This window comes from Myotis yumanensis, unplaced genomic scaffold, assembly GCF_028538775.1.
Source record: "Myotis yumanensis isolate MYYU_CA2020_CCGP unplaced genomic scaffold, mMyoYum1.0.hap1 SCAF_5, whole genome shotgun sequence".
Lineage (NCBI taxonomy): Eukaryota > Metazoa > Chordata > Mammalia > Chiroptera > Vespertilionidae > Myotis > Myotis yumanensis.
The window spans coordinates 19,305,076-19,377,164 of NW_027223756.1; the positions used below are offsets into that span (position 1 = coordinate 19,305,076).

At 40.3% G+C, this 72,089-nt stretch overlaps 1 long non-coding RNA gene across 1 annotated transcript; it reads right to left on the minus strand.

Moving 5' to 3' along the window:
* Nucleotides 1–16,097: 16,097 nt before the first annotated feature.
* LOC139011606 (uncharacterized) lies at nt 16,098–53,378 on the minus strand. Its single transcript, XR_011471605.1, has 3 exons — nt 53,266–53,378; nt 20,433–20,481; nt 16,098–16,374 (listed from the first exon to the last, which is right to left on the minus strand). It is a non-coding gene; the product is annotated as an uncharacterized lncRNA (long non-coding RNA).
* Nucleotides 53,379–72,089: the final 18,711 nt, after the last annotated feature.

Genomic DNA, 72,089 nt, shown 5'->3' on the forward strand with positions numbered 1-72,089 from the left:
AAATTTATATCATTTGGACAAAGTTTGCCTTTGCTACAACATCAAGTAAATTTTCCATCAGATGGTTTTTCATTGGAGAAATTTAGAGATAGGCAACATTGACATGTAACAATCATTCCACCGCAGTTGTGTTTGATAGTTGCATCCTCATTTACCTCATTTTCCCTATGAAGACAGCTCCTACCAGTATTGGTAGTACTTGCCGATGACTGTTCTTCAGACATATTCTGTCGCTGATGTCACTTCCTTTCAGCCTCAGAGGTACATTGTGGCATATGTTGGTCTTCAGACATATTCTGTCGACAATTTCAGCTTCAGAATGTCAATAAAAACGTGACATCATTATATGGCACCAAATGTGCCATGGCAGCATAGGCTGCGATTTGGTGGGTTGTCACTCTGGGGTGGTGGCGGGGCCTGTGTCCCACTTGGGGGAAGCCAAGTGTTGCTTTATCAGCGCCAGATTCATGATGTTGTTTCTCTGTGTGCATCACAGCAGCTCCTGTGTTGAGTGTCTGCCCCCTGGTGCTCAGTGCATATCATAGTGACCGGTCGGACAGTGGGAAGGACACTTAGCATATTAGCCTTTCATATATATATATATATATAGAGAGAGAGAGAGAGAGAGAGAGAGAGAGAGAGAGAGAGAGAGAGATTACTGACTACATTTCCTATGCTGTATGTTATATCCCATTTCCATGACTGTTTTTATAACTGGCTTTATACTTCTTAATCCCCTCCCCTTTTTTTTGCCTATTCCCCCCACCCCTTCCCCTTTGGCAACCATCAATGTTTCTATATTTATGAGTTTGTTTTTGTTTCAATTATTTGTTCTTTGGATTCCACATATAAATGAAGCTATATGGTATTTCTCTTTCTCTGTCTTATTTCACTTAGCTTAACACCCTCTAGGTCCATCCATGTTATCCAAAATGGCAAGATTTCCTTCTTTTTATGGCTAATATTCCAATATATCTACACACACCATCTCTTCTTTATTCATCTATTGATTGACACTTAGATTGCTTCCATCTCTTAGCTATTGTAAATAATGCTGCAGTGAACATGGGGGTGCATATATCTTTTCATATCAGTGTTTTGGATTTCTTTGGGTAAATAACCAGAAGTAGAATTGCTGGGTCATAGGAATTTCTATTTTTAATTTTTTGAGGAACCTTCATACTGTTTTCTATAGCAGGTGTACTATATCCCATCAACGGAACACAAGGTTACCCTTTCTCCACATCCTAACATTTGTCTGTTGATTTATTGATAAGAGCCATCTGACAGGTGTGAGGTGATATCTCATTGTGGTTTTAATTTGAATTTTCCCTGGTGAATAGTGATCTTGAACATCTTCATATGTCTATTGCTCATCTGTGTGCCCTCTTTGGAGAAGTGCCTATTCAGGCCCCCTGCCCATCTTTCAAACGATTATTTGTGGTTTTTGCTGTTGAGTTGTATTGGTTTCCTATATATTTTGGATATTAATCCTTTGTCAGATGTATCACTGGTGAATATCTTCTTCCATTCAGTAGGTTGTCCTTTCGTTTTGTTTTAAAAGTTTTGGACAGCAAAGGAAACCATAGTTTGATGTGGTCCCATCTGTTTATTTTTCTTTTATTTTCCTTGCCTGAGGAGACATATCCAAATAGAAATATTGCTAAGAGTGATGTCAGAGTTCACTACCTGTGCTTCTTCTAGGAGTTTTATGATTTCAGCTTACATTTAAGTCTTTAATCCATTATGAGTTTTATTATTTTGCCTGTATCTGTCCAGTTTTCCCAGCACTATTTATTGAAAAGACTGTCTTAACCTCATTGCATATTTTTGTCTCCTTTATCATAGATTAATTGATCATATAGGTGTCGGTTTATTTCTGGGCCCTTTATTCAGTCGCATTGATCATCTATGTGTCTGTTTTTATGCCAGTACAATACTGTTCTGATAACTATAACTTTGTGGTACCAGAATCCATATTCTTAATCAAGCACTCAGGTAGTTATGACACACATCTTCCATGGGCAACAATTTGAAAAACTGATGAAATAAAACCTGCCAAGTTATATGTCTAGAAACTCTTGAACCTCATCTTAATATAATTACTATGACAATAAAACTAAATGTCAGGCACAAAGCTGATAATCAATATGTACTTATTGGTGATTAATAGCTGTCAAAGTGAGTATTAATGCAAGTATAAGTTGGTGTTGTTTTCACTAGATGAGCACCATCAGACTCTGATTGTGGCTCACTCTTTCAAGAAAACAGTGTTGGTACTGGTGTCCTATACTCTGCTATAGGGTTCGATATTGGGCAACTGGGTGTGAGATAGGATGATGCAATGCTGCACATAAGAGCATGGGCTTCAGACTCAGGCTTTCACAATCCCAGTCCTATGGACTATCTGTGTACCTTTGGGAAATTCATTTCACTTCTTAACCTCAGCTGCTGCTTCCTTGAAATCAGACTATGTGATGTGTAGATGAGAAAATGTTTATAAAGTGGTTAGAGCAGTTCCTGAAATACTGCAGGCATTTGAATGAAGACTAAAAAAGAGGACTTAGTTTTTTTAGTCCTCATAGGAGGTTGATTTTATTGTCAAGAAGAAAGCAATGACACCTTGGGGAATAGAATTCTTGTATGTAAGCCCAGAAAAGCTGAGGGTTGCAGATTTCAAATGTGGGTCTTTGTGCACTCAGAAATATTGTCTTGAATGATGTGAGAAATAGTGACTCCCTCTCCTAGTGGCTCTGGCTATCCACTCATAAAGAGATTTGAAAAAATGTTGTTAAATAATCTGGGTAGCATTAAGGAGTGACAAAGGCCACAAGAAATGGGAGAAGTCAGACAAATTACTGGGGCCCATCTGTGTTGCCTATCACTACAAACTCTCCATTGCTGGGAGTGAAGCAGGTTATTTTTCTCCCAGGGCCACACCTGCTCTCTAGTTTCTGGCAAGAGCCCCAAACAAAAGCCAGATCCTATGCTCGTGATCTCCATGGAGCTTTCCTGAATTCTCTCTTTACCAGAGAACTACTCCTCTAAATTCTAACAATCTTATAATCAGTAACACTTGATTATATAAGATAAAACACGTGAAAGCATTATCCTAGTGCCTAGTACATAATAACTGCTCAGAAATACTGGAAATTATTACTGCTTTGCTTTGCTATTTTGCTTTCTATATATTAAACGTGTTTTCTTCAGTACACTGAAAATTCCTCTAATAATGCTGTCACTGACAAATATCAGTCTACCATTCATTGCTGAACGGTTATTGATTGTCAGTCTAAATGGTACTCAATTTCACTTTACCTTATATGGGCACTTTAAAGGTATCACTCCCTTGTCTTTTGCCTTATGCTTAGTTTCTTATGAGAAGTATGTCCTAATTCTTATTTTTTCCCCTTTGAATAGAATGTCTTCTTATCCACTTGTGTGGTGGCTCTGTATTCTGTGCTTTGCCCCAGGAATGCCCCAGGGGCACCCACATCTCTTTGGAGGTGCCTGTTTTTTTCTTAGATTTCAGATTAGTCAGTTGCCCTGCAACCTCAGTTTTCTGATAGGTTCATGAAAGGTATGATATCATAAATTATTCCACTTTTTCTTATTGTCAAGTTGAGAGCAACACTTTCTAGCTTTTGGCATCTTGAGTGGAAGTCAGAAATCCACTTTAAACTCTAAAACATATGCTTAGAGTTTTTCTCAATAACATAATCTTAATCTGAAACAGTATCTATCCATTAATTATAGCTAATTATATCTGATTGAAGTTTCTCTATAGCATTAGGGTCCCATCTTCTCAGACATATTTTGCCTATGTCTGATTACTGAGGCCTCCAAAAACGATTGATCTTATTTTAATCTTCACTGAACATTGTATTTAAAAACTGGCTAAAATGCGATCTGTTGCTTATCTAATATTCAGGACTTTGACAAATAACAGTGTTCTCAGTCTCCTGCAGAAATTGTGTCTATGGCTACTATTTTCATCTCCTCTGATCATAATGTCCCTCCAACATTTTGCCATTAAAAATTTCTCACTTATCTTTAATTTCTTCAAGACCTAAGCTGTTTCATGTAAACTAGAAATTCACAGGGATTAATTAAAAGGACCAGGCCTCTCACACAATGAACTTGGACATCTATGTCAAGAAATTACCAATTGTAAAAGATGTTTTCTGCTTGTTACATTTAAGGGGATGCTGGCAAGGGAAGTTTTTAGAGATGGGCATCATTCACTGTGTATATCCTTGGCATTTTATAGTAGCACCCACTGGCCACATCAAACAAGATTGATTTAGACCCAGAAAAAAAATTTAAAATCACTTTGACCAAAATCTTCATCTAAGATCTGAATCCACATGTATTGTAGTAAATAATTACCACAGTTTTTGTCATTTAATTCTAAGTAGTAGATTTTTAAGAGTTAGCATGTATTGACTCATTACTGAGCACTGGGCATTCTGCTAAGAATATTATAGGTGTAATTCTATTTTATTTCATAATATCATAGATAGATATTTATTTCCATTTCAGTGAAGAACCAATTGAGGCTTAGAGAAGATAAGAAACATTCCCAGGTTCTCAAAGCTAGTGAGTGGAATAGCCACGTCTATGTGTTGCCACATGCTATATTTAACTATAGATTATGCCGTGCCTGTAACACGATTTCTGTATTTTAACACCAGAGCACCGTGGTATTGAAGGAAAGAACACTGTACTGAGATTCCTCCTACTTGAATCCAAAGCTACCTTTAAAACTAGTTATGGACTCCTGATCAAACCATTCCCTTCTCCTAGCCTTAGTGACAGATCTGTTGAGAGGGATTGGAACAGATGCTCTCTCAGACTCTTCTAATTCAGGAACTGACCTAAAAATTAGAGAGTAAACTGCATAAATGGATGCATACTAGGCTATAAATGACCATCCTTTGGCCCTTGAGGGCATTTGCATTTTCAAAGAGGAAATACCCAAAGAACCAAACTGCCAAGTACTCACTGATCTAGGCAATTAAAGACTTCAGGCAAGTAGGAATGAGGACATCACTTATTTTACATGTAATGCCTGTCCTGCCTTTCTTGCTCTCTAGCAGCTTTTCTTTTTTATGTGTTTCTTATTTATTTTGCAACTAAAGATCCTACCAACCATATGCTAAAATCCAGGAGATAATTAAGATCATTTTAAAATGTAAGAATCCAAAATGCCAACATTAAAAATGCACCTAATAAAGGAATGGGGGTGAAGACTTTGCTGTTAGTCCATATCTATATATACATAAAAGCCTAAGCTATCGAACAACCAAATGACCGGTCACTATGACACGCACTGACCACCAGGGGGCAGATGCTCAATGCTGGAGTTGCCCCCTGGTGGTCAGTGCGCTCCCATAGCCAACCTCCCGTGGCCCCTCCGCACCACCAGCCAACCTTCCAAGGCCCCTCCCCCTGGCCAGCCAACCTCCACTGCCTGATCAGCCCTGATCACCAGCCAGGCTGAGGGACCCCACCCGTGCATGAATTTGTGCACCAGGCCTCGAGTGAAGAGATATATTTGAGTAAATTTATCACCACCAATCACAGTATTTACATCACAATGTCCAGACATCACTGGAAATGGTAGAGTTTGTACTTCGCCCTAGTCAAGATAGTAGAACCTATTATAGTATTTTTCAGCGTCATCATGAGCAGACTGGACAACTTGGATGGAGCAGTTGAGAAGTTTTGAATAACCCTGTTCTCTCTAAGACAAAGAAAAAGGTGCTTTCATTGTGGTGCACACCTAATTCACAAACAGCTATCTAAGGTAAATTTACCTGCTCCAGTTGTCTCTTGATGATTAAATTCCAATTTTAGCACAATAATTTCTACAGTAAGTCAAAGAGCAATAATATATAGTATTTAACAGCTTAAGCTTGGGCATACAACATACCTTGATTTGAAACTGGACTGTCCTTTACTAGTTGTGTGCCCTTGAGATGTTTAATTTACTTTTCAATCCCCTGCTCTATAAAACAATGGAGGCAGGATGGTGTTTTAAAACACACACGCAATTCAACTAAGTAAACTTCAAAGATCTTACTGACTTTATTCAACAATTCATGAGTCAGGCAGCATCCAATTTAGCAGATAGAAAAAAGCTTTGAGGAGCTGTACAAATGGAAGACTTTTATAGATAGAAGGGAGAGGGAGCAAGAAGTTATACAAGGTAGAAAAGCAAATTGTTTACTGCAAGGTCACTGTCCTTCTGGGGATAATAGAGGTTGTTTATTGGGCAGATTACCTAACTAATGCTGATCAACTGATTCTTGTTTCACTGATTTAAGGTTCCATTTCAGATACAGCTGAAACCATAATTAAATTGTGTCTCGATTTGGTGGTGTGGGGCTTAGCATATTTTGTCTTATTGTTACCAATGGACAATAAATGACAGTGCCACTTGATAGACTGGTCGTGAGGGTCAAGTAGGACATTGCATTTAAAGCAGTCACTGATTAACAAATGATAATAATTTGGTATTTTAAAGTTGGCTGTCATGCTTTCTAAAGAGTTTCAACTTCTTTTGCTCCCTTTATAATAGTTTATTTAACAACTAGAGGCCCAGTGCATGAAATTCGTGCATGGGTAGGGTCCCTAGGCCTGGCCAGCAATCAGGGCCGATCGGATCGAGCCTTCCGGCTGTCAGCCAGGGCCTTCCTTCATTCTGAGCTGCCTCCTGGTGGTCAGCACATGTAATAGCTAGTGATTGAACTCCTGGCCGAACTCCCAAGGGGACACTTTGCATATTGGCCTTTTATATAGATTATAAGTCCTAGAGCTTGATCAGCTAACTAATCTAAATGCTTCCACATAAAGATGAAAAGGGCCTGGCGACATTTCTTTGACATCACAAATTTAATGACAATTCCTAGACCAGGTTTTACTTTACTTGCTTTCCAGATCAATGCTCAGCCTTCTTGGTCCTCCTCTAATAATAAAAGAGCTGTATTCAGAAATAGAGTTTTGTAAGATTATGTAGCATTTAAATGTATTAATCCTAGAAATAGATAGAGCTAAGTTTAAATACTGGTCCACCCACACCCTGACTATGTAATCATATGGATGTTATTTTTCTAATCTGGGCCTCAATTTACTCATATGAAAAATAATAAGAGACCAATTGGCCAAGATATTCACAAGCTCTGAAGTGAGACAGAGTGTGAACAGTTATTGGACAACTGGCTGCTATTAGAGCAAGTGTGTGACAGGTAGAAGAGCAGCATTTTGAGAGCAAATGCAATAGATCTGACTGTTAGGGTTGGAAGGTTGTCTCCAGCACTTATGGTCTGTGTAACCTTGGACAACATACTCAAACTTTTTATCCCTCAGTGACCTCTCTTTGAAATGGGAATTATAAGAGTATCTACCTCATAAAGTCGGTATGACAATTAAATAAGTCAAAGCATTTAGAACTGAGGCTGCCACTTAGTTATAAATAACAAGGATCATCAGTTGGATTTTATTAAATCGTATGACATCTAATTGATTTAAAGAAAAAAAAGAATTTATGCTACTTTTCCAAAGTATATGGAAAACCTCTGACTTGGACCTCTTACCAGAGCCTCAAAATTCTATAGTGTACTTCCTGACAGACATTTCTATTCCCATTACAGTTGAGATGCTCCAGCTTGTCTTACATTTAAGATCTGTATTTCTCCTAGAGATTTCTCTACCTCCTGTAACGGTAATGCCATCTACCCAGGTACCCAAGCTAAAACTCAGAGCTGGAGATAACAATGAAGACCTACTGGCTCCTAGTCATCAGAACTTACAGTTTAATGGATGAGATAGATATTAAACAAATAATCAAAGGCATTTCTCACTTAATTGTAAGTTGTTATAAGTGCTATGGAGGGAAAGCACAGAATGCAAAGAGAATATATAAAAATGGCCAAACATTTAGAAACTTGAGGGCCTAACTGGGCCAAAGGGATTTATTGAGTGGCAGAATCTGGAATAAAACAAAAGTCTTCCTGAGCTCTTGAACTGGAGAGCTTTACCCCAGTGAGCCTTTTCTTATCCAAACCAAAGCATGTCCTTGCCAACAGAAGAGACTAGTGGCAGGCGGTCTCCTGAAAGAACATGTTCTCATATTTGCAGTAGCAGCTCAACTCAATTGCTGTCCTCAGAACTGAAGGGTGAGTTAACATGGGTCTGGTGGCATTTTGATAGGAGGTCAACAGGATTTAGTGATTCTAAGTATCTCTTGAATCCATTTATCTCCAGTCTCATTGCCAAGGTAGCATTATTTCTTATCCCATTATTGCTACAGACTCCTCAATATTGCATATTTAAAATACTGTTAAACCAGTCCTTTATCAAAATGCTTTAATGGCTTAAGATCAAATCTAAAATTCTTAACCAACTGACATGCCCCTGCATCCGAAGTCCTGGCTTTATATCTACCTTTCTCCATCTCTCTTCTTCTCCAGTCCACAGAGTACTGTGAGCCTTCTTCCTCTCATGTTGGACCTTTATATACGAGATTGCTTCTCCATGGGAAACTCTTGCCCATCCCCCCTTACTTTAAACCTTGTCTTGCACATAGTATTTCTTTACAAAGACCTTTCTTCATAGCCTCTCCTCAAGTCACATCACACCCCCTCCGCACCCAAAGATTCTCAATTTCAGTGTGTCAAGAACAACCCTCAGGAGTTGTCAAAAATGTAGCTTTGCCATGCCCATCCCCAGAGTAGATGTGGGGTGATCTAGGCATTTTGCATTTTTTAGTAACAAATATCCCCAAATGTTACTGACCAAGGGAATGGTAGATTCCCTTGCTATGTGATATACCTTTCTTAACTTCTCTGTGGAACCCTTATTGTATGTTGTTGTTGTTTTTAATTACTTCTTTTAAGTCTGTAGTCCCTGCTAATCGGTGTGCTATCCTGCTAGGGTAGGGTCCTTGTCTGTGTATTTATAGCAGAGTGAATGCTCTATACAAACTTGTTGATGATAAGGCCTTTTGTAGAACACAATAATTGACAAAGAGCAATATGTGTACATCAGGAAAACAGGGGCCTTGAGAATAGACACTGTATCCCACCGCACGTAGGCACCACGCTTGAAATCCTGGGAGGGCCCTGACTTCTGAAGGATGGCTAATCTTCTTGTTAAAGCTCATTTATTTCGGCTGCCTCCACACAGGTCTCTTATTTCTCCTCCTCCACATGCTCTGGTGACACGTAAACCTTAATTGAACAGTGAGGTTCCTGCCACCTTCCAGTGGCTCTGCTGATGAGCTGTCAAAATAGAAAACATCAGGGACAAAGTGCTGCCACCAGTTAAGAGACAAAGAGGCTCTTGGTGATCCAAGCACTTCAGTGCAGCCCTGGGCTCTGAGGGGTCAGCCTTTGAGGGTGGAGGGGAGTGAAGAGGACATTGAATCAGCATGCTGAAGGCCTCCTTTCCATTTTCACCGAAGCATTTACCTAGGAAAGGACTGTGAAAGATGCAGGGAGTCTCAAACCTGTCTCAGGTTAGCAAGAGGCAGAAGTTCTTCCAGACCACACTCTGGTCAGCATGATACAGTAGGAAGTGTAAAAAGCTTAGAAGGCATGAGTTAACATCCTGGATGAGCCAAGGTATGTGGCAGTGGGTTAGTGGAGAGTTAGAACTATCAAAAATGAAAGACCCCGAGCCCACCTCTACTGACTGGTCCAGTAGCTCTTGGTTTGACCCCCAAATTCCATTTTCCAACAGGCATCTCTCCTAATAATTTTAATGTAAATGAACCTCAGACCACCCTTGAAATACTGTTTTCACTTGGACAAGTGAGGTGCTCTCTGAGCCTCAGTTTCCTCAACTGCAAAATGATCTAAAAACATTGACCCACATGGTTGTTCGGGAGATGGTGAATTTTGCGAATGCTATAAAGTACTATAAATATAGAGAGATTATGTTACTAGAGTTGTTGATATGAATGTTAATAATTATTCCCAGGAAATAAATGAATTGTAATAGATGCTTTCTAAGTAAAATAATATATCAAAGGAATAGCTTAGCAAATTGGAATTTAAAGATCAACTTGATTTATGAGGAACAGGACATATCTGTCTTGATTTATATTCAATCCCCAGTGCCTGATAGCAAGTAGATGCTAAAAAATACTGTTAAACTGGAAAAGGATGCTAGCTCTTTGCTAACTAATACATGACTTACTAATCCTCAACTGCCACCTGAGGTGTGCTCACTTTCACTCCCACCAGCAGAACCAGTCCTGAATGCGCAAAGCATCGGGGACCTCTAGGAACTCTGACTTTACTGACACAGTTCTCTCTTTACTGAGCAGCACCCTCCACTCAGCACTGTCCTGGGCCTGTGGCCTCACCTGTGTTCTGCATGTGTCTTCTGGAAACACTCACATGATAGAGCCACACTTTGGGACAGAGGAGGTTTCCTTGAATAGTGTCTCCTTGCACATGTCTTGCTTCTTCAAAGAAAGACACAGTGAGATCCCTAGCTGTGTGGCAGAGATAATGTCCTCAAATCCCCTGAGGTTATCAGTCTCCCTGCCCCCAGGCCACCCTTCTATAGTTAGCCGTATTCTGGCACTCGATTACTCCACAGCATAGACAGAAGTTCACAACCCTGCTTTGTGTTCAATAAAAGGCAGCCTGCCAGGTGGAAAACGCAGAGAAAGAACAGGTGAGCAGTTTCACTCCTCAGGGGCAGAGCAGGGAGACCTGCTGACTGCAGCAAGGGTGGCTAAATCACCAAGGCAACGAGGAAGCTGAACACTTGGGCACCATCACCCACTCCATAGCCACAGCCTTCATGAGACACAGGGCACACATGTCCCTCTTGAGGGCATTGATATCAATGCCAGGACTGCCTTCTCCACAGATTGCCTCAATTTGGAGTCTATCCTAGAGTTTTGTTATTCTTTCAGGTTTCTTTAAAATTACAAGGAATCAATTAAGCTATAGGTAATTCTTTTATAAGAAAGAGTAATCTTTTCCTTTTTCAACACTATAGAACTGTAGTGTTGAAAATGTTTATTATTTGCTAAATATTTCATGAATATAAAATGAATAAGAAACATTTTATCCTCAACAGCTAATAGTCTAGAAGGAAAATAGGACAGGAGCAGAAATTATAATTCAAAAAAAAGACTGTGCCCTGAAAATGGTTCTGTACACACTCCTCATGCACAGATTTAATATTCATTATTTCAACAATTCAGAAGTTATTGCAATGGCCCAGGGCATGATAGACTACAAGGTGATTGACTTCCCTGTGGGTAAGGCTGGTATGTGGGAACGAATCACGTCACTGGTAAATGAACCAAACAGACTTCTCTCCACCTCAACATGGCTTTGTTGTTTTCAATTCACTGGCATATATGTAGCAACTATCAATAAGCACCTAAAGTGTTGAAAATATTTAATTTTAAAAATTTGACTGAGGAAAGTGATATAATGACATTCTTGAAGATCTTATGAACTCTTTAAATGTTAAGGATTAAGGGCATTAGAATTTTAAGAAAGATACCTTCTTTGGTAAAGAAGATATATGTTTTGAGAGGTGCTTTATGGAGTAAATGGCATTGAAATTGGCTTGGAAGGGTTTGGACATATGACATAGTAAAGGAGAGAGTTGTCCTATTGTGAGGAAGGGCATTAAATATAAGAAGATTGATACTTATCTTTCTCTGACTGGCTTATTTTGCTTGGCATAATGCTCTCCAGGTCAATCCATGCTGTTGGAAATGGTAAAAGTTCTTTCTTTTTTATAGCAGTGTAGATGTACCATAGTTTTTTAATCCATTCATTGGCTGATGGTCACTTAGGCTGTTTCCAAATCTTAGCATCACATGATCTCACTCATTTGTTGAATATCATGAACAACATAAACTGATGAACAAAACAGATCCAGAGACAGAGAATCATGGAACAGACTATCAACCTTCAGAGGGAAGGCAGGAGCAGGCAGGATAAAAGATCAACCAAAGAACTTGTGTGCATATAAGCATAAGCAATAGACACAGACAGTGGGGGAGAGGGGTGTGAAGGCCTGGGCTGGGGGCAGGCTGGCAGAGGACAATGCGGGGAAAGGGGACATATGTAATACTTTCAACAATAAAGAATTAAAAAAATTAAATAATATATATATATGTATATATATGTATATATATATATATATATATATATATGAAGATTGAATCAACAATGAAATACCACTACATATCTATCAAAAAGGCTAAAAATTTTTAAATGGTAACACAAAATTCTGACAAGGATGTGGAACCATAGGAACTCTCATTCATTACTGGTGGGAATGCAAATGATATGGCCACTGGGACAGTTTTTCATTTTCTTGCACAGCTCAAGTCAAAATTCCAGGTATTAGATGTTAAAAGAAGCTTTATTCAAAGTCACCTATAAATGAAAGCAACCAAGATGTCCTTTAATAGGTGAATGGGTAAATAAACTGTGGCACATTCATACAATGGAATATTATTTAACAATAAAAAGAGATGAGCTATTAAACCACAAAAAGATAATGAGAAACCTTAAGCACATAATGTTGAGTACAATAAGCCATATGAAAAGGCTGTATACTGTATTATTCAAATTATATAATATTCTGAAAAAGATAAAACTATAGAGACAGTGAAAGGGAACAGTGGGATAGGTGAAACACAGGAGATATTTTAAGGCAGTGTAAATATTCTGTATGGAACTGTAATTACAGAAACATGATATTATTCATTTATCAAAACCCAAAGAAATTTACAACATAAAAGAGTGAACATAATCTGTGTAGATATTTTTAAAAATTGTTTAGGAGGCTGAGTGATTCCAGAAAGGAATGAAAACTTTGACAAGAGAATCTAACTGTATCATAGATGCATAAAACCACCAAAGAGGGTGTGCAAAAAGGTACTGGCCTACGAAACTTAAAAATTAGTAGGGTCTGCCAGTCTAAAGACAAAAGGAACCATCATAATGACTATCCTCTGATTGATAGAGTTGTTTCTCACAGGTCAATAGGTTAACAGTTCTGATATTGTTATACATGTAAACTGAAACCGAATAATTAAGTAAATGGATGGTGGGCATCCAGGTTTTTCCTTGTAGGATTAGGAGTTTATAGCTAAGCAAAAGGAGGAAGTGAGAATGACCCATGTGGTGATGGATTAGAGTTGAAGACATCAATCTGAACTAATAAATATTTAAGTTAATATTGATACATATGGGTATATGTAGAAATATTTGTAAATCTATGTACACTAATCACAATTTAGTAAACATATACAGATTTCCTTGCTCTATCACCTCAGAGGAAAGAACAGTTTCTTGAGGAGAAAAAAAGGGGAGGAAGAGAAGGTGGAAGTTGGCTTGAAAAACAGTGAGGATAGCAGAAGTAGGCATTGCCAAGCCTTATTCTTCCCTTGAAGCCAACCTCTGCACTCTGAGCCCAGCTCAGCCAGAAGTGACTCTCTGCATGTTCCTTCAAACTGTGCCTACAGGAAGTGGGTGCCATCTCTAAGGCTAAGTGGAAGCAGCATGGAAAAACCTTGTTTGCATAGTGTCAGCAGATACAATGCCCCGCACTTAGCGGTTCCCAATTGCTGGAAAATGCAGCTGAGAAAACGCATGATCCATTTCCTGTAAGTGTGATTCCTGAGGGTTATTTGGGGCAATCAACAAGTTATTCTGCAAGACTTGTTCTCAGGCACAACTCCAATTTTGTTTAATGAGAGTTTTACTGAAGGCCCTTAGAACATGATCTTTTATTATGTAGATAATCAGCAGAACCTGCTCATCCCTTAATGCGAGCAACTGAGATGGAGGGCTGTAACAGCTGAGATAAAATCATAGCTTTACTATGTAGCCCATTAGCTGGGTAGAAACTGCATCCTGAGGTCATAAGTAGTTATTAGCTAGTTAATGACAACTGCAGTCTAATCATTACATTTACATCTGATGAATAGGGATGAGGCCTTCTTTGCCTTTTCAGCACTCAAACTATTTACTACAGTGTTTTAATACCTTGGGTGGTACAATTTGCAAAATTGAAAAGACCCATCATTCCCCCTACCTCAAAGAAACATAGTAAATAAAAATAAATGAAAAAATTAGGTGGGTTTTCTCAGACTATTCAGCCTTACATTAATATCTGTCATCTGTGTATTCCTAAAGTGCTTCAATCTCATTGGAGATGGGATTGAAACTAGAACCAATGTGCTAGATATGCAATCGTGTGACCCTGAGTGAGTCATTTAGCATTTCCAAGATTCAGTATCCTCACCTGTTACATGAGATTGCCCAGCTCTTTCTTACAGATCTTTCATGCTATGGCACCAAGACTGTATATTCTGAATGACAATAACAAATTAACACTTAGCCTTGGTATGTTCTCTCTTGGGCTACTTTTTAAAACAAATATTTCTTGCATTGTCCTATTTTCCTAAATGGTCCCTGAAATTGAGAAATGTAAAATACTTGTTCAGCAATAACCTTTTTTCTCCCATTGTAGACACAAATTAATCCACAATATAGTTTTTGGTGGATTTAACCCCAAAGATATGTATTTTGAGCCTGTTTTCCAGTTTGTTTAACTAAGGGCTTCTGCTTTAATTGGAGCTATTTGGACTAGGACATAATATTTGCTCGGGCAGGCTTCCTGATCAGTATAGAAAACAAAATGTGATCCACAAATATTGAAAGGTACACGTGTTCAGAAGTCTTAGGTTTAGAAAGAAATTAGGTCTGAAAACATTAGCGTCAGGAATGGAAAGTTAAGCATTGTAGTAATAGTGAACTTGCAAATTCTGAGAAAGCCCATGTGTGAGTCAAGCTAATTTCCCTGAGGTTCAGGAAGGTTTTGTGGTACAGGTAAAGAAAGCTAAGCATCAGAGTGTAAGACTGCTTTGTTAGCTTGGAGACAGGCAAACTTAGACACACAGCAATCTCTCTGAGCTCCTCTGAGCTGTCAGTACCCATCTCCCAGGGCAGATGCCTGTGAGGATAATGCAGGAAAAGCATTGTGCAGAGCCCCTGGCACGTAGTACTTCACCAAGTACTAGCTGCTGCGTAAGCGGCCGTGGTGGGTGTCAGCATTGTGCAGAAAAATGCCACCGCCACCAGATTTGGGATCATAAAATCCCTGCTGCGAGTCTTGTCAATTACTGCATGGAATAGGGTTAGCGGCTACGTTTGTGAACACATTTTTTTAACTGAAAAATGGATTTCAGGAGCATATTCATTTTTGTGGTACTTCATTGGTCAGTCTAGAACCTGAAATGAATAAGAATGAGTGTGCTTTGTAAATTGTAAAGCACTCTGAAATTGTTCTTGCTTTGCCTGCAAAGCATGCACCCACAGCCTTGGCTTCTTCTCCGTGAGCGGTTCCTACGCCTCCTTCGTGGAAGGCTGCCACTGCCCAGGGCCCCCAGAACTTCACCTGAAATGACTGATTAAAAGTGCCCAGTGATTTGCTTGGTGAACCACATGCAGTATTGTATTTGGAAGGCATGGAAATCTAATCAGATTTCCTGACTCGTGAGACTGAGCAGCACCAAATATGATTTTTCTGAGCATCTCCCTGGAGCGGCTGATGGGCCAGTGTTGAAATGGTGTCAGCCTGGTGGCACGAGCGGGTGGGGGTGGTCAGGTGGAGCAGAGGAGAGAGCAGTCGATGGGAAACCCAGGAGCCACGGTTCATGGTGGCCAGCTGACTGCCTTTACAGCTTCCTGGGCTGTGTGATGGTCACCTCTGAAAAGGGACTCATTCTGGAGGAATGGTCAGCAGCTGGCCGTGCTAGTGAGACAGAATGGTATTAAATCCTTTTATGCAGTAAGGATGAGGGAGATAAAATGTAATGTACATTTCAGAGGGTAATCTCATTCCAAAACCAGTGCCTCTTGCCACCTTAGTAAATGGAGAGCCCATTATCTGCTCCAAGGGGAAGGAAAGGGGTCGGCAGATGTAAATTGCTTTGTCAGGTGTGCGATTTGCAGGATCCGCTGCTCCAGAGTGATAGCAGCTTTCTTTCCATATTAGTTTATGTGTGGAAACAAACTTCCGAAGCTTGGCCTGAACCCCATGGGTACTTTCAAATCAGTGGCGGCTACCCAACTTTATATCACAAGAAAGAGTACCTTCCTAAGCTCAATGCCTTTTATTTCTAAACTTTCCATTTTTTTAAGACTAGGAGTTGCCTTCAAAGGCGGTTGTGTATTGTGGGTTGGAATAATGAGAGAGCTCATTGTACAACCAACCCACTTACAAGAGCGAACGTGCCATTCTGAGTTTTGGTACATTCCTTTTTATTCAGCCATGTCACAGAGAGGCCACGAGTTCTGCTGAGGTATTCAGGAGCCACTGTAAAGCAGGAAGAGAAGAAAGAGAAAGGTCACATAGGATGGGCAGCCTCTCGCTCCAACCAGACCCAGCCCCCACTGTAATCATAGCAGCTCAACTTTTGTTGTTCACTGTAGTGTGGCTCCTCACAAGGTGTGTTTTGTTGTTGTTAAAAGAGGGACTTAGATGTTGAGAAGAAAAAAAAATTATTAAATTTATTGGGATGACATTGGCTAATAAATTCATATAGGTTTCAAGTGTGCAGTTCATCTATATATAACAATGTGTGTTTACCACCCAAAGTCATTTCAAACTTATTGAAATATGTTTTGTAGCCTAACAGAAGGTCAGTTTTAGAGAATGTTCCAGGTGTATTTGAGAGGAATAGACTTATTCTAACCATTGTTGGATGGAATGTTCTATAGATGTCTTTTATGTCTAGTTTTTTGTTCAAATTTTCTCTTTCCTTATTGATCTTGTTTTATCTATTACTTAAATTGGGATATTAAAGTCTACAACTATTATTGTTGAATTTTATAGCCTTCCCTGTATATTTTTGATAAATTTTTATATCATTATAAAATACTAGAGGTTCGGTGCATGAAATTCGTGCACGGGTAGGGTCCCTAGGCCTAGCTGGCGATCAGGGCCAATCTGTGGGGCAACCAGCAGGGTGATCAGGGGGCACCCGGCCTGTGGGCTGGGGGCAGCTCCTGCGTTGAGCATCTGCACCCTGATAGTCAGTGTGCATCATAGAGACTGGTCGTTCTGCCATTTGGTCGATTTGCATATTAGGCGTTTATTATATAGGATTGTTCTTTATCTCTAGTAACAGTCTTGTCTTAAAGTCTGTTTTGCCTGATATTAGTATAGTCACCCCAGCTCTCTTTTAGTCACTGTTTGCATATTGTTTCTTTTCACATCCTTTTACTTTTGGCTTATATGGGTGATAATATAAAGTATGTGTCTGATAGACAACATTCAGTTGGATTAAGGTTCCTTTCAAACCATTTTGCTAATCTCTGCCTCTTGAGAAATTAAGAAATTCAAATTTAATGGGATTACAGATAATGTAAAATTTACATATGCCATTTTCCTATATAATATTTATAGGTATCATGTCTTTTATGTGTCCCTCCTCCTCCATTACTGCCTTTCTAGTGTTAAATAGATATTTCTAATGTATATCTTCATCCCCTTATAATTTTTTTTACTGTTTTTTAGTTATTTTCTTAGTGGTTGCCTTGGGGGTTATAATTTTCATGTCAATTTAAAATAGTTTACATTAATCAAATTTTATTTCAGTACTATACAAAAATTTTGCTCCTAAATAACTTCACCATGTTCTTTGTGCTGCTATTGTCATACAAAGTAGTTCTGTACAGAACTACACATTATGCATTCATGTTGATGGGTACATAATTATTGCTTTATGCAGTTTTCTTTTCAATCAGATAAGAGGAAAAAAAGAGCTACAAACAAATAGATAAATTATCAAGGGGAGGGGGGGGGGTTGTACGTATATATGTAGTTACCTTACCAGTATTTTTATTTATGTGGATTAGAGTGACTTTCTAGAGTGCCTTCATTTCAGCCTAAACGATCTATGTAGTCTTTCTTGAAGGATAGGTGAAGTAAGTGATGAATTCTGTCACTTTTTGTTCACAATTCTTATTCTTGGAGGATGGTTTCTCTGGGTATGGAATTCGTGTCTTCTTAGCATTTTGAAGCTGTCATCCCACTGCCTTCTCCACAGTTTCTAGTGACAAATCAGCTGTAATTGTTATTGAAGATCCTTTGTAAATGATCAGTTACTTCTCTTTTGCTGCTTTTAAGAATCTCTCTTTCTTAGATGTTTGACAGTTCAGTTATTGTGTCTGAGCTTATATCTCTGAGTTTATCCTTCTAAGAGTTTATTGAACTTCTTAGATATATTTTTATGGAGCATTTCTTCAACTATATCCAATGTCTTGGCTTCCTCAAGGACAGTCTTTGTTGAATACTTTATCTTCAACATAATATACAGGCTATAGTTTTTTGTGTCTCTGTTTGTCTCATGTTTTGTTTTGTCTTTCCTTTCAAGTTGGACATTTAAAATAAATGTGGAAACTCTGGAAATCAGATTCTCACCCTGCCCAGAGTTTGTTGTTTATTTTTTTAGTGACTTTTCTGAATTAATTCTTTGTTGTGTGGGCACTGCAGCCTCTGCTCACTTTGATTAAATGCTTGGATAGAGATTTCCTTAATTTCTTGGACCCGATGAGTCTCCCAGCTGTTGCTGAGGAGCTCTGTGTATGTTGGGGCACACCTTTAATGCTCTTCCAGGCAGGTAACAACCCTCACTTAGCCTCTTGCTTCTGCTACAGGGCCTTCCCAGGTGTTTCTTGAGTGTTTACATAGCCCTGCGCATGCGCACGGCTTTCCGGATTCTGCAGAATACATCAGCACTTTGCAAAGCCCCCTTTGGACTTATTCCCTAGATTTCCTTTTAATTAAGCTTTTTGGTTAGCCTATTATTTGCCCCAACTGTTATCTACTGCCTCAAATACTGAGCTTCATTTCTATCAAATAAAGATCGCCTTGTTAGTGGGGTCTCTCAGGAAATCACCAAACAGGTCAAACAATGATAAATTCTCTATTAATGGGGTTTTGAAAGAGCTCCAATCTCATCCTTTTCCCTCCAGTGGCTATCAGTTTTTACCATGATTGCAGGCTGTGGGTTTTGAAGGCTGCTGTGGTGCAAATAGGGCAAGTGGAAATGCCATAATGCTCACTCTTCTTACCTAGATTCAGCTGTTGTTTTAAAATAAACATTCCTATGGCTTCAATGCTACTTAACTTTTTCGGAACTCTGGAAATGAGATTCTGACCAAGTTGCTACTTCTACAGAGGAGGAGATCTTCTGACATCTTTCCTCTGCCATTGTTGCTGTTGTCCTTTGTCCTTCACTTCCCATGTACTTCTTCTCTGGCACCAGTGAAGTTAGGTGCTCACAATGATAATGCAAAATGGACTCTCCTTTACTAAGAGCAGGGACTGTAGGTCACTGTGGGATCCAACGGATGACAAAGTCAGCTTACAAAATGAAATGAGCCAGCCAAGTCTGTCCTCTGAGGAGCTGGGTGGTGTTCTAGTGTGTCTGAAGCAGGCCTCCGGTTATTTGGGTTCTGCAGCCTCTTAGGAGGGCCTCCAGTTCAGGCCAAGATCAGCCACCATTTGTGCTCGGCTTGGGACCTCCTGGTGGGAGCTACATAGTAATCTGTGGTGGGTTGCTGCTTGGAGATGTTTGGGAGAGGCTGTGTTATGGACCATGGCTAGCTGCCACTAGTACCAGGCTTGGGACCCCTCGGTGGGCACTATGATATGAGCTGAGTTCAGCCACCACTTGTGCTGCTGGACTCATGGCTGCTTACTTGAAGCTGGGTTTCAAGCCGACACTGCCTACAGCTATGCCAGGCTTGGGGGCTACCTGCTGGAGTGACAATTCAAGTTGAGACTGCTCAAGGCAGGCTTGGGATCGCTGAGCCAGAGGCACAGGGCATGCTGAAGCCAGCCCCTTCTTGTTTGGGGTTTGTGGACCTTTGAAAGTCTGCCACATGAGCTTTGGGGGTGCTTTCAAAGAAAAGCCACTTGAAGAGGTTCAGTCAGGCACCTGAGTTGGGTGGAGTGAATGGTGTTACTCAGGTTACTGAATAGCTCAGATTTGATGCCCGCTGAGTGGGAGGAGCATTTAACAAAGGAGTAATGGTGCCTGCCAGCATTTCCATCCCAGGAGAGGGCTACCCCTGCAGTCCTCAGCCTGGAGCCAAAGGGGCTGAGTTTTTAAACAAGTGATTCTGTGCACAGGCCCCTAAACAGGAATACCTGGGACTCCTGAAGCCTTCATCTCCTTGGATGCAATCCTCACTTGTTTTCACAGCCAGGTGGTATGTGGAAACCTTTCCCCAGCACTGGTGCCCTTGCCTAAGGAATCTGGTGTGGAGACCTCTGCTGCCAAGATACCCCTCTGATTCTTAATTGCCACAACATTCTTAATGTTGATGTGTTTGTGGGAGGTGGTGATCACAGTGATTACTCACTCCGCCATCTTGAACGGAAGTCCACATTTCTTGAAGACGTTGAAGGAGTCTGTGGGAGAAGCCCAAAGGGCTCAGTTAGATGGTGGCAGGAGCTGAGGTAACCAGAGTCACATGGGCATTAGGGTCTGGAGGAAAATGGGTTCCCAATGACTCCTGGGAGAATAGAATATATTTCTATTCCTGTGTCTGGACTTAGCACAAGACCCAAGCAGGAACAATATCTTCACTGACCATCACCCAGCTATGAGCTCTCCTTGGTCTGAACTGGTCTTACCATCAGCACTTCTTTTGTGTATTCTCTGAATGTGAGACCAGTGTTCTTCAACTAAATACCAAACCTCTGGCATGCAGAGAGCAGCCTTAACTATACAATTTCTTATAATTATTGACACTCACCACCTGTACATTTTAAATGTACAGGTGTCTAGCAGGTATCAACCTCTTCTGCTATAACACATGCTATTTCAGTGAGTGACAGTGTCCCATGGGTATCTCAGGCCTTGATGAGGCCTCAAAATCGATATAACTCTGATGAAACCTTGTAAGTGCTACAGTAATCAGCACAATTACTACTGATGCTCCAGCCATCATTCCCCACCTAAGGTGGTTGTGGCATAGGTGCTGTCCGTTAAGGGTGATTCTCAACATCCTAGTTCTAACTCTCTTCCTTTCTCATCCTGTTTAGAAAGCATGTCATAGTAAGAGTGGTATACTTTCAGTGATTACCCTGTGTCCATACTAATCATTTGTTTAAATCATTTTTAAATGTCACTTCTTTGCAGTGAGGAAACATTATTCAAGAGCCCATCTCACAATTGTTAGAAAACATCAGTGCCATAACCACACATTGAATGCTCCCATGGTGGGAAAGTTGAGGAGATAGACCAGAGTGCCTACAGATGACGTTTTGCATTGGTGACCTGATCTGCTTGTTATCAGTAACCTGACGTTTTTGGGTAGTGACTTGAACACATTTCTTTATACCTGGAAGATTTTTCTTTTACAGTCACTACGCAAATACATTGGGTTTGTATTCTGGCTTAACAACTTAATAGTTTTGTTTTTTATAGTTTGGCAAATTAGTTAATTTCTCTGTCCTCAGTTTTCACATCTTTAAAAATGAGCCTAATTATTCTGTATATATCAATGTCACATGCTTAGAACAGTGCCTAGTAATGAATAAGTGCTCAATAAATCTTCATTGCTGGTATAAACATCACTATACTCACAGGTCATTTTATGATGCAGATGTTTTTTTTCCATATAATGTCACTAAGATGTATTTCATAGGCTATAGCATACATTTTAAGTTGCTTTATTTAGAAATGGAAGATTTTTCACAGAATCATCCATAGTATCTCTTTGATTTTTTTGGTCCCAGTATTATTGAGATATCTAATGGACATATAACACTGTGTACTTTTAAAATGTACAAAATGATCATTTGATACATGTATGTATTATGAAATGTTTACCACCATAAGGTTAGTGAACACAGTCTGTACTTCAAATAATTACCATTTTGTTGTTGTTGTTATGGTGAGAATATTAAGGCTCTACTCCAGTGGTTCTCAACCTTTTGGCCCTTTAAATACAGTTCCTCATGTTGTGACCCAACCATAAAATTATTTTCATTGCTACTTCATAACTGTAATGTTGCTACTGTTATGAATCGTAATGTAAATATCTGATATGCAGGATGGTCTTAGGCGACCCCTGTGAAAGGGTTGTTCGACCACCAAAGGGGTCGCGACCCACAGGTTGAGAACCGCTGCTCTACTCTCATAGCAATGCCCCTGTGTACAATACAGTACCAGTGACTATAGTCACATGGTGTCCCTTAAGTCCCCAGAACTCATTCATCCTATAACTGAAAGTTTTTACTCTTTGACCATAATCTTTGATCTCTCTTGATGAACACAAATGTGATTGTTATCTTTATCCTCATTACCACTGTTATAATTAATACCACTTATTGGGTGCTGGTCTAAGCACTTTGTACATATTAACTTGTTGAATCACCCTCTAAGGTAGTAATATTATTACCTCGTTTTTGCAGATAAAAAAAATGAGGCACAAGCTATTTTAGAAACTTAAAGGGCTAGTAAGTGCCAGAGGGATTCTCCATTCCCAACTCTCCTGGCTTCAGCAAAGCACACATAACCTCTGCACTCTACACATCTCACAAGTAAACAGAAACATTATAACTTCAGGGGTTACACCTACAGTTCCTATCCAGGGAGCACACTACCCACATAGAAGATGAATCTGCGACCGTGATGTCATGTCCACCAATCTCTGGTGACAACAACTATTAAGATTCAGTCACCCAACAAATGTCACTTAGCAGTGTTTCCAACAGTGGCCTAAGCTCTGGGGGATAGCAGTGAAGGAAACAGACAAAACCTCTGCTTTCAAGGAACTGGCATCTTATCCTCGTTTAGGAGAGCAGGCATAATGCCAAGAGCATAAATAAATGATGAGTTATGTTAACGGACAATCAGTGGTATGAAGAAAATAACTCAGGGAATAAATTTTGTGTGGATATGTGGGCGGTCAGTTTTAAATAGTTAGAGACAGCATCACTGAGATGGAACCATGTGAGCAAAGACTTAAAGGAGGAAATGGGAGCAAACCATATGGATATCCAGAGAAAGAGGATTGTGTGCAGAGAGAACAGCAAGGAGACCTAGCAAGGAAGCTATTACATCTCAGAGTGATTCAGAGATGAGACCAGAGATTTGGAGGGGGAATTGGGCATGTCATGTAGAGCCCTGTAGACCTTTGCAAGGGACTTTTTGTTTTCTCAGTTAGATGGGAAGCCATCAAAAGGTTTTAAGCAGAGGAGTGACAGGATCTGACTGGCAAATGTTCAAGTATCATATGACAGGTGTATTGAGACTGGGATGCGGGGTGAAAGCAGGGAGACATGTAGGAGGCATTTGCAGTATTTTAGGTAAAAATCTGCTGCTGACATTGCTAATGGTAGGACCAACACTGGTGATGAGTAAGTAGTGAGAGTCAATATATACTGAAGATGGAGCCAATAGGATTCTGGAAAGAGTACAGGTGAAGTATGGGAGAAATGAAGGAGTCAAAGAGGACTTCATGGTTTTGGCTTGAGCAACTGGAAGGATGGAGTTGCCATCAACTGAGATGTAAATAATTGCAGATTTTGCAAAGAATTGGGGGGCGGGGTAGATGTCAGCAGATGAGTTTGAGCTATGCTGAGTTAGAAATGGCTATTCGGCACTCAAAGGAAAATATATATATCAGGAGGGTTTCATGCTGAAGGAACAAATTCTAGAGCAGGGGTGGGCAAACTTTTTGACTCGAGGGCCACAATGGGTTCTTAAACTGGACCGGAGGGCCGGAACAAAAGCATGGATGGAGTGTTTGTGTGAACTAATATAAATTCAAAGTAAACATCATTACATAAAAGGGTACGGTCTTTTTTTTTTTTTTTTTTTTTTAGTTTTATTCATTTCAAATGGGCCGGATCCGGCCCGCGGGCCGTAGTTTGCCCACGGCTGTTCTAGAGTCAGCTCTAGAAGAGAGTAAGCATAGACAGAAAAGAGAAGTCACCCTAGGAATAAGTTTCCATGACTTCATAAAAATTCAGGGAATTGAAGAGAAACCAGCCAAGGATAATGTGAAGGAATGGGCAGTGAACAAGGAAGAATACCAGGAGAGTATATATTTCTGGCAGCCAAATGTAGAAAACATTGCAAGAAAGAGGGAGTAATAGTGGTCAAATGCTGCAATGTACAGGTGACCATTAGAGGAACAGTGTCCGGAGTGGTGGGATAAAAGCTTCATCAGAATGGGTTCAGAAGAGGATTAGAAAAGAGAAATTGGAGACAAGAAGCATTAACAAGTCTCTTAAATAGTTTTGCTATAAAAAAAGAGCAGGAAAATGAGGTAATAACTGAAAGGGAAAATGAAGTCAGCAGAGGTTCTTCAAGGTGGGGGAAACCAGTATTGTGCATGCTGGTGGGAAAGATCCAACAGCGAAAGGGAGATACATGTTTCAGGAGGGAATGGGGCCTGGTGCACAGTTAAAGGTACTGGGTTTTCATGAAAGTACAGAGGGCTCATTTCAGGGGCAAAGATCTGGGGTCAAATCTCAGCCCAGACATAGACATGCCCTCACTAGAGATTGTTGTTCTTTAACCTCTGTGGTGCTTGAGAAATATTCAACACAGAACTCCATTAGCTGTTTTTATGAGACAAAATGAAGCTTAACAGTTTTGCTCACAACAAAAGAGAAATTTTGAGCAGCTGACTTCCCAGATTGGATTAATTGACTACAGCATGTTTGTCCAAACCTTGAGTTAATACGCCTCCCACTGCCATATTTTCCTACGGCACAATCAGATTTGTGCATTTTGCACACACTCTGCCTCATCCATGACATGGACTGCCCAGGAAAGTAATTATCCCAGCAAACTAAGCTGCAGGAAAAGATAAACTGCTTAGAGGATTAAAGCTGCATATTTTATATAACCTGATGGCGCACACATCCTGGTTCCGCTTGTTGCGTTGTCTCGGCCATCTCTCCAGGACATCTAGTGCTATAGCTTTCGAGCTTTCCCGTCAGCATCTTCCTGTCTCTGGTGGGAGACAGACGTGGAGAACATCTCCTCTGGCACCACTGTTCCCTGTCTCTAGGAGATGAGCTACAGGACACCCACCTCTCACAAAGACATGGGAATTATGTCAATTTAATAGGCTGGAAAAATAATTGAGAGAAGCAACAATTCTTCCCTCCCTCTGGGGAGAGAAAAGATGGAGTTTCATCAAGGGCTCCAGGGCCTATGAGCAGGTGTCTGTTATTCCCAGGGCTTTCTTATTGGCAACCTTTTTGTACCAAGGTTGATAAAAGAGGCAAGTAGTGTCAGGAGCCCAGTCAGAGCCTTTCTAGCTTAGTGGAAACTGGCAGTTGTGCGATGGAAAAGTGTGCTGATTAGATTATCTAGATCAGTAGTTCTCAACCTTCCTAATGCCGTGAACTTTTAATATAGTCCCTCATGTTGTGGTGACCCCCAGCCATAAAATTATTTTCGTTGCTACTTCATAACTGTAATTTTGCTACTGTTATGAATCATAATATAAATATCTGATATGCAGGATGTATTTTCACTGTTACAAATTAAACATAATTAAAGCATAGTGATTAATCACAAAAACAATATGTAATTATATATGTGTTTTCCGATGGTATTAGGCGACCCCTGTGAAAGGGTCGTTCGGCCCCCAAAGGGGTTGCGACCCACAGGTTGAGAACCGCTGGTCTAGATGGTTGTCAGACAAAATAGGAGAAAAGGGACCTAAGTGAGGCAGAAGAGATTGAAGATAGAAAGGAGGAAGAAAGGATAGAATCAGTAAGTCAGCCACAGAAGTCTAGAATCTGTCTCCAGAGATCCTGATGAAAATGATACACAGTCCTCAGATCAAGAATGAACAGGTTTTCACCTTCCTGGAGGCTGGGAATGGACAAGGCACCTAGCTATGTGCTCCTTTCAGTCAGGTGAGAGGATTCTCACCTGACAGGTGAGGTATTTTCCTCCTGTGCATTAGCAACACCTGAAGAATAGTCCTCAAGATTTCACATGTTGACTCTTTTCTTCACCTCTGTATTGACTTGAGTTTGTTCTATTTCCTCCTTGCTTCTTTTTTCATTTCAGCACCAACAATGACAGGCACACAGCATGTACTCGATTAATATAGGCTGCATGCTAAAGTCCTGACACAAACTCAATAATTTTGTGATAAAAACCAATACTTGCAAAATCCCCCAACTCCATTATGAGTTCACATATGCATTCCCTGCATTCTAGACTGGACATTTCCATGATTCTAGTCTCCAAGAGGACAGGGTGTCTGCACCCCCATACTCAACACAGCCTTGCACATCAAGCGACTACTGATTGAGCAAGTGGAACCCATTAATGTCCTGGATGATAGTGTACAAATGAGGAGGAGGAATCCAGATGAGAATATGTCCACAGACTGTGTCAATGTGCTTGCACTGCCCGCACGTAGACGGCATTGTCTGAAAGACCTACCTCTTTATGCTGGCAGAGCCCCTCCTCACCTGCTCACTTGCATCAGCTCAAACCCACACATTCAACATGTCCATGTATTCATCACTGAAACAAACTTATAGACTCATATGGCATGGAGAAGGTGGCATCCAAGATTACTCCAAATATGAAAGTTGACTGGAGGGTGATAGTAGAGAGACCAAGCATACTGGCACTAGAAATAGTGTTCCTTGGGCTGCCAGGAAAGCCACATTTGTTGTTTGGAAAAGGGAATGTAACTGTTTTGTTCTAGAGTTAAGCAGTGGAATTTATAGGAACACAAATCTACAGAAATTGAAGGTTGCTTTGCAATATAGTAAAGTCTTTCAAGGAATTGTTCAAAGAAGAACTAGGTGACTGTTAGGAATATCAGAAAGGATTTCAGAGGTAGGGGAATGATTCATTAAGATCTTTAAAATGCCTTACAACTGGAAAAGGCAGTATTCAGGAAATGTACACACAAAACTATGATAGTAAATTATTAGAAATCTATATATATGTAAAAGCCCAGCGACCGAATGGCAGAACGACTAGAACAACCAGTCGACCAGTCCCTATGATGCGCACTGACCACAGGGGGCAGATGCTCAACACAGGAGCTGCCCCCTGGTGGTCAGTGTGCTCCCACAGTTGGAGCGCTGTTTGGCTGACCAGGATGAGCAGCGCTCCCACAGCAGGCAGATACCCACAGGCCATGCCCCGCACGAGTCCATGCACCGGGCCTCCAGTATTATTATAAAAATTATTTACTAAGTAATATTTTTCAGCCCTTTATAGTAATAAACACCATCCTTGTAACAGCTTTTTGAGGCAGGCATAGTTCTTATACCCATTGTAAAGATGAGGAAAATAAGTTCAGATAACTTCTGCAAGGTCACCTAGGAAGGACTATCAGAGCTGAAATTTCAACCCAGGCAGTCTGACTCCGAGCCTGCAATGCTAGCCACAATCCTCACTGCCACTTCCTATGAGCAGTAAAGCTCTTTTAAACTGGAAAACTCAAAAGGCTTTTCTGTGAATGAATGTTTTACCTGTGACCTGGAGATAAGTTTGCTAACTGTGGAGTGGGGGGTCAAAGTCTTCTAGAACCAAGAAACATCACATGACCCTGAAAGATGGAGTGCTTGCAAAGAGCCAGAAGGAGAGAAAGAGATTCAAGTAAGATCAGAGTTTGGGATGGGGTCAGGTGACATAGGTCATGCTTAAGGACTTTGGATTATAACCTAGTACAATGGAAAGATCTAAGAAATGGGAAGGATGAATATACCATTCAGCCATTTTTTAGGTGAGGGGGAAAGGCAGGTGAAGGCAATACACTTCCCAAGGTCCTTAGAAGGCTGTTGTGAGAGTCCAGAGAAGATCAAGAAACACACTATTATTCCTGTAAGCTGTCATGATCGGGGAAGGGGGGGGGGGGGGGCGTGTTTGTTTCTGCCCATAACCAAGTCAAAGCTGAGTAGTTCTATAAGTAAGAGTTGGCTACTGAATGGCTGCGAAGACACATCGAAAAGAGTAGTAATGTAGGTTTTGAAAGAATGGCATTTGCAAAGACTCTGAGGAGGCAAAGAACATGAGATGTCGTATTCTCCAAGAGGCTGAAATTTCCTAATTAAAGGAGAGAGTGGCACAGAAGGACGCTGAAGGATTAGTCTGGGGCCAGAGGATGTAGGACCTTGTAGGTATTTTCAGAATTTTAAATCTAATCCTAATGGCATTAGAAAGCCAAGGGCCAATAAGATCATATATATGAAAGTTATAGTCTTACTTTGCAAGTCTTAAAGCATGAACAGTTATGTTATTTACATACCTTACATGATATTTTCCATTAAAAATAAAAGCCACCTTTTCACACCAGCATACATAAAAAGCTATTCTCTTACATAAACACACCATTGTTATCACAGGCAACAAAATTAACAACAGTTAACTAATGTTGAGTTTCCTATAGTTATGTTTGGCAGAGAAATAAAAGACTGAGACTTATAGAAAAGAGAGCCCCAAATATTACAGAAAGCCCTATTTATTTGATAGAAAACAGTCATTTGACCCAAACCTATCAGAACTGTAAGGTGCCACAGAATTCCTATATTTTTAAAACCCTCATTCTTGGTGAGAAGACATGTCATAAGCTATTGACTTACCGTTACATACATGGGTCTAGCGATGATGTTTCTGATCTCCAACTCAGCCCAACACCGGAGTGGAGCAGTGGGAAAGCTTGAGGATTCTGCCCAGTTTTCAAAGGCCAGAGGGAATTAACCCAGGCCAAGCTCTACCAAGACATACTGCCTCTCCTGCTAATCCATTTTTTGCTACATCAATCTGAATTGTAGCATGGTATCTACATGTTTCATGTCTATCAACATCCCAGAGGGATTCCAATGGCATGATTAATGCCCATACATCCATCGCAGCTCTGTAACAAGTGGCTAAAGCCAGACATAATTTAGGGTCCTGGACTGAGTCCTGAGGCGTTCGTTAAAGCCAGTATTGTATCCGTGGGCCGGATGGGAATATTGCTTATGACAGTTTAATACAGCTGCAGTATTATAGCAATTCATCTTCAGACATCTGCACAAATGCCCTCTCTTTCCACCTCTCTAAATGCCACAGTGAGATATGTTTATAGGAGCCCTGAGAAAGGCCCATGGTACAGGATAAAGAAGAGAAATCAACCATTGCTATATTACCTCCAAGTTTCAGTAGATGTCAGTTGAACATAATAATAAATCAACCAACATATGTACATTTCAACATATACGTTGACTTAGAGCCTTCCTGTCTTCCAATAGGCCAGAGTATATATTCTAGATAACTTACTTGGGAATTCTGGACCCCCCATCTTCTGTCCTCACAGTCTCTCTCTGTTCATGTATATCTTGTAAACTATAGACCTATATTTCCAAGTCCTTATGGGCCAACACCTGGCACTTTGTTGGAAGATTCTTATATGACTATTTCCTCCATGTGAATGTTCTATGAGAGCACCCAAATCAGGGGACCACTATTTGGTTCTGAATGCAGTAATTTATTCCACCCTGACTCCCCTTCAAGGTCAGAACTAGTGGAGAAAAAACGTAGGTGGAAGCCAAAAATATTAGCATATTCCTGGTAAAGTTGGTTAGGAGAAGGAGCCCTGGGATGGGCTCCCAGATGGGATTTCTCACCCCCTCAGATACCCCAAATTATATTTAACTGCCTAGTCCCATGCTGAGTAGCACAAGCATTGCAGGAAGTTCTTGTCTGATTTCCACAAGAAAGCAGATGATATTCTCTTTGAAGGGAGAAGGAGAAATTCTGAGAGGGAAAAGATAGGCACTTTCTCTGGAACACATCCCTAAGTTCCTGTTTTGAAAGCCAGCAGGAATGCAGGGAAATGGAGAAAATGGTCCTCTCTCCCAGCCCCAGACGTGCCCCTCAAGCTGATCCCAGTTCATGGATTTCTTTGAAAATCATCATCTTTTACCACGGGGCTAGAAACCTGGAATTTCAACTTCAACCTACTCCTCTCCTTCTGCCCAACACATACAATGAACTACTGGGCTGCAGAGATTTTTGCCTCAACAATTTTCATGATTGTTTTCTTCTCTTCTGACTCCTTGTTACATAATCACTGGCAGCCCTCATCCCTCTGAATGGTGCCGCTGGTCTAGTAGTTCAGGGCATAGGTTCAGAGTCTGGCTCCATCACTTACCAGCTGGTGGGCCTGACCTAGGGGAAGTTACATAATGTCTCTGAGTCTCGGTTTCCTTGTCTATAAATGGAGAAAATAATGGCACTAACCACAGGATTTGGGTGAGAGTTAAAGGAGATACATATAATGCAAATGAAATCCTTAGAGTAGCACCAGGTACCTTGTGAAATCTCAAAAATATCAGGCACTAGTATCATTGTTTGTTTGTAATTACTATCTTGGGAAGTTGAAAAGCAAGTTTGAGGGCAATAGTAAAATCCAATTTTTATACAATGAACTGTGTGTGGACATGTATATATTTGATATGTTTTCATTGTAGATAAAAGTATGCAATGATAAATACCTAGGTCTTAACACTGATAGCTAAGAGGTACAGCTGTGGGAGGGTGGATGTCATTCACTTTCCCTGACACATCAATGCCCCATGTGATGTTTTACAATGAGCATGCACTGTTTGCCAATCAAAGTAAAGGGAGTGTCCCACATCAGCTTCTAGCATTCATTTACGTCCGTGGCTGGCAAACTGCGGCTCTTTGGCCCCTTGAGTGTGGCTCTTCCTAAGCCTTAGGAGTACCCTAATTAAGTTAATAACAATGTACCTACCTATATAGTTTAAGTTTAAAAAAATTTGGCTCTCAAAAGAAATTTCAATCATTGTACTGTTGATATTTGGCTCTGTTGACTAATGAGTTTGCCAACCACTGATTTAGGTTGTTTGTGTTTTTAGAATGATCAGATTCAGAGATTTAGAAGGAGTAATCCCCTACTCAAAATTTTGCCTCCAGAATGAAATCCAAGTAGGTTTATACAAAGCCCTTCCTAATCCAGCATCTGAATTTACTCCACTAATCTCCTCTACTACCAGTTCCTTATTCCTCCTGGTCAAATCTTTCCCATACTTTCCCCCTTCACCATGCAGGAAATCTCTCCCCTTGAGCATTCCATCATTCTTTATGCCATGATGAAGTACCTTTTCCCCTGCTGTGAATGCCCTTCTCTAATTCTAGTCTGTGAGGTGCTTTTTTTTCTTATATTACAAGAAAATGTGATCATTTGCCCATCTTTTCAGTCTGGCTCCTGTGGCCTCTAGTCTCAGTTGCCTTACCCATTCTTAGCCAAGGTCCTACAGAACACTCAGTGGTGTACGTGGTACTTTGAGGTAGATGCCAGGCCTTTATAAGGCACCAGTGGTGCTCACTTTGCTACTCACAAGACCTTTCCCGCTTAGCGGTGGTCCTGTTTGGAGTCCTGCAGATTAAGTCTGTGATGAATGGTACTGTTGGCCATGTCATATTGATCACCTGAATATATCTGAGATAGTGCATGACTTCAAGGAAACTGTCATCCAATTACTTTTCTAAATGTGAGTATTCAATGGAATACTACAATGCAGTAAAAAAGAAGGAATTCTTACCATTTGCAACAGCATGGATGGAACTGGAGAGCATTACGCTAAGTGAAATAAGCCAGTCAGAGAAAGATAAATATCACATGATCTCACTCATTTGTGGAATATAATGAACAACACAAACTGATGAACAAAAACAGATCCAGAGACAGGAAGCATCTTTCAGACCGTCAAACCTCAGAGGAAAGATAGGGGAGGGATCAACCAAAGGACTTGTATGCATATAAGCCTAACCAATGGACACAGATACGAGGGGGGTGAGGGCATGAGTGTGTGTGTGGGGGGGGGGGGGGGAGAAGGACACATATGTACTACCTTAATCAATAAAGAAAAAAATAAAAATAAATAAATAAATGTGAGCATGATTTTGCTTATGAAGAATCACCAAACTACATATAATCAATAGCAAGTATGGTTGTTGTGGAAAAATTTGTTGTTTTTTTTCTGGGTAGTCATTGAGGAAGAAGAGAGGGAGAAAGAAGAGTATGTGGGTATGTTGTGATAAAAGAAGAGAGTATGTTGTCAAATTGCAATCTTCTTTTACAAATGCAGAGATAAATTTTGAAAACTTACAGTTGAATTTGGTCAGATGTCCAATAGCACAGGAGAACATGGTTTAAAGTAAACTATATTAATACATTTGTAATAGTATTCTACATCATAATATGTAGTAGTATGAAATTTATAAGATGGTCCTATATGGTAATGCAATTTGAATGGCTTTATGCAAAGATGTGCAATGTTTTGTAATCATTTAAAGCACAAATGTCATTTTAAGTTCTATAATGTGCTAAACTGGTAAATAATGTACCAGGGTGGATTGAAAACTAGTGTATTTTATGTTTGATTCTTGAATCTTTAAAGAGATGGAGGGGGGGGACAAACAGAAGAACCTGAAGCAGAATATTAATGAAGTCCAATGTAATGGGTTGTTTTGGGTTTTTTGTTGTTGTTGTTGTTGTTGTTGTTATGATTAGTGTTATTTGGGTTCTGTTAAGAATTTTTTGTTAGACCATGCTCTGTACATCCAGGTCATGAAGTTGTTCTATTGTATATTATTGTGTGGGAACTTGGTTGCTGTATTTCTGATAATTTGCGAGTGACCAGAGACCAAACTGACTTTGTGTGTGTGATGTAAGGTAGGGGATGAGCTGTGTTGTTTAAGGCAATTGTACTGGCACTGTGCAGGTGATGTTTTTGCCACTAGAATGCACGTGCATGAATCGGGTAACTGCCTATGTATCCATTGGTTTGAGGGTTCTATAGGGTATTCCATTGTCTATATATCTATCCCATATCAATACCATTCCTTATAATTTCTGGTGCTAGAGAATTAATTTTGATGTCTGTAAGCACACCTCTGGGACTCTTCAGGGGTTGGAATCAGTGGCAATTTCCATGGAAAAATGCCTGCATTTTTATTGGGATGAAATAGAGAAATGATACTGGCAGAACAGTGGGCATTGAATTCATGAGTATGAAGTACCCTTCCTTATGTAGGTGTTCTTGTATTTCTCTCAGTAATATTTTGTGGTTTGGATGGGTTTTGTGCATCTGTCGGTAGATGTCTTCCTAGAGATGTAATGTTGTAAGGATTCTAATGTGAATGGTTTCAAATATGTATTTGCTAACTGTTGTTTGTGTATGAAATTGCAATTGATTTGCATATCCACCAACTGCACTGTAGTCACTGAATTCTGACGTATCTGAAGTGTAGTTTTCATGGTCTGGTATATGTATACACATGAAGATGCTTACAGATAACTGGCAGACAGCAGCATGTTATCTGAAAGTGATGTTAGCGTTGCTTCCACTCCATTTCTATACCCTAACAATTACATATGAAAATACAATTAGGAAAGCTATTCCATTTTCAGTTGAATCCAAAAGAATCAAATCCATAGGAAAATAGTTAGGAACAATAAAAAGTCTCTATCCTAAAAACTACAGAATGTTGCCCACCACAGTTACAGTAGATTTAACTAACTGGAGAGACATGCCAAATTCATGGACTGTGAGACTGAATATGGTGAAGATAACAATTCTACCCAAATGCTTCCATAGGTTCCACACAATTCCTACCACACTTCTGGGATGCTTTCTTTTAGTCTTAGAGTAATGAGGGAAATGGACAAGTTGACAGTAATAGATATATGAAAAGACAAAGGACCTAGAATAGCCAAAACAATTCTGAAAGAGAACAACACATTGAAAGGCCAACACTATCTGATTTCCAAACTTACTATAAAGGTACTGCAATCACAACAGTGCAGCAGGCGCTGACATAAGGATAAACATGCAGACCCACAGGACAGCAAAAAGTCAAGAAATCACCCTTACATTATGCTCATGTCAAGGGAAAGTCTTTTCAACAGATGATGCTGGGCTCATTGCATATTCATACACAAACTTGGGTCCTTACTTACCCAAGAAACTGAACATGCATCATAGGCAGAAATGTGCAGCTACAAATGTAAAACTTCTGAAACAAAGCATAGCACACATTCTTAGACATGACACCAAAAACTTAGACAAAAAAAGAAAAGATAAACTGGATTTTCTCCAAATAAAAAACCTTTATTCTTCCAAATATATCATTAGGTAAATAAAGAAAAAAGCCACAAACTAGGAAAACAGCCACAGACACTTTGCAAATTATATGTCTAATAAATGACTTCTATCCAGAATACATAAAGAATCCTTACAACCCAATAAGAACCTGATTACATTTTTACATGAGAAAACTTTTAGAGTCTAAATTTCATTACAGACAATATATAAATGGCTTGTAAACACAGGGAAAGATATTCAATATGATTAATCATTAGGGCAATGCAGATGACACTATAATGCAACCCGTTATACCTTTATAAGTATGGCTCTACTCAAAGAGATTGCCAAGATTAACTGTTGGCAAGGATGTGGAGAATCTAAAAACCCCATAAGTTGCTTATGGGAATGTAAAATGGTACAGGCATTGTTATAAATAGAGTTTCTTAAAATGTTCAAGATATACTTGTAATATGACCCGGCAATTCAACTTCTAAGGAGTTGCTTCAAATAAATGAGACAGGTGTTTCCATTGACAAGACTTGTACAGGAGTGTTCTAGCAGCACTATCCCTGATAGCCAAAAGTGGAAAGAGTCAAAATGTGTATCATGTGATAAATGGATACATGAAATCCATACCATGAAATACTACTCATCCAGAAACAAAACAAAACAAAAACTACTGACTCATTCTACACACGGATGAATCTCAATACCATGATGCAAAGCGAGAGAACCCAGACATAAGAGTTCAAATACTATCTACTTTTATTTTACAAATTTTCCAGAGAAGGCCAATTCACAGACACAGATTGCTGGTTATCTAGGATTGGAAGTGGGACTAGGAGTAGTGATTCACTGGAAGCAAGTAGAGGGAATTTCTCAAGAGGCTAGATATGTTCTGACACTAAATTAGGAAGTTGCCCAACTCTCTGGGTTTACCATAAACATTCAATGAATACTTTTTAAAAAAATATATATTTTATTGATTTTTTACAGAGAGGAAGGGAGAGGGATAGAGAGTCATAAACATCGATGAGAGAGAAACAGCAATCAGCTGCCTCCTGCACACTCCCCACTGGGGATGTGCCTGCAACTAAGGTACATGCCCTTGACCGGAATCGAACCCGGGACCCTTGAGTCCGCAAGCCGATGCTCTATCCACTGAGCCAAACCGGCCAGAGCTCAATGAATACTTTTAATGGTTGCATTTTATGTTATGAATATGGTACCTCAAGGAAGCTGGGTAAAAAATGCACTGCCAATGTCCTACCACATCATATGCACCCCTTCAAAATCAGAAAAATTCATTTGAGGTGAGAGAATCAGAATAGTGGTTTCCTGAGAATGTGGTGGAGACTGGGAGTGACGCAAGGACAGTTTCTTGGGTGCTGGAGATGTTCCATCCCTTCACCTGGATGGTGATTGCATAACTATATTCACTGGATAAACATTATTCAGGTGTCTGACTTAAAATGCATGGGCTGCCCTATAAGTGTACTTGAATACATCACAAAATAAAAAACAAATAGGACATTGATTCATGCTAGTAGAATCCTTTGTGGTCTATTCCTTAAATTTCCTCATACTATCAGTTCTGCTTTTATATGGGGATATTCATTAAAAAGACTGATGAACAGTATAGCTTGAAAATACAACAAATCTGGCCGCGCATTCTCCACACCTTCATGTGCCAGAGAGCAAACCCTTTCCAAACTCAGTTGGCTTCTAAGTGAAACCTGGGCTTCTCGTACATTATGAAGACTTATATTTCCTCTCTGTTAAGAACTCAAATTCAGAATTCTTGCCTTCTCAGAATACCATGAAATTAATACTGACACACTTTCCAATTGGCATTTTAGATATCCTAGCTCTATGTAGCACTTTGAACTATCCCTGCCCTCCATAAAGCCATGAAGGGAACATAGGGCTAGTGGTGGCAGCAGCCATTGGGGATAAGGAAAATCATGCCAGGCTGTGATTTGCAAGGATGGGTCCCTGTTAGGAGCTCACTTGTGGGGCTGGCCATGTCACACAATTTTTATGATTTCTCCCAAAGCTAGAAGTCATCAGAATGCAGAGAAGGTCAAATGAGATGAAATTTTTTGGGATGCTTGCCCATGCATCCAGTGTCACCCAAGGCCACTTCTTGGCATTATTAACAGTGGCAAATAAACAAGTTAGAAAATGTAACTTGTTTTCCGTTGCACAGCTTTTACAATTGAGGTTATAATGAGTTCCCTGAAAAGTGCCTTATCTGCAAATATTGGTTTTCTCCATTTGGTTTAGAAATGGGTTCTCTAATGATCTGTATTCCAAATCAGAATTTGATTTGATCCCGGGGCAGTGTAATTCTGCAGAAGGAGATTAGATAGAAATGCTGAAGTCCTCACCGTTATTTCCACCCGACACACCTAAGACGGACAACACACATCGTGGCCATTGACATTATTCCATAGGTTGAGAGGGTGGGCAGGGGTGGGGAATGGTGAGAGCACATCTTCCTACAGAACTGGACTAGATGCTTTGGGGGCCAAGGAAATAGTGATTTAAGGCCAAGCCCTGCTCTCATGGAAAATTCCGACCGACCCTCTTAGGGATGCTCCTCACAGAGAACGACCAGAAAGATAACAGCTGACATTTCTCAGTCTATAAGACAGCCTTTGTGCTAAGCACTCAACTTACATTTACTCCTAATAAGTCATCTACACAGAAATTCATGTCATAGAGTGCCCTTGCATATAGACTATAGTCCTCCTGCACCTCTCTATCTACAAGGCCCTGTGTGGTCTGTCTCTCTGACCCGGAATTTGCCATTCTTCCTGGGGCTTATGAGTTCAGCCACACCGGCCCAAAGCTGCTCTCTTCACTCTCATTCCTAATGATCATGAAATAGGATCCTTTGGCTCCTAGTTCGATGATACCTCTACAGAAAGGCCTTTCCTGACCATCCCCTCTGAAATAGCCTCAAAATGATTAAATCATTGGGCCATGGACACAAAGGGGCAAAGCAGAAATTTGAATCTACACCTTTGAAAGTGGGGGTCAAAAGAAGACAACATTGAAAGAGTCAGAGTAGAGGCTTCTCTTTACACTGAGAAAACAATTTTCATTGAAAACTCTCAGGTTCGAGTTGAGGCAAAAAAATTCTTCTTCATGCTGAGTTGGGTTTCTTTTTCCACTTAGTCAAGAAATAACTACAATTAATATAATGAAATAATGCCACATTTCAGAGTGACGGGAAGGTAGGAAGTTGTGAAGATGAAAATGAAGGACATTTGAGATCTTGGACCTGTTTTTGGGAGAGCTTCATTATTTCTCCTCATTACAGTAATTGTTGGTCTAAGGCAAGATCTTTCCATCAATGAGACATTGAAAACTGAATAAACATACTGCCTAATACCAAGTGATGGAGGCAAAAGGTGGAATTCTCACCCACAAATAGCTATTCCTTTTTTAAATTTCCCAGGAGCACAGGGTTATCCAGCTGCGATAATTGCTAATTACAAGTAGCCAGACCAGCACCCCAATGTTTCTAAGGGTCAGCCATTGATTAGATTCCCGGCTCTTAATTAAATGTCACTGAACGATTAACTCATTAATCCTCAAGCCTTTCTGGAAGAGACCCTAGCTCAATATAGGAAACTACTGCTCAATAATTCCTCCACAATTCTTCTCTTTTGCATATAATCCTTTGGGGGAAACTTTCGTGAGTCATTCTTTTTTCCTTTCTTCTTAGCAGCCTTCTTCAGCTTTTGTTTCACTTGCTAATGACTAATGAGTGTGCTCCCTTCTTTGCTAAAGGTATAGCATGGTTAATTTAATGTTTTCCTCTGCATAGGAAATTTCAGGTGGGAATGTCTAGGACCAGGAAAGCACAATGCACATTGTAAGAGCTACTTACAGACTAATTGGGGAGGCAGTAAAATCGAACCACACGGGTTCACAACCCCACTGCGCTGATGACCACCTATGTCACATCTTGGTCAAGGGACTTAATCTCTGACTTCCCAATTGATCCCTTACTTATAACACTTGGAAAAGAATACTATTTATCTCAAAGGGTTGTTGGAAATTAGATAACATATATGAAAAGCAGGTAAACATCTGCCGAATCTTTTATAGATGTTTTTAGACTGAGCCTAATAAAAAAACTAGTAGGGATATGAGACTACAAACCTCAGTCTCTTGCCTCATCTGGCTTCTCCTATGGATGAGGAATATCCCCATTTTCCTTTGGGACAGAGTTCAGAAGAAGCTGAGGCAGATCCTGCTAGCCTGGAAAAGACTACATCTCATACTCAATCCCATTGTAATCTTGGAAACTGTGACATTTTATCTAATTTCCTCTGGAATCCACTCTCCCTTCTCACAGAACTTTGCTATTCAGGATCACCACTGCTCTAGACCTGTTGCCAAATCCGTGTTCCATGGCCCTTCCCATCTTTCTTGCCCTTTCCATAGCATTGCATATGAAATCAGATCCTCCTGGATAACACACGGCCCTGGTTTTGCTTCTACTCCCTTTCATTTTCATCCCCTAGGCTTCTTTCTCCCCTTCTTGTGGGACTAAGCCATGCCTCCATCCTCTTTTTTCTCTACACTCATCCCTATTTTTTTGTTTATAAATACCACCTAGATGTGGATGACTACCAAAAGTACATTCCCCTATCCAGAATCCCCTCCCAAAGGTAAGCTTGTTGAAATAATAGCAGCTCTCCCACTGGTGACACACCATCTTCATTTTCCATTCAGAATGCTTACAATCTTTTCTAGTGCACCCCACATGGATGGCCTCAGGGCAAGGCAGATTTCTTATACAACTCAACCTGTCATGTGAGAAATGCCCATGTGACAATTTTTCATGGTTTTCACACTTGTGTAAAGGCCATTCTCGAAACAGGCAGTGGTCCTCAACCTTCCTAATGCCTCGACCCTTTAATACAGTTCCTCATGTTGTGGTGACCCCCAACCATAAAATTATTTTCGTTGCTACTTCATAACTATAATTTTGCTACTGTTATGAATCGTCATGTAAATATCATATGCAGGATGTATTTTCATTGTTACAAATTGAACATAATTAAAGCATAGTGATTAATCACAAAAACAATATGTAATTATATATGTGTTTTCTGATGGTTTTAGGCCACCCCTTGTGAAAGGGTCGTTCGACCCCCAAAGGGGTCGCGACCCACAGGTTGGCGACCCACAGGTTGAGAACCGCTGGGTTAGAGAAACTGTAGCCTAGTGAAGAGGAAGAGTGATTTCAGCTAGGATAAAAGGACTGGATGAGGGTACCATGAACATCAAACATCTTCTTGCTCAGCCACACACCATAGATGTTTTAAACTCCTTTTGCTTTCACGGCTCTGTTATGTCTATTAATATCTATTATGGATGGTGAGGAACTGAAAAAAATGCTGCAGAGAAACCAATCCTTATCATCCACAGCAAATGTCCTATGAACATGGAACATTTCTATCACCCTTGAATTATAATACCAGATTGCTATTGCTTTACCGGCTCTTTTATTCATTTAATAGTCATAGTTTCTCTCCTTTAGAAGAAGAGAACAGTTAACTCCATCTAAAGACTCTGGATTAAGACATTAGAGTAGCCTCAGTTTGCTTAGCTGTAAAATGGGAAAATAACTCCTCATAATCAAAGAGTAAGATAAATACTGCATTAAAAATGTGGTATTGCTGCCCTGACCAGTTTGGCTTGGTGGTTAGAACGTCAAACCTCTGACCAAAGGGTCTGGGTTCAATTCCTAGTCTAGGACATGTACCTGGGCTGCAGGCCCAATCCTGTTCAAGTTGTATATAGATGACAACCCATTGATGGTTCTTTCTCTCTAAAACTAAATGGGAAAAAATACCCTCAGGTGAGGATTACTATATATATGTATATATGTGTGTGTATATATATATATATACACATATACACACACACGTATATATACATACACACATATGTATATATTATTGCTTATTAAAGTGAAGTGTTATGAACATATAAAAACATAATTTGTAATTATGCATGCAACCCCATTTTTCACAAGGAACCATGGAGTAAGCCAACATGTAGTCTGAAGCAGAACAATATTTGCAGAATTCTGACAATATGCACACAAGTAGGCTGCATAATTTCAAAGCAAAGCTAAAACACAGGCTCTTGAATCTCAATTTACATCAGGAGTATTCATTTCCAGAAGATAATCTCTTTACTGAACACAGTGTATATGTAGATAAACTAGAATCTTCTATAATTAAAAAGAAGGTTCTATTTCCTTCTGATAATGTTTTAAAATCCACTAAAGTTTTAAGACACATAAAATGAGAAACACTGTTACCTCAAAAGGCTAAAGACAAAATTCCCATGTTTCGTTTCTCTTGGAAATTCATGTGCTTTGAAAATTGAGATCAACGAATGAATTTTAAGACAATGGCTATAGTTATTCTACCTGGGCAGGATGTAAAAGCTTAAAGTATTAGACTAAGGTTATTCACAGAGGTTGGTAACCATTTTCCTCCTAGGATGAAACCAGAGACCATAAAGCCGATGGCCAAACACAAATAACTTCTGGTGTGTGCAAATTACGGAAAAATAAAAATGATTTACTTGAGGGATTATGGGTTTGACTTCTCTGGGAGTCACTATCTACCACTATTAATGGATAATTTGGACCATTTGTTGAGTACTTACTTATGGGCCTGGCATTGCACTAGGATGTATATAACTCTTTAAATCTTCTTAACAATCACTTTTGGTTGTTTGGTAGGTCTTAGCTTTTTGCCCATTTTATATAATGGCTCAAGGAGTTGAAGGACCTGGCCCAATATAACAAAATCCAAACTCTTTTCTGTGCAAAACATTCCTTGAGATGAGCACGTATTTTCCTGGCTAGGGGGAAAAACAACCCAGATGAGAATTATCTCCAAACCAGCTAACAGAAAGACTAAAGATCTTAAATACATAACTTAACCAAGTTAAAATGCATAATTTAACCTAGGAAATAGGAAGATGTGACCAGGCAGGAGCTTCTGTGAAAAGAAGGTTGAGACTATTTGAAATGCACCTGAGATTATGAGAATCATGAGATGTAGAATTCAGATGAGAAGCCTGTGCATTTTTTCTGGGTACCATCCTAGAAGGACACCAGACCACCAGGTCAGAGTTTTAAGAGGGCAGTTGCCATGAGGAAACAAAAGATCTTCAAACTGTGTTCCATGTAGAATAGCTGGACAACCTAAGGTGATTTAACTGGGAAGAAAAGATTCTAAGGTCTATGTATCCTCTTTGAATCAAAGGAAGGGACTAGCTTGTTGAGGAACAATTCATCGTGTACCTTGTGACAGCAAGAATTGAATTTCTGGAAGTTGCAAGGAGTCAGGCCTATCTTTCTTATACTGGATTTACAAAGAACAGCCCAAGCTGTCCAAGTTCAGATGAGAATAAACAGCCTTGAGAGCCAACAAGTCCCCTATTGTCTGTGGTACATAAGTACAATAGACAGAGGTTAGCAGAGGGGACATTCAGGCACTACATTACTCTGAACGCTCTCCTAACTGAGGATACTTCAGATCTTTGATACAATTTATTCTGATTCTGGGATTTAGAGAAAAAATGTGGTGACACAGCCCTTAAAAATTATCTAGGCTTTTAGTATTAAAATTGCAAAGATAGAAAATTATCCATTAGTGGCATAGCCCTGGGGCACATAACGTTTCCTTTATTTTCAGGTTAGCAACATCAATGTTTTTCTTGCTCACTGTTCCTCTCAGAATGCCAAGGACATAGATAGCATCAGGGTCTAAGTTATTTCTCAAAATACATTCAATATGCTGTTCCCTTTCAAAGAAGAGAAAGGTCACAGCCATCATCTAGAAGATTTGCATGATCAGGTTTGAAGGAACTTACCTAGTTTTAGCACCCAATGTATTCTAACTCTTTCACAAAGAACAAGTTCTCTAACCTTTGAGACTTAACCAGCTGTGTTCCCCATTAGATAGGTCAGGAAACTGAGGCCTGGAGAAGTATCTTGCCTAATGTCTCACATCCAGTGCTGTGACAGTTAGGTGCCCAACTCAGATTTCAGTGGCGGGGACTTCCTAACCAGAGGGAGGAATATGGGTTCAACCAAGTTGGGAGCCCACCTGGCCTGCCAGGTGACAGCTACCACACCACAGCAGGAGGCATGCAACTTCACTTGAGTTATCTTGGCAAAAGCTCAGGAACCAAAAAAATAAAGACAACCAAAAATATCCATCTCAGAAGCAAAGGCTTCATTCATTACCTCAGCATTCAGCTTGAAGAAAAGCACCCGTGTGATGGATATGCCCTTTGGGGAGGATGTGGAAGCACATGCCTACCCACAGGGCTAATCCAGGAGCGGTTTCGGGATGGAGGCTGGGGGTCAGGGGAGGTGCCGTAAAGTAGGAGCTTCCTGCTTTATGGGTCGGCTCCTCCTGCTCCCTTTCAGCCAGTAGGCTCTTGGCAATGACGACTTGTCCACAGCTCTCTGGTAAACTGTCACCCACTCCTGGGTCAAATCCTGGTACTTATTTGTTAACCTGATTGATTGAATATATTCCTTTCCTCCCAGAGGAGATCATATACCATTTACCTGGGTCCTTCCTTACTCTCATTACAGCATCTCATTTCCTCTCTTATTATTATACGGATGAAAAATTGACTCCCCATCAATCAATATTCCTTCCACACCTCCCCTTGTCTCTAACTGTACTTAGAACTTCACAGTTCAGTCACACTCCTTCTTTCCTTTGGAATTTTGCAAGATCTGTGTCAACAGACTGCTTTCTTGCCGCAAACCAGAGGAAAAATTGTGCTTTTCAGATGAAATTTGAACCAGCTAAAGAGTCCACTGAACAAGTTCAAATGTTCATTAAAAAGAAACTATGCTTTACCATTAAAAAATGAATTGGCACCCATGGGAAAATCAACTGTATATAGTTTTCCTGGATTCCCTTTAAAATCTCAGGGTTTAGACAAAAATATCGAGCGACAAATGGAACCTTCCTCTCTCATACACTATTAACTGTATATTCATAACTGCTGGGGTCATGTTCCTATTATTGAGTCATAGAGCAATGAGTCTATGTGGACTGTGATGGGCAGGAGAGAGCCTCCAACCTTGGCTTGAGGGAAGCAACAGAAGGCAGGAAAGATGGTGTCCTCATGTTGCCACACTGGCACACCAGGGGGTGTTCAGAATCAAAAATAAAGTTCGTCAATGGCCCACAGACCTGTGTGAGCTTGCTTGTGATTTACATAGATTTTTCTATGGCGTTTGAGTCTTGTTACCTGCTACAATGCTTAGTTGAACTTGATTTTAAATTCAGTAAAATAAATTGTCTGAGGCTGACTCCTCCCTGCCCCCCCCCCCCCCAATAAATAAATAAATAAAAGGTTGCAGTTTGTACAGTCTGACAGACCTGGCCTTGAATGGTCCCCCTGCCAGATTCCACTGGGTTATATTATTAACATCCACTGAAGACTTGCTGGTATCAGTTCCTTACAAAGATGCATCATCTCCTTTTATCCTCAGAACATTAAGTGGGCTACTATTGCCACCCAATTTATGGTTGAGGATGAGGCAGTACAAGTGGAATAGGGAAACTAAGACAGATAGCAGAGCAATTTACATAGGTACACAAGGTCACCTCCATAGAAATAACATGTAGATCTCTGTGTATTTCAGTTCCAGACCCAGAAAAGCAGCAAAACCAGGTGGGAAACACCAGGATCAGCTGCAGTGACTGAAGACCCCCTGCCCTGACACTGACCAATCAGTGGAGACCACGACCCTGAAAGAGTAAACCTGGAAAACTGACAAAGATTCTGCTGAAACTCTCCCCTGAGACCTAAGATTCTCACCAGTGAGAAAGAGATTTAAACCTCAAGAGAAGGGATCCAGTGTGCCTGTGCGTACTCCCTCTGGGGAGCAGCCCTGTCATTCCCTCTCCCCTCTCTTCCCTCACAGGCATGGATCTTCTAACCCTAAAGCAGCAGTCGCTAACATTTCAGACCTCAGGAACCACAAGTGGTCCGCCAACCACCGGTTGGTGACCGCTGCCCATGACACATGAGGCTTGCAACCAGGGGAGCAATGGGCAGCAGCAGCTTGTCCCAGGCTAATCCCTTGAATCTGATCCCAAGCGCCCCTGTTCTCTGGCTTCCCAGTGAGTTAAGGCAACCCATCCTAGGCTCTCCTGTTGTTTCTTCTATGCTAAACCCTTTGTTGTTTTACTGTCCCCAGCTTTAATAAATGTTCCCTCATAGTCACCTGGACTTGTGTTGTGAAATTTTTCCTGCATGAAGTCAAGAACCCATACACTACCTGCTCGCCCTAGGCAGACCCAGTAAGGAGGAGACTGAGCCATAGTTGAAAGGACTTACACAAAGTCACATACTTTGAAAGTAGTGGTCTTATAATTTGATCCAAAGTCTACCCATTTGCAAAGTTTTTCCTCTACACTTACTATTTCCAGTTTCTAAGTGAAGTGAGGAAGTCTGAGGGAAATCAGACCTACTTTTTAAGATTATGTATGCTATGTATTGTTCAGACACCCCCCTCACACACAAACTGGGTTTGAACCCTGGCTCTGCTCTGGCCTCCTTTAAATAGCTGAGCTGAGTTCTGAGTCATTTGCATAAGAGAACAAGCCATTGTTGTCTATCTTGGAGTGGTCCTGGGGATCACATGCACATAAAAATGAGACTGACTGGGAATTGAACCTGCAACCTTTCAGTGCACACTAGTAGGAGGATGCCCAACCAACTGAGTCACACCAGATATGCCTCTCCTAGCTCTTAAAATTATGCTGCTGAAATTCGGAAGGAAGGTGGGAGAAAGACCCTATCATTGACAAATTCCCTTTTCACTGGTATTCTCAGTGCCATGAATTCATAAGTAACAGATGCTACAACAGCTAGGATAACCAGAAAAACACAATGCACAGTGCATGGGGAAAAATATGAGAGAGGAAAATGCATTTCCGTATCCAAGAGGACTGATTGTTAAGCAGCAGTGAGAATTTAAAAGCCAATCTCTGAACTGCCTCAAACAAGTGCCTCTGGAGTATTCTGGCAGGCTGATGAAGAGGACAAATTCAGGAATTGCAATTCAGAGCAACTGGCCATTCATCCTGAAAACACATGTGCTCTGGGCATTATTTATCCCGCAGTTATCTTTGATTGCTAAATGAATCTGCGGCATCGCCTGTTTGCTCCCTGATTCTTTGATGCCTGGTGTCAACCAGGCAGTTAATAACTGTCAACTGAGATACTGTATTGGAGGAACTATATATATTCAGTGAAAGATTAAATTAGGAACACAGCCAGACCACCTACTGGGCAGGAAAGTATTCTTCACTAGAAAATAACATTACCATCCTAAGGATAAAAAGAATTTCAAGTGAGAGACTTAGGATTTTCCTCCCCAAAATGCAGGGTGTGAATTATCACCATTAAATTGGGCTATGTGTGGCTTGGTCTACTTTAAAATGCCCGCCTGGCCCATCCTTTGTCTATCACAGGCTTTGAGACTCATTTCTGCCCAGAATTGGGCTGATGAGCCCCAGCACACCCATATCATTCTTTGTATCCGAACTCCTCAAGTCAAAACACTCAGGCAGAATGACAGAATTGAAATAACACTGAATTCGTAGTCAGAACACCAGAACTTGATGTTTTCCTTCCCTTCTTTTTACTGGCCCTCAGGTCCCCCATCAGTAAAGCATGGTCTCACATAAGGATGTGTGCTGTAGCAAATTGCAAGCATTGCCTTTTAATAGTCTTCCCATTGTTCGCAGTATGTGTAGTTTGTTCAAACTTGGTTGGCCCATCAGAGGACTATTATGAGGAATGCAGTTCAGATTTGAAAAGTGAGCCAACTTGTCATAGGTGTTCAAGTCCATGTAAGATGAAGGCAGATTCCTGACATGCAAAGACAATACAAAACTGAGACTTGGGGCGGTTAGGGCTCAAAGAAGAATAGCTCTAGTGGACAGGATGGAACTCGGCCCCAGGGCAGAGTTGGGCTCTCTTTGCACTCCCAGACTGAAGTCAGTGGTCCTCAACCAAAACTAGTTAAACAAAACCAGGAAATCAAGGTGCAAAGGGTAAATCCACAGGGGCATTTTTATCTCTGTAGGCTCCCACAAAGCTTTAAGACAACTGTTTTTTATCACATTTGGGCAACTGATTTAAAAAAAAAAATCAGAGTTACCCAAAATAAATAAATAAATAAATAAATAAATGGCAGGCTATAAATGTTCAGAGAGCCACACCTGTGCAAGCAGTGACAGAATTCTAGTCCCTACCCAACCTGAAGGAAATACAATAGTACCCACTTATCCTTGGTTTCAGTCACCTGTAGTCAACAGTTAAAACTATTAAATGGTAAACAGTTCACAAATTTTATACTGAACACCATTTTGAGTATTATGATGAAATCTTGCACCATCCTGCTCCATCCTACCCCGAACGTGAAACCATATCTTTGTCCACCATATCCACACTGTATATGCTCCCTGCCCAGGAGTCATTTGGTAGCTGTCTCGGTTATGAGAGAGAGATGAGAGTGGGAGGACTACTGTATAGCATTCTCAGAACATGGTTGCTATAAAATTCAAAAATCAGTAATATTTATTCTTTGCTTTTCTTTGATTTTTGGTTCTACTCTTGTCATTGGATTATAATAGAAACAGCTAACACTGAGACTTCTTAGATATCAAACACTGTACAAACACTTTATATAGAAGTAGCTTATTTAATCCTCATAATCAACCCTTCTACAGATGAGAATATGCAGACCTAGAGAAATGAAGCACTAGGTTCAATTGATAGAGCTCCTTTGAATATAATTGATGGAGTCAGAGATTAAACTTAGTTCTGGATGATTCTGCCAGGAGAGATTTTGTGACCTGAGTCATTTCATCTCTGGCACTGCTCTTTGCTCCTCTGAAAACAGACCTACCTGCAAGGAATGATCAAGCACAGTGGCTATGGCCTATCTCTGGGCTTCTTCACACAGCATCGATAGGCAGATCTGCATCATTTACAACCTCTAACTTATTCTGACACATTTCTTGGTGCTCCATTCACCTTAGACACTCGCTTGAGCTCTAGTAGTTAATCTGACTCTGCTCACATGCAATACCATGAATTATTATTACACAACTGTACCTTTCCAATCCTATATTTCATAACTGCAGAATGAAATGTGATATATCTGATAGGTATTTTCTAAGTGATATATTTAGAAAATTATTACTTTCTGTGGGTATTTTTTAGAGCAAATGTTTAGAAGAGTTATAATTTAATAGTCTATCTCTGCTACAGAAAGCCAACCTTTAGTTTATATACCCAAATATTTTGTACAGGCTGTTAAGACAATCAGTGTTTCATACATTCTCCTCTTGCCATTGTGAAATTGCTTCTTAAATAAGAACACTAACAGCATGTATCTTGAGAGACTCTATTGTTCAGAAAGTATAAATTTTTTTAATAAAAATTAAATAAACATTACTAACAGAACTTGGTTGAATACCCAAAATCAATTGAAGGCTGGGCAGTTTTTTTTCCCTTTAAAACCCACATCTGCTCATCACTTGACATTTTACCCCTACCCTTTTCAATCTTGTTGCCCCTGAGCATCTATAATTGGCATCTCAGATTTCCTATTTAGTGAAGGGTCTGAAATCCCAGTATCCAAATTTGTGACACATCTGAAATGCTCAGTTTGGCTGCTTCAAAGAACCATCTGGGTTGGTTCAGCTGGGTAGATTGGGTATGAGCCAGGTTAAAAAAATACAGGGGATGGAGTTGCCTTTCAAGAGTTTGGTTGTTTGTGCTTTACAGATTTGGCCATAAAGTCATAAATTAGGAAACAGTCTCAATGGGTGAAAATCCTTTCAAAGAATCATCCATTCTAGTCTTGACTTAGTACTTGGAAAGCTCTTCTTCATAACTAATCTAACATGGTCTTGCTATGATTAACGGAAAAGCCACATTGCGTTAACTTCAGCCTAGAGAGGAAAATCTCCCAGGCAATCGTACAAAGTTGTGAAACTATCACGGTAAACTCATGATCAGAGAGATGATAGGAGTTAGGAATAATTGAGGATTTCAGGTAACTGCTGGCTCAAAACCTTCTTCCAATCAATAATAATCTCTCTCCAAAATGTCCGATTTCACTTTCTGGACATAGTAGCCTTCCCTCTTCTTTCTGTCCTTCAACGGTCTCATTTTTATCTGCATTTGGGTTGCATTTCACTGGAACATCTCAAGTGTTGGCCACTGACTTTCTAAAATGAAGAGGCTTAAGAAGGCAACCATTATTCCACAGATCATCCTCTGCTATATTGAATATATTCCACCTAGCATCCCAGGTGACTTTTCAAAACATGTCCTCATTCATTCAACCTCTTCTTAACTAAATGTTTCTGTAACTGCTTGGCAAGGTTTGGCCTCAATACAACTCTGGGACTGAAGGGAACTCCTCCAAGAAAATGAGAAACTCAAAATGACACATCTCCTTATAGATGACCCTTCCACAGGGTGTCTAGTCACTCCAGACCCTCCCTCTGAAAAAGACACCCAAACCAAAAGCCTAGAAGTCATTATTGATTAATTTATGCCTCTCCTAGAACATCAGTGAGTCCTGACCCCTCAACCTCCAAATTTTATCTCCAGTATATCACCTTCTTACCAACTCCACTCAAATCAGCCTTTAAATAAAATAATTATCTCTCATCGTAACAGCTTCCCCCTGGTCTCCCAATTATTACTCTAGCCTCCTTGCCATCCATTATTTTTAGGCAAATAAAAACATTATAATCTTACACTCAGAAATCACCACCATGGTTAACGCTATGTCTTCATACATCTTTTCTATGAGTGTATGTGTAATACACATACATTGTTTCTTAACCAAATTGAAAATACATTTCCCCTACTCTTTTATAACTTTTTTCTAGTTGATAATATCACCTGTGCATTTCAGTAATTTCTAAAATTTCTCCAATGATCCTGAAATGTCTTTACAGCTTATTTTCCCCTAATTCAACACCATACTTTAATCATACTCATAACCTAGCATAGTCCCTCTCTTATGTTTCTGACTTCTTGAAAAGACTGAGCCAATTTTCTTAACATCCTTTCTTCACAAAGAAGTCTGACATTTGTTTCTGTAAATGTAAATCAGATTAGTTGACCCTCTTTTTTAAACATATTAAGAGCCTCTCACTGTATCTAGAGTAAAACTGAAACTTCTACTATGGCCTACAGGCCTTATGATCTGGCCTCTGCCCAACCTCACTGACTTAACCTTCTAACTACTCTTCTCACAAAGTACCAGTCATACAGGCCTAATCTCTGATCCCAAAGATGCCAAGCTTTTCTTATCTCAGCACCTCTGTGCTTGCCCTCTTCTCTCTGACATTCTCATAGTCTTCAGGTCTCAGTTCACATTATACTGCTTCTGAGAAGTCATCCGTTTTCCAATATAAAGTAGTCAATGTCCCCTATCTTTGGTGACTCCTAATGAACCATGCTTCTGTTTCATGCCCTTGTGTGATCCCCTCCCACACTGACTCTGGGCTTGCCCATGTGACTTGATTTGGCCAATGGGACATCCAAAAACATGACAACCAGCTATGCTTTGAGAGCACTTACACATTGGGGCTTGTGCACTTACTAGTAGTGTCCAGCTGCCATTCTATAAAGAAGCTTAGGGAGGAATATGGAATGACGACAAAGTGAAGAGACCCTGGAGGATGAGAAGTCATCGTGGGATGTTCCAGCCCCAACTGACCTCCCAGCTGAATGCAATTGCATGAGTAACTTTAGCTATCGCACACGGAGGAGGAGGACCACTCAGTTGATCCAGACAACTCAAGAATAGAGAGAATTAATAAATCATTGCTGTTCTAAGACAGTACTTTTAGGTTGGTTTTCACACTGCAACTGATAAGTTTTTTCTTTTAATATACTTCATAGCATTCATCACCATCTGAAATAACCAGGCATTCCTGTTGACCTGATTATTTCCCATCTCCTGCCATTGTAAGCTCCATGAGAATAAAAATTTTTGCCCGATTATTTACCACTGTATCTTCAATGCTTCTGAGAGTGCCTGGCACCTAGTAGGCACTCAATAAAAATTATATAGTGAATGAATAATATATGCATCCCTATGTTCATAGCAGCACAATTTACCATAGCTAAGATTTGGAAACAGCCTAAGTGCCCATCAGCAGATGAATGGATTAGAAAACTGTGGTACATCTACACAATGGAATACTATGCTGCTGTAAAAAAGAAGGAATTCTTACCATTTGCAATAGCATGGATGAAACTGGAGAGCATTATGCTAAGTGAAATAAGCCAGTCAATGAAAGAAAAATACCACATGATCTCACTCATTTATGGATAATAAAGACCATTATAAACTGATGAACAAAAATAGATACAGAGGCAGAGCAGCATTGAGCAGACTGTCAAACTACAGCAGGAAGCCCAGGGAGGGTTGGGGGGGGGGGGGCGGTAAGAAATCAACCGAAGGACTTGTATGCATGCATATAAGTATAACCAATGGACACAAGACACTGGTGGGTAGGGGAGGCCGGGGAAATGTCAAGGGGAGAGAAAAAAGGAAACATATGTAATATTCTTTGTAATACTTTAAGCAATAAAAAAAATTTAAAAAAATAAATGCCAGTGACTGAAAATAAAAATAAATAAAATAAAATAAATTATATAGTGAATGAATGAACAAAAAGCTCCAAGACTCTTAAGAAAAGTTTAGAAAAACTGTATAAAAGACAAGCTGAAGTAACTTCAAAACGCATTTAGGCCAATCTTTCTTGTTATTGGTGAGGAAATGGTAAGCCAGAGAGTAAGAGGGCTTGTTGTTTTAATCAAGGCCTGCACAAAAGGAAAGAATCTGCAGAAGCTCAATTCTGGAAGGCAGACCACTCAGAGAGTGTGAGGAGTCCCAGATGCAAGAATACAAAATACTCTGAATGTACTCAAAGGCAAGTGATGTCTGCAAATAAGATTTCAGACTGGAGGCACCTGCATGTGGAGCTGCTTTCCTGAACTCCACTGAACTAGAGCTCAGTGGTGCTCGGAAAGGTGGTCATGGGCATAGGCCTGCTCTTTGTGGGCAACCTCTGAGCTGTCACTATTGCACATCTAGACTCTAAATGCCTGGCAGTGACCTAGACCTAGACCTCCACAGAATCCTGGTCCTCCAACTCCTACTATAGTACTTTTCCATGCCAACACCCTGCCCCTGAACTGTGAATGCATTTTCTTTAAAAAAACAAAACCAAAAAAAACCCCATAATATCACCCAGTTTTACTCTGTGACACTGATCCAAGTACCTACATGGCCAGCTCACCAGTCTCTGTTCAGTGTTTGCAATACGTCAGGCCCTCTGCTAATGGTTTCCAAGAATTATTTTATTTAAAGGTCATAGCACCTCTTACAGGCAAATACTATTCTTATTCCCATTATACCAGTGAATAACCTATGCACCAAATCATTTAGGTAACATGTCCAAGGTTAACAGCAAAAAATCAGGGAAGGAGTTCTGCTTCAACTCTCTATATGCCAATCTGCAAATCTTACAATCTGCTGCCTTCTCTCCATGAGCCCTCAACCCTGAATACGCCTTTATAGCAATTTTCACTGGAAGGTGCCTCATTCTTTTAAGTTCGAATTCATTGTCGGGCTTAAACTAAGAATTATTGAATGTTTATTTGATATGCCAGACCTCCCAAGTAACTTAGGAATAGATCCTGCCTTACCTTCACCCAAAGTATCTAATCTTACATTTTTTTCAAATCTGCTGGCAGAATACTCAGGAATATATTTTAAGATAGAGGAGCTATAAGAGCTTGGCTATATGAACAATAACTTCCCCCATATCTGTATTTTGGCATATTCTGTCCTGTGTAAATACTTAGTTATAAGTATTGTAAATAAGAAGTAGTCATTTTATTTATAACCTCAAGCTTAAGGAATCCCAAAGACCATTTACTCAGGGTTTTTAGTATGATATCCTCTTTCCATCCTTTCATTCAAGTACAGTATATAAAGAGTTAGAATCATGGTTCTCTGATTTAAGGTGGTGTGTGGGGTGTGTGGGGGAGGGGGAGGGGAGACTGTGGCTGCAGTGGCAAGGATAGGAAGAAATAGTGATACCAGGCTCCTTAGCTTTCTGCTTTTGCCAGACAACCTGAGGCTGGAGAAAGTCACCTACTCAAGGGCACACAGTTTTCCAGCAGACCATGTAGTTCCTAGGGAGTGTTGGCACTTAGCACGTTGATGCTAAAATGCACAACTTAATTCAGGGTATGCACCAGTTCTTTACCTGGTTAGTAGGCAGTGTTTTTCCTTCTTCTGCCCCAGCTGACTCTAAGAATTACTTCTCCCATTTCCCAGGCCCACCTCCCTGGATTCCCTTGTGCTGCACGCTGGTTGCTGCCTCCAGACTGAGTTGCTTAGCAACCAAGCTCTGCAGGCTTTCTAATAGACAAAGGCTTTTCCTTCCAGTCCAACTGCTGCACTAAGGCTCATTGTTGACAAGGGAACAACTCCTTGCTGAGCATACACTATAATCTGGAGGCTGCTTTGGGGACTTGGTGCTAGGAACTATAGACATCTCGCCTCAACAGAGAGGAGGAATGGAAGTTTTTGAGGACCAACTCGCATTCCTAGGACTCTTTCCTGCACTGATAGATGACTTTGCCTGCATTTCCATGTGGTCACTCTCCAGACATTGCATCACAGGAGGCATTCTGTTTACAGGGGTATCTGAGTTCAGAGAATAATTCACATTGCCATCTCCTTGTCCCATGCAACCCCCAAAGAAGTCATCTAATATTGCAGGATACACAAGCATGCAGTTGGGAATTGTTTCACGCCTATCAATTAAATGGCTCAGATTCAAGCTCCGTTTCACTAGAAACCCTTGCATCCATCTCACTTGATCCTACCCTCATCAAGGTAGGCAGAACAAGGAACAGTACTACCACTTACAAAAAGATGAAGAGACTTACCCAAAAGTAGACATTTGAAAAGGAGTCGAAGCTTATTCTTTATGACCAGGCTTCCAGAGTTCTCCAGCTCCATCCGGGTGCTTGTTCAGCTCTGGAACAGGTGCCCCTTCGTGTGAAATTGGTGGCTTGCCTGCAGAGAGAGGAGGGCAGAGGGTCATTTTCTAAATTAGTAAATAAGCTTGGAGAAATGTAACAATTTATTCTGGGTTACTTAGCAAAGCTGTGACCCCCTTATCTTTCTGAAGCAAAGCAATCAACCATTAAATACGCCATTACTGATGTATCTGTGGCTTTATTGTGAGACAGCATGTGGATGCATTTAGAAACACATGGAAGCAAAGAATTTTAAAGATAGATGATTGGCAAAATGCAATTAATACATTCCACTATTGGATATGGCAGAGTTTCATAATCTGCATTTTCCAAGCAAAAGGCAAAATAAACTTAGGAGGATAAGCATTGTGTCTATTTCCCTTGCCTTTGTGTCTTCTGAATGACTCCACAGAGCCTGGCATACAGAAATCATATCATAAATATTTACAAAACTAAAAAATACAAATAAAGAAAAATTAAGAAATCAGTGTGATACCCAATATAGCAAAAAGAGCTCATGTTCCAATTCCTACCTCATATCATTTAGGTAGACTACACACCACCACCTTAGGTTCAAAATCTGGAAGACCTTTCTTGCATTTTAGTATTGCTAAAATCTTGGAATATTTTCCAAAGAAGAAATAAAAGAGCTTCCTTGTGAAACAAGACTAGCCACCCAACCGTAAGGCCAGAGGTTGTAAGCTCAGATTGGGATCAGGAGGGAGACTCAACTAAACCAGAAATGCCCTTTTAGCTCTCAGTATTTTAATTCCTCTTCTTCTATTCACTAGTGTTCCATACTTGAATACAATGATCATCAAAGACATTTTGCTTGCCTAGTTCATAACCTATTATTGTCAGGACAAGTTCATCATAGCAAAAGGCATAATAGTCAGACACAAAGTCTGGAGTCAGATTGACCCAGGTAAGTAGTCTCTCCTCCTAGTGACTGCATGACCCTTAGCCTCTCCAAACCAGTTTCCTCATAAGCAAAATGGGAATTAGCATAGCACCCATGATAGAATCTGTTTGTGAACATTTAATGAAATAATGCTTGTAAAGCTCTTAGATCTGGCATATAGGGCTCAATGAATGCTAATCATTCATTTAAATAATAACATATTTGGCTTTATATATCTTTTTTTAAAATGAGTTCATGTTTTTTTGGCCAAGGTCCTAAGATGTCCCAAATTTCTCAGTCAACTCATGAAAAGAGTCCCTAGTACATTTCTAAGAAACATAGGTTCAAATAGCATGTAACATAACATAGTATTTTTCTAGGTCCAGGGAGGAAATCCGTGAGAAGCAGCAGTCTAGACCTTTTCCGTGAAGGGATTTGCTATTGGCACTCCACTAGCTCCCTTCTCTTCCCACCCCCAGCACCTGGAAGGAGGAACTAGTTAGTGCACACTGTTCCTGCCTTGCCCTATGCTGGATGGGAACGCACCATGTTTTTCCATCACATGCTAGATTTTTCTGACACCATCTGTCCTAAGCCCATGGCACACAGTTTGCCTTGCTGTCACAACTCTATGTGAAAATGTAGAGAAGAAATGTGATGAATGATTCTGAGGAATGTTGTTTACCTACCAGCCACGCACCACTGAGTGGTAGGAGTGGGGCTGGGTTACTGTACAGTCTTACAACACTGGGATTCTATGATTAGTCCTATCTAAGATGTCGCAGAGTTGGAATGGCAGAGACAAGGACTGATTCCAAAGATTTTTAAGCCAGTAAGGACCTGCTGCTATGAATCCCACCTTAGCCCTCATTTACAAAGTTCTTAATTTCCACAGGCACTATGCTAATTACCTTCCACATATAACGATCCTCCCAACACCCCCAAGAGGAAGATACTGTTATCATCCACATGTATAGTTAAGAAACTAGAGGCTTGTGAATACGAGTTAATTTTCTCCTCATCACATCGCTAGCAAATATAAGAGTTGGTATGTGAACCTGAGTTCTCTATCTCCAGACTCTCTCTAGTCCCACCACTAAGAATATTTTGTCTCCAAAAAAAAAAAAAAAAAAGATTTTGCCTCCTGGAGTTACACTTCTGTTTTGCTATTGGTGTAGCCCTAAATTGCAATTAAGTTCATTAATGAAATACTTACATTTACACTTACACACACACACAACTCACACCACCTTAGGTCATGCCTTGTAGGATCTCAGTAAATATCATTGGTTGGTGGTTTGTCAAATGGGGACAATGACCAGGGTGATCAAATAATCTGTCATCCAAATCAGGACCTATTTGAGAGGGAAAGGGGCCCTACTAAAATTTTTGCTAGGACAACAGCTATAAATCGAGATCATCCTGGACATACTGAACCACGTGGCTATCCTAGTTATAACCCTACTCTATCAGTTTAATGTTTGAGTTCCCTCTGCGATAAATGCTAGAGCCAGCCTTAGGAACAGTTAAACTGGAACACTACAAATCAGAGCCATCTATCCTAAACACAAATCCAGAGACAGAGACTATCAGAAAGACAACCTGGATGTCACCTGATTTTGTTTTCCCTTTTATGAATGCTTTGTGATCCCCCACCCCAATTCCTCAGCAGATGCTGCCTGATTTGTCCTCTGGCTAATGTCACTCATGACAAGAACATTGCCAAATGCAGTGAGGTGTGAGTGACACCAGGAAAGATGATGAGCAAGGAGAATGGCAGCTGGCTGCATTTCCGTCCTGTAGATTTTTGATGAATCAAGAAGCATCCTGATAGAGAACATCTGTACATGCTAGAAGCCAAGCAGAATGCTCTCATCCCAGGCTCTGAGATCTGAGGACCCTGAAGAGGGCTCCACTCTCGTGACAGGCCTGGAGGGTCCTGGCTACAGGATGGGGGCTGGCAAATAGCACAGCAGCTGCAGAGCTATAGAAACGCTGCAGAGAAGTAGTTAGGAAACCCGAGTGCTCTCTCACTCTGTGCTCCTCACTAGCCTTGTGACTTAGGTGAATTATTTATCATAGTTGAGACTCTGTTTATTAATAATAAACACACACTAAAGCTACCTTAATCAAAAACATAATACAAGCAGGATATTTCTAAGATCCACAGGCATTTCATGGGAGCCAAGGGCAAGAACACAACAGGGTCTCAATGTTGTGGATAAAGGAGCTAAAAATGCACTGCAGGCCTGGAAGAGAGCGCATGATTTCTTTCATTATTGCTTCTTTCTGTCAATCTGCTTCTTTCTTTTCTGTCAAATTTTTTTCCTCCCATTCTGCCTGATGGGAGACAAGATCACCCATGTTTTCATGGTACAGGTCCAACCACCAGGAAAGACTGATCCCCAGTTCTCATGCTCATTTCCATGTTAAATTCCCAGCCAATGACCTGATAGCTAGTGTGAGCTGTCTCCTCAAGGCCCCACAAGCTTTCGGAGAGGATACAGCAACTTCAGATACTCTTCCTGGCTCACTTCTATGACCCAACAGAAGGTGGACCAGTTCCCATTGCAGGGGGATTGTTTGTGAGCTGAGGTAATATTTTCAAAGTTAGCTTGTATAACTTCATGCCCTCAACAGTCAAACCTGACTTATCTTCTGTCATGTGATTTTAAGTCTTAAGTGATACCACGTACAGGAGAAAAAAAATGTGGGAGGCAAAAGGCTGTACATCTTTCAGGCACTAGCTTTATATTTAAGTCACCCTGTGAATGCGATGTAAAGCAATCATATCTAAGCCTATATCCTCTAGATTCACAACTTGTAGTCTACCTTCCATGGATACTTGGCAGGTCAATGCCATTGCCAGATAAAAAAGAAAAAAATTTTTCCTAATGCCAGCATTGTGGGCTTAGAGTTCACTGACAAGCCGTAGCCCTCTCCCTCTCTACGTTTGTAATTAATCCCTCTATTTGCATTATGTAAATGGTACATTGTGTAATTTTATATTCATGCTTGTTATCATTAATAAACTCAGTTGTTATTTCTCTAACAGAGCTCTGAGATGCTTCATTATTAGAACTGCAAGCAGAACATAAGGGCTGCAGAAAGCGTGAATCTTTCATGATACTGACAGATTTTGTTCACAACCTGCCATAATGATTAATATTACTATTAATTTTGCCAGGCACATTGTCAACATGGGTACTAAGTATGAAGTAAGAAAGACTCCTTTGCCCAAAAATTAATTCTGCAAGGAATGCCACTAAAGAAGGAAAGGACACCTGTCTCACTCAAGCCCAGAGGTCATGCCAGTTGATTTGCAGATCTCTACTGAGGCCTATAATGGGTGAAGACTCAACCGTGTTGGCATGTGAACTAATATTCTGGGAGTAGTTTATTGATATATTGATCCCTCTACTTGTGTCTGATCTGAACACGCCCTCCTCCGACCTCCACAGAAAGGACTTTGTGAAAAGAGCATCAGGGGCTGGTTCTGACTCTGCAACCATGGGCCTCAAATCCCTCGCCATCACAGGGCATGATTATAACATCTGCCCTCCCTGGCTAGACCTGGAAGAGAGGGAATGCTCTGCCAAGGAGCAGAAGAGAAAAGTTGAAATTCAAGATTTCAGGCATGTTTTACCCAAGAAATCCCGAAGTGGTGCATGCCTGGGCAAACATGGGCTAGCTTGCACAGAACCATTGAGAAACTAGGTAGATCCAATATGTGAGGCCTCTATAGGCTCTCGGCTCTAATAGGAAGAGGGTACAGTACAAGTTGTTCAGTGGTGATACTATCTGAGAGAGTAACATTTGTGGAAATGAGGAAGGAAAAGTGAGAGAGAGGAACTAAGAAAAGAGGAGGGAAAGGAAGAAAGAAGAGATATGATAACAGTGAACAGGTCAGTTTAAAGAAAATTCCAACTTGAAAAGTGGCTTTTCTTTATACTCCCAAAGGTGCACACCTGCAAACATACAGACGGAGACACACATAGGTACACATTTCCCTCACCCACAGGCACTGCATACAGGGCAGGTAAAAGTAGGTTTACAGTTGTGAGTAGGTGAAACACAATTTAGTCTTGTATTATTATTATTTACTTATCATTGTATTACTAGAGGCCCAGTGCACAAAATTCATGCACTGGGTGGGGGGGGGGGGGGTGTTTCTCAGCCCAGCCTGCACCCTCTTCAATCTGGGACATCCCTCTCACAATCTGGGACTGCTGGCTTCCAACCGCTTGCCTGCCTGATTGCCCCTAACTGCTTCTGCCTGCCAGCCTGATCACCCTCTAACTACTCCCCTGCCAGTCTGATCAACGCCTAACTGCTCCCCTGCCGGCCTAGTCACCCCTAACTGCCCTCCCCTGCTGGCTTGGTCACCCCTAACTGCCCTCCCCTGCTGGCTTGGTCACCCCTAACTGCCCTCCCCTGCCAGTCTGGTCGCCCCTAACTGCCCTCCCCTGCAGGCCTGGTCCCCCCCAACTGCCCTCCCCTGCAGGCCTGATCGCCCACAACTTCCCTCCCCTGCCAGCCATCTTGTAGTGGCCATCTTGTGACGACATGGGGGTGGTCATCTTGTGTGAGGGCATGACAGTCAATTTGCATATTACCTCTTTATTATATAGGATTTTCCATATGAACAACTGTAAGCCTACTTTTGCCCCACCCTGTATATTACACAATCTCCTCATCTTCCTCGGTATGTACAACTCATGTGTCCAGGCACAGCAGAAATACACTGTCAGAAACCATCACCACCACCTCCTACACACACACTACACCTCCCTGCATATTTCCTTTCATCCATGAGAGCAGCAACAGCATCTCAGCAAAGCTGTCTTACATAAGTGCAGCAATGGAGCACATGCATACTTTAAAGACACACACAAAGACAGAGGCTGTCTGACAAGAGGCACTCAGAAACACAGAAAGACCTAGCCAAATGCCAATAGAAAGGTCAGCATGATCAACTCCTGCTTCCTGATGCAGCTGGTAATTTTTTGTACTTCTAAAAATAGAATTGAGGATGGAAGAAATTGGGGTTAATGGCTGAGTACTATCATTAGCTGGATTGGTACCCATTTTAGAAAGGATATTTTACTGACATGTGTACCAAATGGTCCTATTCAAATGCTAGCTAAAATAGGACGTTATAGAAACTGAAATTGCTATCTTGCTAGATTCATCTCCCCAAGCGCACATAGGAATCAACTGCCACACAAACGTACAGGCACACACTTGAACATCTGTAATTGTCAAATATATCTCCCACTGCCCATATCCAGCTCCAAGGGGTTAAATAGGCTTTTACTTGTATATTTGAAGGTGATGCTGCATAAAGCAAAGGGCCTTTGAGTTCACTTGAGAGCTACCATTTATTAAGAATTAACTATGTGTATACTCTGTGCCAACATCCTCACATTATCTCATGTAATCCTGCCAACAACTATATGGAGTAGGTACTATTATTATATCCATTTTGTGGATGAGGAAACAGAAATTATGCTGAGGATCTATTATGCATAATATCCTAAATAGTATACTAAGGAAGAGGCGGATCTTGAATTTGAACCCAGGTGATCTAACTCTAGAATATTAAGCTAAGATGGGGGATCTTTCATTACCATGCCTGCTATCAACTGGTAGTAACTGTCTGTAATGCCACATAGAGAAGTACTTTAGTGTATCTGGGCTTGACACGAAGGAGTAGTAGGGTTAGTGGATGAAGTGCAGATATGCACAGTCAGCAACACGGGCATTAGTTCCAGAAGGTAAGCAACCACTAACGACATGTGTGATCCTGCTCAAAAACGAAAAGTGAGGAATCAAAGATAATGTCACAACTTGACAAAGTTTTTATGGGTTTGAACACACGTTGAGGAGCTCCTAGGACAGTGCGAAATGATTAGAACAGCTTAAAAGCCTAAGATCCTAGATTATTATCCTCTATTTTATGACACAGTTATACGGCTGCAACCTTTGTTTTTTACTCTCCTCATCCCCATGTCTATTATTGAAAATAATGCAATGACCAATAGAGCTCTCCTGTGTGCTTACAATACAATGGAGATGAAATGCATGTCCAAAAGTCACATGACCCTTGCAGTGACTTTCCATACTCAAAAGAAAAAAAAAGTGGAAAAGAAAAGGAAAAGGCAATTGAAATTTTATCACTTAATGCTCAAAAGGTTCCTGAGTCTTACCAGTCCAAATATGTAATCAGGTGCCCACCTTCCTAAAAGAATAGTGAACATCGATATGGGTAAAGAGAGTGCTCTGTGTCAATGTAATATTTACAACAACTTCCACAAGCCCTGTTATAAAATTAGCCAAGATCACCCAGCCATTCTGAGCAGACCCAGAATTATTATTCCAAACTGCTAAAACCAGCTTATTTTTCCCATGGCCCTGAGTATGCTTTGGGGGGATGGGATGCACCAAGCATGTCTCCATCTCTCTTATAACCAACGGTCTATGGGCTGATGACTGGCAAGAAAGAGGGTGCGGACTCTAACCTGAGACGGCTTGGCACTCAGCCTGGCTTCATTTGAGTCACATTCTCAACTGACAGAATTAACCAGCCACGGAGATGGAGTTCACTGAACAGGAAAAACGAGGTTGCCAAAAAAAAGCTAATGCAATCCAAGTCTGTGTTGAATAGAACAACAGCTATTTACTTAGTCCCTGTCTTGCTTCAAGCAAGATAAGCAAGATTTTAAGACCTGGAAAACAGTTACCATGTTTTACCTAAGACTGAAAAGTTCTATTACATTGAAGAGGGATTCGATTTTTTGATGTAATTTTAGAGAACAGCATAGGACTGCTAGGTGGAAGTTCCAAAACATATCTAAAAATTTTAAAATGATGCTTATGAAGTAGTGAGTGCCACTAATATCTGAACTGTTCAAGAAGCACATTTACAAATCTCTCTATAAATGCTTAATGTCAGGTGGCCAGAAGGGACTTTTAAAAATCATACATTCAACCAACTTAGAACCATATACATTCACCTTAACTAGGCACCAGTTTGAAAGACTGGGTATGCTTTGTTTCCTAAGCACTAGACATCATGAGGTAGGAAGAGGAGGGAGGGTTTTTCTACAAAAATGCCAAAGGGGACCTGGCCAGTTAGGTCAGCGGTTAGAGCATCTTCACATGAACTGAAGGGCACGAACCTCAGTTGCAGGTTAGATCCCTGGCCCTGGTTGGGGTGTAAGTGGGAGGCAATCAATCCATGTTTCTCTCTCTTTCCTCTCTCCCTCTCTCCCCTTCACCCCTCCCTTCTACTCTCAAAAAATCAATGGAAAAAATATCCTCACTCCTTGGCTGAGAATTTTTTTTAAAGCCACAGGATTTTTTTTTCATCAAAATTAAGGAAAGTGGAAGTATGTCACCTTACTGATTGGACTACTATAGCTAAGATGAGATATCACCTATTTTAATCATTATAGGACTTACTTTCATTTTTCCCTATATAAGAGCAAAAAAAAAATTTTTTAAAGCCCCATCCTTACCAACTTCTGAAGTTCTGAGCTATAGATTATACTGTCAGCCATTCAGAAAAATTGGACAATAGCAAATCATTTTTCACAGGTGGGGAACATTAGCCAACTCCTTTGAATCGAAAGGAGCTTCAGGAGCAACCCCAGTATCCCTTTCTATTCGCTCTTTATGAATTCTAAAGCATTATCTTTGCAAAATCAGCCCACATGATCAAGCTATTTGTAATGTAGCTAGTGACCTCATCTTCCTCACCACAGTTGAATATCTTATTATACATGGAAAGAAAAGAATGAAGCTACTTTTTCATCTGCTCTGTGGTTTCCAGATTTTAAAAACATAAATAAATCTTTCTGTATTTCAGGTTTTGTATCAGATTTCCTTTGCCTTACTTTGCTGATACAGCAGGAGACACAATAGCTATGTGGGGCAATTTTCTAGCCAACTTGCTGCATCTGAGCAATGCAGGATGAGAGATTTACTCAAAATTCAGTATCACTTCTGTCTGCCTGTCCAGATGAGTAAGATCATGGGTCCCATTCAGAGAAGAGGACAATAAAAATAACAATGACTTAAAAAAGAAAAAAAAATATTTTCCTTGTAGTAGGTGAACATATTTAGAAGACCACAAATAAGAAAGTCTAATACTTTAAAGGCCCAGGCAGATGGGTGAAAAGGCTGGGGATGAGGCAGTAGAAGGCAGTTGGAAATTCTGTGTCCTGCCTAAGCATAATGTAATTCAGTGACCACAGTCTCACTAAGAACAATAATAAAAAAGGTGGTTTAACCAAAGTCTTGAATGTCTTCAGCTTGTAGACTCCCCTTTGAGCTGAAAGGGTCTTTCACAATCACCTGACTCAGTGGTTTTCTACTCTGACATCATGTTCAAATCCCTGGACAGCTTTTAAAAAATAACACATGCCTGGGCCCTACAGCAGGTCAATTAGATGAGCATCTCACCAGGTGATTATAATATACAGCTGGGCAGGAGAAAACAAGATGAGAAATGAAAGTGAAAAGAAGTTAAGGTCATATCAGCACTTGGCAGGCAGCACGTGCTGCCTTCATTATCAATGAGTAACGGCCTAAGCTCCACCCTAGAAGATGCCCTGAAGAAAATGCACAGGGAACGTGTCAAAAGGGGGATGTGCAAAAGTTTTCAAGACTCTTATTTGATTACAGCATATATTTGTCTAGCTCAGTGGTTCTCAACCTTCCTAATACCCTTTAATACAGTTCCTCATGTTGTGGTGACCCCCAATTTCATTGTTACAAATTGAACATAATTAAAGCATAGTGATTAATCACAAAAACAATATGTAATTATATATGTGTTTTCCGAAGGTCTTAGGCGACCCATGTGAAAGGGTCGTTCGACCCCCAAAGGGGTCTCGACCCACAGGTTGAGAACCACTGGTCTAGCTGGAAATTTAGTTGCCGTGATGGTGCAATGCATCTTCTTCTTACCTATAATGTGCCAAAAATAGCTAAACATTTAACATGCATTTGTCTTTATATCCTGTAACAATTCATTAAATAAAGACACTGATGCAGAGATAAATTATACTGATGCAGAGATAAATTATATTGCCAAGTACACAAAGCTAATAAATTTCCAAAGATAAATTAAAATCTGTCTTTTTCTTGGAGGTAAAATATATATGAAGAGAAATGGATAGATCTCAGTGTACAATTACATGAGTGTGGCAACTGGATAAGCTCATATAACCAACACTGCAATCAATATGTAGAAAATCCTCGTTCCCTAGAAAATCTCCTCATACCCCCTCCTAGGCATTCCACCCCTCATAGGCAATGATGGTTCTGATTTCTATCACCATGAACTAGAACTTCACATAAATAAAATCAGATGGTGTGCTCTCATTTGTTTCTTACGTGATTTTTGCTCAACATAATTTTTTTGAGATTCATCCATATATTTCCAAGTATCAGCAGTCTGTTGCCTTGAGGTAGTGAGGAGTATTCTTTTGTATGAATATGCCACAATTTGTTCACTCATTGTCCTGTTTATGGCCATTTGGCTATTATTAGTAAAGTGGGGTTGTTGTTTTTTCTGCTTGTTTTTTTTTCGGGGAGGGGGGCTATATAGTAGTAAAGCTGCTATAAACCTTGTTCAAATCTTTTTGTGAAAATACATGTTCATTTCTCTTGGGTAAATACTTAGAGGTGGAATTTCTGGGTTAGTAGACATATAGGTATGTGTCTAATTTTAGGGGCAACCACTAAACTGTTTTCTAAAGGGGCTGTTCCAGTACATGAATGCTTCCCTGAGCAATAGGAGGTTTCTGGTTCCCCCACTTCCTCTCTTCACCATTTGTTGTTGCCACGATGAAAAGGTATTACATTGTGGTTTTAATTTGCATTTCTCTGTTAACTGCTGGAATCAATAACTTTTCAGGTGCATATTCACCAATCATATATCTTTTTTTGTGAAGAGTCCACATCTTTTGCCTAATTGTAAAAAAAAAAAATTGTTTGTCTTTGTATTTTTGGCTTGCTCTGTATTTATTCTGAATCGAGTTCACTGTAAAATATTCTCTGCAAATATTTTTTCCCCAGATTACAGCTAAATTTTTCACTTTCTTTCAATAAGTACAGGGTTTGTGTATCACTTTTTTGTAGTTACTGCTTTTTCTTTCGTCTCTAAAAACCTTTGCCTACCCAATGATCATAAATATATTATTCTATGTTTACTTCAAAAGCTTTAAGGCTTTAGCTTTTATGCTTACGTCTATAACTTATCTAAAGTAATTTTGAGACTGGTGTGAAGTTGTGGTTGAGATTCATTTTTTCCATATGTTTATTCAGTTATTCCAGCACCATTTGTTAAGACTTTCCTTTTCTCATTGAATTGCCTTTGAACTTTTATTGAACAATAAAACGTATAGTTAATACCTGTATTAACTATATGTGTATTGATCTATTTCTGAACTCCACTTTGCCCCATTAATCAAGTTGTATATCCTTGTTAATACAATACTGTCTTGATTACTACAGCTTATAAATCTTTATATCAAGTAATATAATTCATCTGACTTTGTTCTTGTTCAGGATGTCTTTGAATGTTGTCTATGCTTTGCCTTTTTATATATACTTTAGAAGATGAGTATCTGTTTCCACATAAAAGACTCCGTGAAAGTTTGTTTGAGATTGTGTTTAATCAAAACAATATTGAATTTCCCAGTTCATTAGCACGTTATTTTCATCGCATTAGATCTTCTTTAAATTTCTTAGGAATATTTTAGAGCTGTTAGTAGAGAGGTCTCATAGATCTTGTCTTCAAATTAATCCCTAGATTTTATGAGTACCTTTTATGCTCTTGTAAATGTTATATGAAAATTTTATTTTCCAAGTGTTTGCAGCTCATAAATAGAAGTACAACTTATTATTTTATATTGATATTAATTGTCGCTACTGAGTACCTATAATGTGCTGGAAACTGAACTAAACGTTCTTTGCTAAAATCATTATAGCAATCTATGTACAAGACAAGGCAATTGAGGCAGAAAAAAATTAATTATATAGCCAAGCACATAAGGCAAATCAAGTTCCAATGCTGAATTAAAGCCTAAGTCTTTTTAATGTTAATTATGTCTAAAGCACTGCTTTGTTTATGTCATAACATGGGGGCCTCCAGTATCACATCTGGAGGGTTTCATCGTACCAGTCATTGGATTTCCATAGTAGATTCTTGAGTAGAGAAATAACATTTGAAAGAGATGGTCTAAGGAGTCTATACAGATGGAGGTGGAAGGAAGGGAATGGGGTGAAGAGAGACAGATTACATATTGTCAAACATCTCACACACTGCCACCTCCAATTTGACTATTTCTTTAAGTTCACCAAGAGTGAAGTTTCATGCAGTCACTTTGGAAAACAGTTTAATAGTTCTTCAAATGATTAAACATAGAGTTTTCATAGGACCTAACAATTCTACTAGTTACATACCCAAGAGAAATGAAAACATGTCCACAAAGAAAACTTGTATGCAAATGTATTATTCATGTAACCAAAAGATAGAAATAATCCAATGTCCATCCACTGATGAATGGATGAGCAAAATGTGATATAGCCAAATAATAAAATATTTTTACCTTAAAAAGAAATGAAGTACTAATGCATGTTATATAACATGAATAAGCCTTGAAAACATTATGCTAAATGAAAAGAGCCAGTCACAAAAAGACCACATATTATATTATTTCGTTAATATGAAATGTCCAGAATAGATAAATCTATATAGACAGAAAGTAGATCAGTGATTGCTTAGAGCTGGGAGTTGGGGGGGGGGGGGGGGGGGGGCGGACAGAGGACCAATATATAACTGGTATATGCTTTCTTTTTGAGGTGATAAAATTGTTCAAAAATTGACTGTGGTAATAGTTGCATATATTGCTAAATATACTAAAAACCACTAAATTCTACCGTTTCTTTTTTAAAAAATGTTAAATTTATTTGGGTGACAGTGGTTAATAAGATTATATAGATCTCAAGACCATATGTTGGGACACAAACTAGCCTCAACAAATTTAAGAAGATTGAATCCTACACTTTATTTTTTAAAATATTTTTATTGATTTTAGAGAGGGGGGCGGGTAGAGGGCTAGAAAGATAGAAGCATCAATGGGCTGTCTCCCGCACACCCCCTACTGGTGATTGAGCATGAAACCTGGGCATGTGCCCTGACTGGAATAGAACCAGTGACCTCTTGTTTCTTAGGTCGACACTCAACCACTGAGCCACACAGGCCAGGCAAATCCTACACTTCAAACGTGTGGATTATATAGTATGTGAATTATATCTTGATAAAGCTATTAAAATGAAAAGAACTAAGTCCCTGTTCTTTTTCACAGCCCAGTGCCTGCCACCTAATAGATGCCCAATAAATACCTGTAAAGGAAGAATAAATTCACTAGTCACATTGTGTCCAGGTACTGGACTACAAGAGGGAGAAATGTTTTAAACATATGAATAAAGTAACTCCCTTCCCCTTATTTATTCAACCATGTAATAAATCACTCAGAACACCACTTACTGGTCTAGGCTTCATTTAACTAAATCCTTCACATACTTGGGGACTCTTTCTGGAGTACTGTTGCCATCCATTACTGCTGTCATTTTCAGCACCGCTTTGCGCTGCCTTCGCTAGGTCACCTTTCTTCCCCTAGCTTGTTTCTAATAGAATTCTAGAAAGCAACCTTGAGAGGCTGACAGATGAGGAGATCCAGGGAAGCAGAAAAGGATATGGCGAGACACCACAACAGAGCTACAAGATCACCAAATACAATAACTAATCTTGTATCCCTTGACATACTTGCCTTCCTAATTTTCAACTAACAAAAAAGAAAATCTATTGACTGCCTCAGTAGGGAGCACCGCAATCTATATCACAGATATGGGTCATGCATCTTTTTCCCCAGAGAGAATAAAATGGCAATATCACTCATGCTGTTTTGTGTTTGTTTCTTGCTCTTTTCAGCCCTTTTAATCCTAAAAAGTTATAATAGAAAGGGACCTTAGAAATTCTTTAGTCTTGTGCTTTCCAAACATTACTGTGACCTACCTGAGGTATTTTGTGTGTATTTTAAATTCATCTAACCAGAGGTCTCTTTTAATAAAAGGGAAGTCCTTTTGCAAAGAACATATTTCCACTGGCCATTGCTTCCTGGTCTCCCTTCTTCCCTCCAGAAAGTCGTTCTCAATGCTGCATTTCATTACTGACTGCAGAGTCCCAGGCTTCATCACATCTCCTCTCAAATACCCTCTTGTGCATTCTCCTCCATTTGCTAATGCGAGGAGCAGGGTGGGGAGAGAGTCAGCAGAACTGCCTTTGGCCAGCTGGTCTGCGGAGGTCTGTGCAGCAGGGCCAAGATGCCGGTCCTAGGGAAGGAGGCCAAAAGCCTGCCACATCCCATTTGTTTCCTTTCAAAGGCCACTGCACTGGCTGTAGATAGGTGTCTGGCCAGCTACATCCGAGGATGTTTACTCCACGCTCACCCACAGATGGCTTTACCAAGTCCTACAGCATAAATTCGACTCCTTCCCAAAGCCTCAACTTCTAACTAACTAGATCACAAGAAGTTATAGCTGAGTAGATATTATCATTGTGATTTATACCAGCTCGGCAATGTGGACAACACTTAAAACACCTCATTGAAGCCTCATACCAACCCTGTAAAGTAGGCCTTATTCCACCTCTCATTCTACAAATGAGTAACCCAAGGTCACACAACTAGTAAGAAATGGACGTGGTATTAAAATCCGAGTAGAGTCTGATGCCACAGCCTATGTTCTTCCCCACTGGGCTATAAAAGCTAATGGGGATAATAATATTGTTATTGAGGATACCACCACCACCAATAAGAAAATACAACAAGTGCTTTCTACACACAACTTCTTTGAACCCTCGCAGCTCTCCATGGGATGTGATATCAATATCTTTCCTAAAACTCAGAAGGATTGAGCTTAGAGAGATCCAGCCATGTGCTCAGGGCTACGCAGCTGAGACACCACCAGGGTAGGGCCCGTTCTGCTTAGCTCTAGCACCCGAGCTCTTACCAGTTACTACCACTAGCATCCTATTTTCAAGGGAAGCAGGGGCTCAGAGAAGGAAATCTCCAGGTCCCTATTTCCAGAATAAAGTCCATTTAACACTGACATCTCTCAAGTCTGGTTACCAACTCCTCGAAAAGTGCCCTCTTCTTAGTACTGTCTATGAGAACACATAACCAGACTTCATTTCAAGAAGTAGAGGAGTGTTCTGAGAAACAGTGGGGGACAGAGTGGCCTTGGAACCAGAAAATAAGAATGGAGCCACCCATTAGCTGCTTCACTTTGACCTAGACACTGAACTTGTCTCAGGCCCCTCCTCTTTCACTAGGGTGCTTATTATATGTTTGGGAAGTTTTGCCCCTAAGGACTATTCCAAGACAATGTATAGGCAAGAGCTGAATTAGGCTGTAAAATATTAATTGCTATCATTTAAGACTGAATAGATCTTTATGGGTCAAAGTAATAAAAAGTGCCTTAATTGAGAAGGTGGCACCTAAGGTTGGCTCTGAAATATATGAGAATAATAACTATATATTTTTTTACTATGTTCTTACCCTGCACCAGATCCTGAGATGGGTCATTTATATGAATGATTTCAGTTTACTGAAAGGAAAACTCATACATTTACTATTATTGAAACTCCTACTCTAGAAAAATAGAAACTGGGGCCCAAAGAGGTGCAAGTTAAAGAGCTGGCAGGTGCATAATGCATTTAAACTTGGGGATTTAGCCTCCATCACTGCACCATGTTGCCTCTTTGGATAGACTGAAAAGAAAGTTACAGGGATGGCTTCAAAGAAAGCAAGAGGCATCCAGGCACCGGTGGAGTGAAATTCTCTGCAGCAACTAGCAATACATGTGTTCCACAACATAGAATTTGGTATTTCAGACCTTATAATGATAACCTGGTTGTATCCTGTGCTTTCAGGCAGGGCAAGTATCATCACCTCTGTGCATTTGAAAGGGATGGAAGTACTCTCAAGGTCATTTATGTAGCCACCTCTTTCTCCCTTGGCAGAGCTTCTTCCCTGAAGCACTGTTCAAATACACGGACATCATGGCCTCAGGTAATAACTGCTCAGTCTACCTTACATATATCTGGTTTATAGACCACAGATTGAAATATATAAGGGTGCCGAGACATACTAAAGTTCTTTCAGAGACAACAAACTTCATGTACATGCAAGTTATCGGAAATCTACCATCAAAGGCCTTGGACAGTAACAGACACATAACCAAAAGGAAATTGAAATGCATGGCCTTTCCTGTCCAACGAAGCATCAAAGCTGGAAGAAGCCTTGGAAGTCAGCTCATCCAAACCACCCATGTTACAGACAGGAAAACCAAGTGAGGATCTAAGAGTAGAATGACTTGCACGAGATTCCACAGATGGCCATTCTGAACCTAGCCTTGCACCCAGTCTTCAGACTTGCAATTCATGGCTCTTTCTTTCTTACTATGCTGCCCCCTGACTCACTTCACTGTTAGGTCTAACCCATTGCTTCTCATGAGAATTACTCTGAAGCCACAGCCTCTGAAACCATCACTTTTTAAGCCTTTGTCCCTCATTAAGACATTCTCTTTGCTGACCTTTTCACCCTGGGCACACTAGGTTCCCTCAGAGGGAGGCACTGGAGGGTTCTCATTAACTGACAAGATGCTGACGTGAGTGACTCTTGCAGGTGCAAATGTGCCCATCCTACTGAGCTAGCCCTGGTTACACCAGGCAGAATGGGCTCCTCTTTGACAGAAGCCTAAGAGAATTTGAAACAGGGCAAGTGTGTGGAGAAGGAATAGCCTGCTGTGAGCTGAACAGCTTCTCAATATAAAAACCCATTTGATTTCACATAATGGAGGCTGAGAGGGCTCAGAGTGAATGATGGTTGAGTTCATTTACATTTTAAATGAACACAACATTTGCCTAGGGGCAATGCTTCCTCCCAGTAATGGAATCTGAAAAACACATCACTACTTTTTCTTTTCTTTTCTTTTTTTTTTTTTTAAAAAAAACCTTTTCCTTAAAGCAATAAACAAATATATGTCTGCTCTCCAAACTATTGCTATCTATATATCTTTTAAGCATAAAATCAAGATTGTACCTTCAAGGAATGGCTGATCTGAGACACAGAAGCATTTCCACATGTTAACAGACTGAGTGACTCATAGGGATTCTCTTTACTTAAAATGTAAAGAATTCTCACTGGGGACAGACTCCCCAGCCAGACCTCCAGCTCCCCTTCCCTAACAGGGGGGGCGAGAGAAAAAGAAACATTGGCAAGAATGGTTCCACAGATGTTTCAGTGATTTCCAAGGTAATTCTATAGAGAAAAATCCATTCCCTTTAAGATGCCCAAGGCCACATGACCGGAGTGTGCTCCACCACAGAGCATGTGTCACTCAATAGAATTTCATTACAATCATTTGAGGACACCAAGGGTGAATTTTATGATATGTGAATTATATCTCAATAAAGCTGTTTTTTAAAACAAACAGGATCCAGTGTCTAGTAAATGCTGTATCAAAGAAAGTCATCACTATTTTTTTATTAGATATATATGTTATTACAGATCATTTATCTACTGTGAGAAGAATGAATTGTTTGGGGGAAATTAGGTAAGAGGTGACTGAGTACCTTAATCCAGAGGAAGCTTGAAACCTATACACAGAAAAGTATAAAATTATAAACATCTACCAGGCAGGACGCTCAGATTAGTTGAGTGCCCACCTGTGCTCCATGCCAGGTGCATTTTGATAAAGTTATTTGCCACACTTCCTTAATAAATTTGCTTGCTTTACTACAATGCTGCTGTCCAGTGTCACTCCTTTGAAATCTTTCCTATGAGACTGACACGAATGGAGAAGGGAACAGCCTTATCCCTTTGAACTCGGGGGGCTGTCTGATAACATCTTTTCTGGTGTTCCTTGCCGGGAGCCGGTCCATCCTTGCTGCTTGACACAGTCGCTGCAGGAAAGAAACATCTGCACAGCATATGTTTCAATGGACCTGGCATATATAGCATACTGTTCTTAATATGTTTGCTCCCTTTAGCGCCATGTGTTTTAACCAAGGTCACCTCTCTGAGAAAGGTTGTTTCCCCAGGTGGGGATCTTTCCCTGAGGTTACGGAGGGGATACAACCCCTTAATTAAGTGCCAGGCGGGTAGTTAAGCTACATAATCTTTACTCCCTGGAATGGAGATAAGAAACGCCCTAACCTTTGTAATAGAAATTGACAGGATTAAAATCGGCTGGTATAAATACGGATGTAACAAGACAATAATCATCAGATCCTCATCAGATCCTCATCAGAACCTCATCAGATCCTAACCAGAACCTCGCCAGAGAACATGGCAAAAGATCCTGGACAGAACCTGGCTACAGAACTTCACTGGAGAACCTAGACAGAACATGGCAAAAGAACCTCCATAGAACCTGGCTAAAGAACCTGGTGACTGAACCTGGCTGGAGAACCTGGAGAACCTAGCTGGAGAACCTAGCGAGAGAACATGGACACAGCACCTGGCTGGAGATCCTAACCAGAACTTCGCTGGCGATCCTGACCAGAACTTGGCTAGAGATCCTGGCTAGGCTGCTGATCAACTGAACGCTGTCTCCATGTCATTCCTTCTTCACCGACTCCGTCCACACCTTTGGGGATCCCTGGACCCGCTGGGGTTGGACCCCAACAGTTCCTGGTGTCCCATAACAAAGCACCATGCTTGAGTAGGATTTCTGAGTGACTAAATGCCTG